The sequence below is a fragment of the Parasteatoda tepidariorum genome, chromosome 3 (assembly GCF_043381705.1).
Source record: "Parasteatoda tepidariorum isolate YZ-2023 chromosome 3, CAS_Ptep_4.0, whole genome shotgun sequence".
Classification (NCBI taxonomy): Eukaryota; Metazoa; Arthropoda; class Arachnida; order Araneae; family Theridiidae; genus Parasteatoda; species Parasteatoda tepidariorum.
In genome coordinates this window covers 19,486,067-19,538,513 of record NC_092206.1, presented here as the reverse complement: position 1 = coordinate 19,538,513, position 52,447 = coordinate 19,486,067, and the positions used below count along the sequence as shown (strand labels likewise).

General features: G+C 27.6%; 2 protein-coding genes across 3 annotated transcripts; one reads left to right on the top strand and one right to left on the bottom strand.

Annotated features, from left to right (window-relative positions):
* Nucleotides 1-4,954: 4,954 nt before the first annotated feature.
* On the bottom strand, nucleotides 4,955-23,502 carry LOC107449918 (CB1 cannabinoid receptor-interacting protein 1). The gene is made up of 4 exons (XM_016065595.4): nucleotides 23,361-23,502; nucleotides 20,296-20,393; nucleotides 19,802-19,946; nucleotides 4,955-17,701 (listed from the first exon to the last, which is right to left on the bottom strand). The coding sequence occupies exons 1-4, from the start codon at nucleotides 23,421-23,423 to the stop codon at nucleotides 17,537-17,539; spliced, it is 471 nt and encodes a 156-aa protein (XP_015921081.1). The 5' UTR covers nucleotides 23,424-23,502; the 3' UTR covers nucleotides 4,955-17,536.
* Nucleotides 23,503-24,021: 519 nt separating this feature from the next.
* On the top strand, nucleotides 24,022-45,905 carry LOC107449917 (negative cofactor 2 alpha). 2 transcript variants are annotated; one of them, XR_011636354.1, is made up of 7 exons: nucleotides 24,022-24,163; nucleotides 28,665-28,737; nucleotides 30,417-30,510; nucleotides 33,627-33,770; nucleotides 35,819-35,933; nucleotides 38,841-39,099; nucleotides 39,869-45,702. XR_011636354.1 is itself a non-coding variant. In XM_043049315.2 (7 exons), the coding sequence occupies exons 1-7, from the start codon at nucleotides 24,122-24,124 to the stop codon at nucleotides 45,737-45,739; spliced, it is 657 nt and encodes a 218-aa protein (XP_042905249.1). In that variant the 5' UTR covers nucleotides 24,022-24,121; the 3' UTR covers nucleotides 45,740-45,905. The 2 variants fall into 2 exon arrangements, 1 of the variants encoding a protein (XP_042905249.1); XM_043049315.2 differs by having other exon boundaries at nucleotides 38,841-38,944; nucleotides 45,655-45,905.
* The last annotated feature ends 6,542 nt before the right edge of the window (nucleotides 45,906-52,447 follow it).

Genomic DNA, 52,447 nt, shown 5'->3' with positions numbered 1-52,447 from the left:
TGTCCCGAAACGACCGCATAAACTCTGCACAGCTAGATTCCTCGTTGGGAGTACATAAAAACTGCCCAAAGAAGCGTTCCTGTACGATCCATAGTTAACGAGAAAAATACGAAAAACAAAGAAAGACGTCACTGCCGGTGCAAGAAAAAAATACTTTATTAGACATATCCACGGTCTGCTCAAGCCTGCCAGGACATGCACGGCGGACACTTTGAACATCTGCTTTAAATTGTGCATAGTATACCGCTGTTGATGTGTTCAATAAAGTGTTTTTTCTTGCACCGGCAGTGACGCCATACTTTGTTTTTCGTATTTTTTTCGTAAACTACGGATCGTACAGGAACGCTTCTTTGGGCAGTTTGTGTCGTACTCCCAACGAGGAATCTAGCTGTGCAGAGTTTATGCGGTCGTTTCGGGACACCCTGTATGTATATATATATATATATATATATATTTGTAAATATACAGTCGAAACGCATTACGTAAACACACTTAGCGTGTGAATCTTTATCCTATATAAAACCTTAAAACACTTTTAACATGAACACGCTCAATGTAAAATATCTTTTAAGATGAGCTCGAATTTCATTATGCATAGAAAAATTTTACTTTTAAGGTGAAAAGAGAAAATTTATTTCCCCTCTGACAGGTAAGAAAACTGATCATTCTTAGTTCTATATCTAAAAGAAATTGCAGCAGTCAAATGAAAGTTTTTTGAATTAAAACTTTCCAGGGGGTATTAGACGAAACAATAAAAACCCTTTATGTATTTTAATGTTTTTAAACCAATGGGAATATCTCATCAGGGAAATGACATTGATCCTTTGTTCAATGATTTCTCCCACACTCTCTCAGGTTGTTCTAAGAAATTAATAGAGCTGAATATCATTTCTACAGATAAAATCTTAGGAAGCTAAAATTTTTCTTAAATTTCACTAACGAAAACTTTGGTTTGCTTGGATGCTTACGAAGCAGTGAATTATTTTGTAATGCGGGAAAAAATCGTATCATTTTTTGGATACGGTTGAAAAGTTAGAAATCTTTTGGAAAGCATGTGAGAATAAGAAACTAAACATAAAGCTACTATCAATTATTTTGTTAATAATCCTCTCTAATTTGTGCAATAAATCAGTTTACTATTTTTAGTTAATTTTCACTAATTTTTAATTTGCTTCTACAGACTTAAAAAAAAAAAAAAAAAATAGAGCAGAAAATAGAAAGTCCACTTTTTAAACTTCGTGGGAGTTATATTTATTATTTCTTTACAACTTTTAATGGATACGGTTGAAAAGTTTGAAGACTTTTGGAAAGCATGTACGAATAAGAAACTAAACAGCAAGCTATTATCAATTATTTTGTTAGTTAGCTTGTGCAATTAATCAGATTACTCATTAATTAATGTTCACTAATTTTTCATTTGCTTCAACAGAATAAAAAAAAAAATAGAGAAAATTTTTTTTAAGTAAATCTACTTTTAAAGCTTCGTGTGAACTATATTTTCCTTTCTTTGTGACTTTTATTTTTTAAAGTAATTGATTGTATTTATTATGAGACGAATGAAGGTTATTAATTTAATATAAAGCGCAAAATAAAAACATTTATTGAAAAAGAACAGATATTAATTTACATATTAATAATAGAAATTTAAAATTAGAAAACGTAGTGTATGATTTTCATCAATAAAAATTTCGAATTGATAACATGAACTATTTTTAACGTGAGCTAATTTTCTGCACCCCCCCTCTAGTTAACAAGGTTCGTAAATAGCGTTTTTGTTATTTAAATGGACACCTTGTAATTTTTTGTAGTTAAATACTTGCTGTGATATGTTTTAAACTTTATGAACTAAGCATAATATCAAATTAGGTTTTTTAAACCTTTTTTCTTCCTTTCGTGATAAGGATTAGAACCTCTGCTTCCTTTCCTGGTTCAAATAATCTAAATACACAAAACCTTTTTAGAGTCTTAAGATAATACAATTAGATGCATAAAGCTTTAAAAGCACCGAGTTTCGCAAGCTTACTTCTTTCTTTGTAGTAGTAAAAAGCTTCTGATAGAATTCTCGGCAATAAAGGAAGGGAAAAAAGATCAAAGATATTTTACGATAATTGAAAGGTTTTTCTTTGATGGGATTTCTTCGAAAAAAATTTCTTCTTTTCTCGATCTTCACTCAAAATTAGTAAATATTAGCATAATGAAAAAAAATAATTGAAACAAAACAGTGTTATTATTTTTAACAGTTCATACAGGTAAAGGAAGAAAAAAAATTTAATACGTAATTTGGTAAAACATGTTGAACTAAATTTTTATAAAAAAAATGATTAAATTCAGAAAATAATAAAACAAAAATAATTTAATGTAAAAAAAATTACAATTAAATAAAAGAAAACATAGTTGCGTAAAAAAAAAAACCTAGCAGCATAGCTTTTTCTGTTGTTTGTAAATGCCTAATTAATTTTGTTTGAATTAAAGGGTATGGAGCAATGTAGTGATACCTCAAAGTCAAAAGCGACATTTTTACACAAAACTGCTTCGGAATTTTTTTCTTCTTCTGATAAGTAGTTTAACAGTTCTTGGACAACTCCCTAGATAACAACACATTGCACAGAATATCATATAATTGTTAAAAGAGAAAAATGTTTTAAATAGTCTCTCGAGAACAAGTTTGAAAATGTGGCTTGTCAGTAAATTGTTTTATGCCCTTCAATTGAAAATGACAAAATCATTATTTTTAGGGCGTTGAATGCTTGTTTAAATCAATAGCGAAAATTTAAGATTGTATAAATATGTATACAGTCAAAACCCTCTATAGTGAACTCCCGGATATAGTGAACGAAATGTTCGGTCACGTGCCTTGCTATACACGTATAATGTTATTTTTTGTGGATATAATGAACTAAAAAAGTGAGGAAGTTGGATATTATGAACTTTTTTCTGTCTTCGACTGATTTTTCTTCATTTTTTTTAAAAATAATTTTGAAATGGCAACTTCAAAATAAATACTTATACTGATTTTTAAAACCACCTATAGAGTGGAATAAGCATTTTCTCTTCTTTGCTTCTTTTATCACACTTTTCCATCCCTAAAGAAAGGCCTACCCAGGCAGATGTGTGAACAAATTTTTCCTTGCAACAGCTAAAGATTACAAGTTTTTTTTTGTACACAAGACGAAGAGTAATAAAAAATAAAAGCAAATTAACATATTTTTTTGTTACTACATATTATTTAAAAAATGTGTAATAATAAGGAGTTTGGAATCATTAGTTACAATTGTTTGTGGAGCGGATATAGTGAACTCCCGGTTATAGTGAACCGAAATTTCGGTCCCTTGAAGGTTCACTATAGCGAGGTTTGACTATATATGAAGACTTGGGAAGGCAATAGGCAAATATTCAGGTGTCATTAGTATCGCTTACAAAATGTATATATGTGTAATGCACTGGCAGGACTTTTATTATATGTGTAATGTTCATCTGAGAATATTTCTGATGTAATTATGACTGCACGACGAGAATTAACGAACTTTGAACACATCAATGTGGAACGGGAAATGGAAGTATCCGTTAGGACAGTGCGGCAAAATTTAGTAGCAATGGTATGGTGGATTGAAGAAGATCGAGTCGAGTTACTAACAGCACGTACAGTGCCTCTCGTGGGTTCGTGACCATATTGGTTGGATCCTAAACGACTGGTAAACTGTCGCTTGGTTAGATGAGTCACAATTTCAGCTGGTCAGAGCTGTGATTATTAATTAAAATAAAAAGATGTTGGATTTAAAAACTATATTTTTCCTATTCTTCGATTCGAATAGATTATTTTGAATTCCTCGTTTACTTTGGTAGAAAAATGTGGTCTTCTGAACGTGCGCAAAATTCGGGAATATCAAAGCAAAAGGCCAGGAAAAATCACGATAGATCTTATTTAGCAGAAAGTCTGGGATATCAGGATAACTACAAACCCTGCAATACAGGAAGAATTTCATGCTAGGCACAATATTTTTTGGGGCGTTCTCGGAAAAAGTATAGTAAAAATGTATTTAAATTTGAAATTAACTAAAATCCAGGAGTTCGCACTTCAAAAATCTATTCATAACAATACATTACCCACTTAGGCACAATTATGGATCATATCTATTGTTATGACTTCAACCCCACCTGCCGGATGGAATTTTCATAAGGACAGGCTTGAACCCAAGTTCTCAACAAGGCATTGTGCAATCTAGTGGTGGCTCCATAGTTGTGTGGGTTGCTTTTTCATGACATGGACTGGGTCTTTTAGTCCGATTGCAGTAATCATGAATTGGAGACCGCTTGTATCCATGAATTTCATGTATTCAAACAATAGAATTATTCTTTGATGAGAATGCGCAATTTCACCAGGGCGTAATTGTTTACGATGGGGTTTGAAGAACATTCTGGATAGTTCCAGCAAACTATTTGGCCACCTAGATTGGCTGAATCCTATCGAACATTTAGGGGATACAATCGAGAGATCAGTACGTGCACAACATCTTGCATCCGCAACACTTTCAGAACTATGTACGTCTATTGAAGCTGCATAACTGAATATGCCTGCAAGAGATTTCAAATTACTTGTTGAGTCCAGGCCACGTCGAGTTACTGCTAGAGCTAGAGGAGGTCCGAAACGATATCAAGCGGTATACCGTGACGTATGTCACCCCATTGTATATCTATATCATTTGACGTAAAAATAGCAGTGGAAATAAATACTCAGCACTAGTCGGATTCGTTGACGATCAGCCTGCAGACGATTCTTAAAACTTACTTCAACAAAACGCGTGCCTCAGAAGAAAGACTATTGGACCATATCTCATTTTCTGAGTACAAACATTGAAAAAACGATGTTTTTAATTTTACCGTGGTGTCTTCCCGTAATGCGATTACGTAGTTTATATCAAATTATTTACACAAAGGAGACCAGAACAAAAAATAATAAACTTTGTATTAGCTTTTATTTTCTTAGTATACACAGAACATTCATCAGAGAAAAAGAAAGTTAAATATATCACATAGTTAAATTGAAAACAAACACGGAATTAGTAATTCAATAGAGATGAATAAATAGAATCATTTACAGAATGTAATAAAGTCTTTAAATAGAAAAACATTAAATGATTGTTCAATTGAATAAAAAATATATTAATAATTCATACTCAATACATAAAGCGTATTTATTCCTTAAAATATTTGTAAATACTTGAGATAATTATAAAGAAATATGCTGGGTGTGCAAGAGAGTGATTTTTAAAATTTTAATCAAAGCATTTATTTGTTTGATTAATCTAACAGTAAATATTGTATAGTTTATCTATTGAAAGAACTCTCCTCGACACTAAGTCTAAGGCCGTCTGTTGCTATGGAAACAAGAAATAGAGTATTTCGAAGAGGGGAGCTCTCTCTAACCTCAACCTCATTGACTTAGATAGTTAAACCTCAAACATAGTCACCGACACTGCTCCAGACCGAAGGGAGTTCTTTCCTTAGACAGACTATACACTGAGGTAAGTATATCTGATTTTTACCCAGGCATGTATAGTAATTAAGTCAATATTAATAGCAATTAGGCCAATCTAAGCGTTATTGTAGCGGCCATATTGTCAATTTATTTATTAATGTATTTTATTTAAACACACATATAAAATAAAAGTTTGAAAATATAATGGAAAGAAAACGATCTTATTTTATTTCTAGACACAATATTCTGCTTAAACTAATTCAATAAGTTCCAACAACTATTTAGTTTTATCCAATTTCAAAACTTAATTTTATGTTGGAGAAAAACGAAGAACAAAAAATTAAATAAGTATCTTTCTAGGTTAAAAATAAATAAAAAGTTTGGTGCAGTTTTCGTTGAAGTTTCAGAAAATTTTCGATGCGCTTTTTAAGTCATAATGCAAAAATGAATGGGAAAAAAACATGAAATAGATATGTTTCTAGAATACTCTACTATGAAAATAATAATGTTATAAGAACACCAGTTTTTGAGTTATTTTTATGTCTATATTTAATTTTTTTTTCCGTCACGTAATTCAATTATTTGAAAACTAAGAGCAACTCTATTTTGCAGATCGCTGTTCTTATGCACATAGACATTTAATTTGCTGCTAATAGCAAGATCAAATTATCCTGATTGATTACGATAAATCATAACTTAATTTCCCAAATAAAAAATAATATGCAGAAATGATCACAAAAATATCGTAAGATTTAAAAACTACAACAGTACATAATTTTTTTTTTTAATTCTAAAACAAACATACACGTATTTTCAGTTTCTAGAGTAACATTAAGTTCTAAACTAATCCATATTATATTTTTTTAAACACTCATGCTCTTTCACAAGTAAGCTAATCATTTTGTTAAAATTCTAAATTTCTTCTAACGCTTCAGCAGACGCAATAACAACAAACAATGTCGCTCTTAATTTTTTTTCTTTACTTTATAAATTCGATGCTAAGATCAGAGATAATAACAATTGGCTTGCAACCCTTGAAGTAGTTCATAATTATGAAGTATAATAAAAATATTTAAGTTTTGTAATAGAGATTTCATTTCAGAATTAATTCAGATTTCGATAATTTTTTTCGGGAAAACTAATAAAATTTTTTTTTTATTTAGGCTTAGATTCATAAAATAAAATTTTACTAACCTTCTTTTGAAATAATAAGGCCACATTTTTTTGTTTAGGTACATAGTAGTTTTAAAGAAACTTTTAAAGTAACTATGCTGAACAAAATGTTATACTTTTTTGCTCTAAATAGAAGTCAATAAAATTTTATTTTAAGAATTTAAGCTTGAATAAAAGAGTATTAATTGATAAAAAAATATATCTATTAATTATTTTGATAATTATAATTTTTTTCATTTTAACTATTCAAATAAAATTTATTCAAACTTAGATTGATAAAAAAAAATTTCAGTTACTTAATATCGAAATTCCATTTAAAATTACATATCAAGTGAATTGTAATTTTAAAGAAACTATACTAAACAAAATATTATGCTTTTTATACTAAATACAGGTTAATAAAGTTATAAAGAATAACAGCGTGGATAAATTTGTTATATTTATGTTATTTGAATATGTTTAGTTTATATGAAAAACAAATTTTTAAAAAAAATTTATTTACCTATTAAATTTTAAATAATTTAGAAACTATTTTAGGAGTCAATTTATGAAATTAGGTTCAATAATAAGATTTTTTCCTATTAAATCCAGTATAAAAATTTTACAGAAAAAAACTTTCTTTTTAAAGTAAATTGGTATCTTTTTCAAACATCTATTCAATAATCTACGCTTGAAATTAAAACTAACAATAATTTTTTTTATACATAAATATTGAGTTTCAAATATTTATTTTCCAAAGTTATATATTCTAAAACGTGACTAATTAACTACAGAAAAATATTTAGACACAAATTAAAAATTGATGGACAACTCTAAAAATACATTTAGTATTGCTATTAAAGAGTCCTAAAACTACAAATACACGCATTTTTCGGTACTTCTTTAAAGTAAGCAATACCAAAAGAAAACAATTTCTCACATTGATTTTAAATTATCTTAAATAGCATTATGGTATACAAATCTAATAGTATGTGCGATACACTTTATTTCATAATATCAATTTTTTATATAAATTTGTATTACGGCAATAAAAAATTTACAAACAATATCACATTTCTTCTATGTACATATTAATGCTTATTATTTTATAAATTTGTTGTATTATAAAAGCAGCAGGGATGTTTGTATTTTGCTCATTTCTCTGTCAAAGAACAAAAGCAGTTTGAGAATCCTCAATAAATAATGACTGGATAATGTTTTCAGCTTTTAATTTAAATAATAATTAAAAGAGACTGAAGGCGATATAACATTAATGTATTAACTGTAATAAATAATTCACAGATATAAAAATTGGAGGTTATTTTTGTTCGTTTAAATTTTGCTAGTGGAAGTCGCAATTGAAGAAAAAAAAAAGGATCAATTTTTTGACAACAAAAATCTATTGATGTGATCTTGGAAATGTATGAAGTTTCCTTTTGGTAATTTAATTTTTGATTTCTTTGAAACAAGCGTGTAAAGCAAAAAAGAATGGGCCAGAACAAAAGTTATATCTTCACAAGCTGAAACTGCATTTTGGATCTTAAAAGTCAGTTTCATTTGGTATTATTCATTCTCAAGTTCAGCCCTCCTCCAAAAAAATTCAAATTTCTCTATATAATTGAAAAATAAATGATTTGATGTATGTCTACTAAGGATATCACAATTTACACGCGTAAATCTTCACCAATCATGAATAACGAACTAAGCCTTATTAGTGTGAGAAAAGGGAGTACCTATACCTTCATGGTTAATTACAATATCAAACTGGAAAATCTGGGAATAAAATGGGACTAATTAATGGGGAAAAAAATATCTGAAGTAAAATGCTTACCATATCTGTATGGTAAGCAAAAGTTTGTGGAGGATAGCAGTTAAGATAATCTAAGTTCTTCTGTACTAACTTAAACATAAGTTGGAAGTAGTAATTCATTTTTTCTAGGATGTGCTAAATTTTTTTTTTTTAGAATGTGATGAAAACCTCTGATATGAAATATGTCGAATAAAATAAATACATCCTTCAGTTAGTAAAAACCATCAAAAAAAATTGTAGAAATAATTTAAATATTTATAAATTATGTTTTGAATTTGATTAGTAACTAATAAATCTTTATGATTCTAGTAAAGGTAGGTATTTTATTTACGTCCCACTAGAGCTGCACACTGGGCTATTGGCGACGGTCTGGGAAACATCCCCAAGAATGATCCGAAGAGGAAGACATGCCATTACAATTTTGATTCTCTTCAGAGGGTATGGCTTCTCTGCTGCGAGTGAGGTTGGGAACTTCACGGTAGAACAGCTTAACGAGGACAGATGCGATACACCCTCGGACCCAATGTAGGCAGATCAAATCGGTCACCCACCCGCTTACGCTTGGCTTCAGTGTTCTACTGGGAAGTGTCTTTACAATCAGTCCACTGCGGGACTGATTTTAATAAAGATTTAATGGTTTAAAAGAAAAAGAATCAGAAAATAAATATGTAAACAGAAAGTATATAGTAATTTTTACTGGACAAATCGAAAAACAAGTAAACAAACAATACAATTACAGGAAAACAAAAATATATTAATTTAAAGTTAATTTATTTTTTTTATTTATTTATTCTTGCAAATTATAGGTTTTTAACTGGACTTAAAAACCACAAATCACGATGGATCCCTAATATTGACTATTTATTAACAAAGAAGGCCTTTTAAAAAGTTCACTTTAAGTTGCCTTCAGTAACACTTCACCAAATGCAAAAGTTAGCTTTCAAAACACTCGTTTCATACAGTTTAAAGCTTAGCTCAGATGGACTGGATCAGGTTTACAGCAATTTGTTTTTTAAAAAAAGGCACGTTTTTCAGTAAAAAATGTTGAGGAAACAATTTGGAACGATCACAACACAGATCTCTTCATAACAGGGAAGTTTTTGTAAATGCAAGATAGGGAAAGAAAAAAAAAAAGACTTTTGAACTTTGGAAAATTAAAAAAATAATTTAGCGTTTAAGAAGAGTTACAATGATGCAAACAGCCCTGCAGCTTCATAAAAAAATGTCCCGAATAAAAGTACGAGCCAAAAAAGCTCGTTTTTTTAAGGCAATAAAAAGGTGACTAAGAGTCCTAAGGCAAAAAGGATCTATCATTAAATGCTTATCAAATAGACTCTACACACAAAAAATGTATACAAAAGTCGAATATATTTCTAAAATCACAAACAAGTTGCAGTAACAAGTACATTGAACTTTAACGTCGCTGCTTTACACATTCAACTACGAACATGTAATCTAACATATTCTGACTAGTTTCAATGTACTATAGGAATGAATCAGTCACAATAATGTAGTATTATGTGACCTATAGTTGCCGTGCATGATGTTGGAAAATGTGCGAAGCATTTACAAGGTGTAGCAAAACAGCTTAGACATTTTCTATAAATATTTATACACAAAGAAATCTTCGATTGCGAAAATAATCTGTTTCAAAATCTCGCAAACATTTGCATACATCTAATTGTTTTATTGGGCAAGTTATTTTGCCAAACCTTGCAATGGTAAACAGTTTAATAGATTCAAAATTCACAAGATTGTAAAATTGGCAACCTTCATATATATATATTTATTTAATAAACAATTACTTGTAAGTATGTTAGCACAGATAATTAGCTAAGATGCACATTAAACTCTTACGAAATAATAACTTTCGAGTGAAATAGAAGAAACATCTATTTTGATTTAAGTGACATTTATTAAATTAAGTTATTGATAATTAAAAGTGTTTCAAAGTAACTCAAATAAATAAGATATAAAAATGAATTCCAAAATTTTAATAAAAGGAACTTAATTTCAAAACTTTAATAAATCGAAGCATTATTATCATAAGTGTTATAATTTTGATTAAGTTCTAAACTTATGATTGATTACTTTTTAATAAAATGTTAAAGTTCCAAAATTCATTGTATATTCCACATTTTGAACAAAACAAAAATTTAACTTTTTTATGCTATTGCAAAATGTTAAAATATTAGCAGAACAAAATGAAATACGGCTATTAAAGTTTTAGATATAAGTTGATTGATTGAAAAATTCAGATAATGATTAAATAGCCTTAATACAGAACATAAATAAGCACTGTAAATGACAGAAGCAGTGAAATCATCAGAGCTTATATTTAATGTTTTTTTTCTTCCTAAAACAAAAAATTAGAAGAACAAATCCCTCTAACTACTTACTATTAATTTTTCAGTAGATACTGGTATACAATCAAACAATGTTTTCAAAATCTTCAACATTGTAATAATTTAAAACATTAAATAGAACTTTACTGACATCAAGATAAATGTAAAAATATTTTAAATACATCAAAATCAGATCATCGAAATAGATTTACAATTATAATAAGACTGGTCAACTTGCCAAGCAAAATATTATAAAATAAATTAGAAAGTTTATTTAACTCAGCAAGTGAACTTTCGACATACGTAATGACAGGAACAAAGTTTGATACGATAACACTAGCAGCTTAACTCCAAAAAACTTAGTCCAAAGGCTATAGAATAAAATGAATTTTGGAGGAATCCATTTAAAATTTAGTCTGATGTAGATTTTGTTGTTCTTATTAAAATTTAAAATAGGAAAAATCTTCAGATCAATAATTTCAGAAATATAATGTAAGGTTTTCAAAAGTAGTAATAAAAAATGTATCTAACTTTTCTATAAATTATATATTCCTTGAAAAGTATTTTTTAAGCATCTTGGTTATTAAGTCTTTTTAAATGCAGATGGCATGAAGATGTAACAAATTTTGCTCACTGTTTTAAGAGAGAAAATACTCAATATTAAATGCACTTACATCTGAATGCAATACTTAAAACAAATTGAAATAATTATAATTGTTTTCATTAATGATACAGTAGAACTCAACTAATTTGAATCAGAATGAAACCATTGTTAGCTTAACAGGAAAAGTTAAGATTATTCTAAAATTTTTACTCATTCAATATAAATTCAACAGGAAAATTCATAACGAAAATAATTGGTAACGCTTTTGCATAGAAGTCCTACAAACTTTTAAGTTTTTGACAACTTATCTCAAAATTTATTAAAATTATAATATTAAGCATAAATTGGGGTCTGTAGCAAAGTTTTTCAACAAAAAATAAGTGCTTTTAAGCACAAAAATATTTGTAAGCATTTCAGAAAAAAGTCGTGCACCAATAAAAAAAATTTCTTCCTATTTATGAAAATTGTTCATATTTATACATAAATTAAAAAATTTCAAAAACTTTTTCAAAGTTTTACATAATCAATAAATAAACAACTTGCTTCCTGTAAGACTGTTTTTAATTTTAGTAGCCCCATAAAAACATTTTATGCACAATTTTAAAAATGTTCATTGTAGAATTACATATACTATTTTTTAAATTAACTAATTGAATAAATTATGCAAAAGAATAATTTTAATTTAAAATAATCTATTCCCCATTAATTTAAACAAAAGTTATTTTTTAGAATTAAATAAAAATTATTTATAAAGGTATACTAAACAAGAGAACTTATAAGATTAATATTTTTTATTATACAGAACTTATAATACGGATGCGTAGACAGCTAAGCAGACAAAGAAAACCTAATTGATAAAAAAATAAAGAATTGTGGTACTGATTTAAAAATAAGACAATGCAAGAACTTAAGCTTCATTGTTTATGTCAGAAGAAACTCATTAAAATTATAAAAAAAAAGAAAGCAAAATTTTAATTTGGTATAAGGGGAAACATTTAGTAATGTTATTCAAGAGATTTTCGGTGTGACTTTAAAGGCCAGGAAATGAAACCTGAAATCTCAAAACCCCATAAATTGCAGGTGTGAGTGCACAAATGTTTAAAAAAAAATTTGGTTTATTGCGCACACATGCACATCTGCGAGTTATCAGTTCATTAAACATGTAATATGATTAGTGCTTTCGAATGATCCAAATGATTATTATGATGATCAAATGATCTCAAATGATTATGAAATGGAATAATAATAAAAGAAATAGGGATATAATGGATGGTAATTGAATGACACACCAAAAACCACACGTTTTGCGTAATTCATGCCAAAGAAATACTTTTTCTGGAAAAAAACTAAATACTTTTTGACTAACAATGAAAAATAAGCACCGTTAAAGGCTTTAAAAAAAGAGAAAAAAAAGCACTTTTTAAAAATGCTATGCACTCTGTCAAGATATCTATTCCAGATCAAAATTATTTAAACTCTATAAGTGAGAAACAAAGCTACATAGTCTAAAATTAAGATTATCATTTGTCATTTTGGGATACAGACATAAGAGATTAAAAGTGGGATTTTTGACATTTATGATTCAAAAACAGATATTGCAATTTTCAATACAAAAAAATAAGTGATCTTCAAATCATATATTTTAAAGTTTTTATTTTCAACGCTTTATCATTATACGGATTCTAGCTCATTGTCTTAGAAAGTTAAAAATTTTTGACATTACATTAGCCATTATAGCTAAATATGGCTATAATGTAATGCTCTAATGTAATGCTCTAATGTAAAGTTCTTATTTACAATTCAGATTACAGACCACATTGAATGCAAATTCCTGTGTTAAATTTGGATTATCTGATGATTTATGAATTAAACACTTGAACAACAGTTTTTATGACACTATATCATAGTAATTTTGTGTTGAGTTTATACTATCAAAATTTTGTCACCAGTTGTTCAAACTAATCATAAATTGGGACAATAGCTTTTTCATCATTACAATACAAATTCAATTTGAATTAGTTGAGTTCTACAGTACACTGTTGACTAGTGAGATTATAGAATACAAGACATTTGATTTTAATAAAACACATTTAAGACTAGAACATTAAACATTAATTTTTTACCACATGCTCATTAAAAAATACAGCATAACAACATTAAGAATGAAATGTTATCATAGCCAGTATACAAACCAAATTTTATATAAGCAAGTTCTAACAGCATATAACAATTGTGAATACAGATTAAAATAAAATTTTAAACCTCTATTACAAAAGTATCACAGAAAAATACTAGTGAAAAAATCACATAGCTATATGTCATGTTTTGTTGGATCAGTGAACACAAAAAACACAGTGAAAATATATTCTTAAAACACAAATATAGTGACACTATATAACAACATGCTGGAAAATGTATTTATACGCATTCACATGGTAAAAACATACAAAAGAGAAAAGACAAAAAACTAATTTAAAATAACTAATGAAACATAATACTGTAACAGTTCATTTCATTTTTAAATTATAATATTTCTTTTAAAATCTCCTTAAAAATAAGGAAATTAAAAAGTTAAATAATACTAATCTTTTATAAATAACGTTAAGAATGGAAATACATTCATAAATATGGCACAGATTAAAATATTTTGATTTATTCTCAAAGAATTAAAGTAGGTGGTTTATATTATGGCATTTCAGCAAACACGTCTACTACACATTTAATAATTTTTTCTCATTGCAATCTGTTTAAAATAAGGATATATATCGAGAAGTAAACCAGACTTAAAGTAAAATAAGTTTTTTTTGGGGGGGAATCAAGAATACAATGACTAATGAAAAGAGTAAACTGTAAGTAATAAAAGGAGAATTAACTAATTTCGGAGTAAATGAAAGGAAAAGTGACTGGTATCTGGCAAACTTATTTAATGAGTTTGAAAATTTGTTTCTTTTAATTATAACAGTCTGAGTTTAACATCAGCCATTTCTTGCTTTCATTCACTTTTGTATTAATTAAACCCCCAGGTGTTGAGCTCTCAGGCAAAATAATACGGAAACTTCCCTGCTATGCACTACTCATTCAGTCTTTCTCTCTTTTTCGTAGCAGAAAAGAAACCATTTTAACTTTAGAAAAAGTGTCGCGACTAGTGGTTAACCAAGTAATTTCCTGCCAAAAGCAGTTTTATGGTCGATTGCTCAACTTTCCCCTTTGTCTGCAAGGTTGTAATTACCAAAAATATGCAAATGCTACTTCTTTCAGTTGGTTCCACAGTTTTTAGCAAAATACAAGATCTAAAAAAAGAAAAGAAAAAAAGATTGATTCTCCTGAATTTTATTTCTTCTTATCTCTATATTATTGACTAAAATACATAAAAAATTAATTTCAGCAAAATAAAAAAACTGCATATGATTGCTTACATTAGATATAATCGAAAGGCGTGTATAGCAGGGATATTAAATGAGGCATAATATACATGTATATATAGTAAACTTTCAGAAATAGTGAAAATTAAATGAGGATTAATCAATCGAGATCCTTTTTCCAAAAAAATAAAATAAAAATTACAAGGTGGAAGAAGGTATGTAACAGGAATCTTAAAGTATTCTCTTATGTATTTCCTAAAACTTAAATGCAAAAATACAGAACCCTACTCTTCTAGCACCAGTAAGATGAGCTACTAAAGGACCAGCACCTAACATCTATATATTGAATTACAGTAATCTATATCAAGTTTTAAAAAAATGAAATTAGAATGTAAGTTTAGATAAAACAAGGTACTATACTGTTAAGTTCACCACAATTCTGATTCATTTAGATTTTTCTCTTATTTTTAAGATACTAGATATTCTGTTTGTAATATGACATAGAGTCTTTGATTAAAAATTAATGCATTTTTTTCTTCATTTAAATTCTGGTGTGAAAAAAATGACACTTAAACAACTTTGATGTAATGAGCAATGATGCTCAAAAAATAGCACAGTTTAAGTACAAATGTCTCAAAAACATGAACTCGGAAATTGTGTTTAGGTGCAGATAAGGCAAGTTATTCCTCAAATTAGAATATTTTGTGTATAAAATTATTTAAGTTAAGGAATTTGAATAAGCATCCATTAAGATTTGAATGCAGAGTTAAATTGATGATTTTGACATATAACAAAGCTTTTATTTTTAAATATAAATTTACATTACATTGAAAACTTAACCTATGAATATAATTCTTATTAACAAAATCAATTTATACTGATATTTGAAGAAATATATGAAATCAGTATAAAATATTTTTGATTTAAACAAATTGAAGTTAGCAAAGCCATACTTTTCATTAAATATTAGATGAATTTTAATGAGGCAGTAGCTTTTCATTCCACGAAACATTAAAAAAGTTTCATGAAAATTGCATAACATTGAAGAAATGTGGTCGTGAGTTTTTATTAAAAAACAAATTGTATTCAACAAGTTACTAATAATTCAGTCTCAAAATGCGTTGAACATAATAAAATTTTAAAAATTTGATTTTGTCTAGAGTTAATAATCCTAAATCAGATGTCTCTCAATTTATTGATCGTTTTCAAAAAACAGGATTTTTAAACTAAAAAATGAAAAAGAAATTGAAAGTTTTCTAGTTAAAATTTGCTTATTTATTAATTATTTTATAATAAATATATAAATTTTCATGTAAGTGAAACAGACAAAGTTTAGATGAAGATTCTAAATAAAACAAATTCTTACAAGTGCAAAATATAAATAAAAAGCACATTTTTTGTATTAAGAAAATATAAGTATACATGATTTTTTTTTTCATTAAGTGAAGCCATAAAAAATGGAGCATTTAACATAAAATGAATTGGTGTTCTATAAGTATAGATATTAAATATAAAAAAAAAGTTATGCAGCAAGATTTGAAGAAAAATAGATCAAACTTGAAAATGACTTAGATTATGAGATCCAAGTTACTTGAATTGGCAAGTAACTGATAAATAGAAGATAAACTTTGAAAAAAAGGTACAAGGCAGTGCAATATCATGAAAAATGTGAGTAAGCTTATTAAAAGTGTTGTGAAAGAAGTAGAATAAATTCTAAATTTAAGAAAAATCTCATGTAATTTACATATGACATTTTATATTTTAAAAACCTAAACACTAAGCTCAAGATTATATAAAATTTGAAGACTAAATGCAGATACTAATAAGTGCAAATATATAATAGTTATAGAAATAAAATAAAAAATGCTTGGATGCAAATATATGCTAGTAAATTAATATAGTGCTTACATAGTAAGAAAAAAAAAGAAATTGTACACATATTATAAAATTAAGTGTAATGTCCATTAAAGAAATTTCATGAATTTGTACAAACAGCTCCACAAATAACTGTTATAAATCCAACCAATTTCACATTAGTGTTATATCTTTAGAAAATACAGCTATCGGAAAGACAAAACACATAAAGTAGGGGCCAATATAAAGAGTGATTAGTTTTCATACACTTCTATTAGCAGTTGAAGAACTTAACAATTCTTCAATAAATTTAAATCTTTAAAAAAAAAATTACTTAAGCATTAAGTGCTAAATTTTCATTTGCACTGTAAGTAAAGTAATATTTTTATTAAAAATCTGTAATTTAAAAACCAGCTTTGAATTATGCCCAAAACTTGCAAAATTACTGATAATAAAGTTTTTTCTTTCAAAAAACTAATTTCAATTCTAAGTATAGAAAAAAATAACAATGAAGAGATAAAACTATTAATTACTTTTAAAGATGCACACCCCTGTAATAGGGATCATAATATATCAATATTGACGATGCAAAATTTAGAGAAAAACAAAGCAATATCAATATAAAAAGTTTAAGACATCCAAGGTAAGTTACTTGAAAAAGCAAGCAATTAATAAAGTGTTTACCCAGAATGTTTTAAATAGAAAATATATATAATTCTCTCTAAAATTGTGGATATAGATAATTATTGAAATATAAATGCAATTTTTCAATAAAATAATATTAACTAAAAAATAAATGATGTTGCAATGTAAATAAATGCAATTATCTAAAAAGGTTTAAGTTAAATAAAAAATTTCATATTGCTTGAATGCAGTGAAATGAATGAAAAATAATCTCAAATAAGCAGAAATATTTAGGAGGAAAAAAGCCAATCATCTGAAAACTTCTTTTCCTATTTCAAAGATACCACTTTCATCTTTATAACTGCATTCATATTCAATGTGATGTAAATCGTTGCCCCAAACTGAATGGCTCTTATCATTTGATTTATAAAACTTGAACTGCAATGGTATTTCCAAACTTCCCAAGCCTTGAATCTAAAAATAAATTAATTCATTAACATGGTATAATAAATTATTTTATCAAAAAATAGAAAGGACAATAATTAAAAAAAATGTTTGTTTAAAAATTATTAAGTCAACTAGCCTAAGTATTAAAAGAATTAGCCCAGTAAAAAAAGAAAGAAAAGAGACCTTCATAGGATACTTTTTTTAATTGTGTAAGCTATAATTGTATTAGAATTGAGCTAACAACTCTGTCTCTTTTAAATAAATAATTCACTAATAATTCAATGAATTTTTGTATTTCAGTCTTAAAGCTTTTTTCATTAATTTCAAAATTTTTTTTTATTTATTTATCAGGCCATGTGATCTTCAATATTTTACTGATAATTTTTTTGCTACAGATATAAAGTCATCTGATCATTATTATAGAAAAAAAAAAGCACCCAAGGTAGAATAAGAATAAAATTTTTGAATGCATTGGTCACATTTTCTTATTTTTCATTTAAAATAAATTTGACTTTTTTAGATAAAAAAAATATATTCACTTCAACATTAAGTGAAAATTTTAATTTTATTGTACATTTAATAAAATACTATTTCCTCCTTATTTTAGCTTGAAAACCATTTAACTAATATTCTGATACTCAGTGCAGGGTTTGGTTTAACATCATTGCTCATTTGCATAATATTTTTTCTATATTATTCAACAGAGAAATTTTTATACAAAAATCTTTAAGTAGCTTTATAAAATTTCACAATTTAAAAAAAAAGAAGGAAAAAAAGTTTTTGATCAATGAATTTATTTTTGAAAGTTGTTGTAAGACTTCAATTACTATTAAAATAAATTAATCGGGTAAAAAATTGTTATACACAAAAGCAACCAAATTCTTAAGTAGTAATAGTTACAAATGAGAATCCTTATATAAATCTCTCTCTCTCTATATATATATATATATTCAAATTTTTAAAAAATTTAATTAGCATTGCATTTTTAGTTGAATGTCTTTTTAGTTTAATTTTCTTACATTAAAGCTCCTTTCTGAACTTTTTTAAAGGATTTTAACTTTAGTATCCAATTTTTTAGTGTTTTTTGGTATGTAAAAAAATATTAGAAGAAGTCATCATTAAATATTATTCTTATGTATTAAAGTCAAAAAGTAGAATTAGCAAGGTTTAATCACATTATCTACAGTTACACATTTTCCAATGAGGCTATCGACTTATTTTTGATAAGTTTAATTTTTGTACAGAAATAAAGCAACAAGCTTTAATCAAAAATGAAATTAAAAAAATACTGTTGATATGAAAAGATAAAATATGTTAATCAAATAAAATAATTTTATAACTAAGTACAAGTTACATGAGTCACCCATCATATATATGTAATATTATATATATGCATATTGTATCTTCTAAAAATGTATTTTTATAAAATATCATGATCAATTAAAATCAAAAAGTAAATTTACCAAGGTATAATCACATCAGCAACAATAAAGCATTTAGCTCCATTAGAATCAATAGTTTATTTAGTAAAATGAATTTAAGAAGGAAGTTTGAACGAAAGATAATAAATAAATTATAATCATTAATAGATAAAATAAAAAAACAAACATTGCTATGAAAGGATTATAAAAATATTAGTCGAATAAAACAATTTATTTTCTTAAAATTTTCAAAAATTAAAAAATTTAGATTACAGTGTATATGCATTATATACATAACTTTAAATGAGCATGATGTCTAAATGCTGGAGCAGTAAGACTTATAAAGCAAGGGACAACTCTCAAGATCTGGAAATTTTTACCATTTAACCAATTAGTTTTTTTCATAGTGTTTAATTAGAAAAAATTGCATAGTGGAAAAACCAGGTATATTCTGCAGTAACATTACAAATATATTCAGCAGTAACGTCACAAATATACTCAGCAGTAACATTACAAAAGTATTCAGCAGTAATGTTACAAATATATTCAGCAGTAACGTTACAAATATATTCAGCAGTAACCTTTAAAAAGAGATGTTTAAATTTTTTTTTCATATTATGAACTAAAACAATTTGTTTTAAAATATGAAGAACTATTAGCAAATAAACTAAATTGAAGGAAGGAACAATAAAATTCTCTTACTCACAGTAAGATTAAGAGAAAAATGATCTCGAACATTTTTCTTTGAAACACAGACATCATTAGTCGTCCATAACAGTGCATAAGTAGATGATTCTGGTGTAAATTCTTCTTCTCTTACATCTAATATAGAATTTTTTATAGTTGCAGACCTAAAAATGAAAAAAGACATTCAGCTTTGCTTAGCAATTTAAATATCTTCATTATATTTTTAATAAATAGTAATTCTCTGATCATTAGTCTATAGACTTTTTCAGAATTAAAATCTGGTGTCTTTTCTGAATTTATTTTTCCTTGATATTATTCAACAGGAAAGTAGTGCTTAGCAATTAAATTTCAATACAGTTTTGCCTTAAGGTTGAAGAGTTAGTCTACAGTCAGGATAGGTAAGCATTTGAAAATTAAAATAGCACTGGCCATTTAAACAGGTCTAAAAAGATTATTTTTCAATTAACAAATTGCTGCATAAAAAATTGATTTGTTAAAAAAATTACACCTTACTTGACTTGAATAGGTGGGCGAAAGTTGACGGAAAATTTATAAGTAGTCTCTACATTCATCTTGATTGTACAATTGTATAAAAATCTCTGCCCATCTTGCTGCAATAAAGATGACAAATTTAATTAAGATCACACCAATATTTTAAGTAAAAATTACTTTTCAGAAAGAACAAAAAATTTCTTTAATAAAATAAAAAGACATACGAAGGAGTGCATGAAAGACGTTAACGGCCCACGTGGATTAAACCAGAAACTTTTGGGTCCTTAGTTGAATGCACTATGAACAGGATGCACAGTTCTCACTAAAGAGTGTCAGGATTGATGTTGTAGTTTATTTACGTCGCACTAGAGTTGCACAATGGGCTATTGGCGACGGTCTGGGAAACATACCTTAGGATGATCCGAAGACATGCCATCACAATTTAGATCCTCAGCGGATGAGATGGCACCCCAGCTTCGGTAGCTGTCGCTCTGCACGTGAAGTCGAGCTCATTACGGTAGAACAGTTTAACGAAGACCAATACCGCATACCCTCGGTCCCTACGTAGACTAATCTAAGTGGTCAACCACCAGCCTACTGACCGCAGTCAGTGTGCTGGTGGGTGACCACTTGACTACGGTGATCTGCTGGGAAACGTGTCTTAACGATCTGTCCACTGCGGGACAAGAGTGCTAGGAAGTTTCTATGCAGATACCTCTGCAGGCATATAAAATTGGTCAAAACAAGATATTCACATTTTTCACCGTTATTCATTTGATATAAGAATGACAATCAGCCAATATGCACATCTGCCTCTATCATCATACAAACCTCTTCAAACCAATTATCTCAAAAAATAAACTTCCAAATCTTATTTCAACTTCAAAACTCAGTCTAAATCATTTTAATCTGATAGGCAAAATTTAGTTCTAACGGTAATTTCAAAGTGAAACTTTTCTTTATGTATAAGGACAGGCACAACACAGTTTTAGAAAGAAAAAAAATCCCAATTCCCATATAAAATTTCAGATTTTTTATATTATGCAAAAAACTTTATGCATAAAAATTAAGAAACAACATATCGGGTAGAATAGTTAAGATACCTTCAATTACTTTTACACAATTTGTGGATGAACCCTTGGTTCACCATATAAAATTTTTGCATTTTTAGAACTTTTAAGTTTGTAATGGAAATCAGAAAAGAAAAAAAAAACTAGAATTCTGCACATCTACAGAAAAGTGGTACACCTAAATACAGTAGGGAACCGATTATCCGAAACGATCGGGACCATCATTATTCCGGATAACTGATTTTTCCGGTTTTCTGAATCGCTACAAAAGCCGTTTTTTCATTGTTAAACCCAACTAAAAAAAAAATATTTGGAAATAATCTTAAAAAGAAGAAAAATGATGAAGTAATACACTAATAATTATTTCCAAAATGATGGTAAGGTAAACATCTATCAAAAAAGAAAGAAAAATCCTAAAATCTTAAGAGGGAAATAAAAAAAAATTTTAAAAAATGGTGGGAAAATTTATAGACTTTCGTTCCGGTTTTTTGGTTTTCCGATTTCCGGATAACGGGTTCTGTACAGTAGTATAATTTAACTCAATTTTCAGGATTGATCAATGAAAATGAAGGCTTAAAATGATGAAATTAGATTATACAAAATGTTCATTTTAATTATCGTATTTTATTTATTATTATAATAATATAATCTCAATCTACAATCTCATTTTAATTATTTAAATATTTTTGATTATCTTGAAACACTGAATTTTTTTTTTTCGTCATCTGTTTGCCACTAAACTAGATCTAAAAAGATCTGTCGGCTACAAGATTACAATTAACTCACATAGACTGCAAAACTGCGTTAAATTGTGAAGTGTCAAGTGTAAAAAATCACAGAAGTAACTGAAAATTTAACTAGGAAACTGAATTATTAATGTCTTTTTTTAAAAATTGTTTTTATAAGATAAAAACTAACAAAATATGATAAAAAGTGAAAAATTTCAGAAGTTTTCGTTGAAAGAATATCATTTGAAAAACATTTTACAGAATTTTAATTTATTTTACGTTACATTTTCCCTTGGCCTCCACACACACTCACAAACCGGCAATAGTTGAAATTTTTAATACAATTAATTTAAATGACATAAAAGTTGAAAGTGGACAAAAAGTTCCATGTTATTTTAAAAATTACACTACTGATATAAAGGAACGTTAACAGAAATGAAATTGGAAACTTTTAAAAATATATTCAAAATTTAGCAAAGGTAAAGAAAAATTTGTAATAAAACTATAAATCAATCCAGAATTTTTGGCAGCCCAAGGCGGTCGCCCAGCTTATTTATCCTGTAATGTTTGTATTTTGATAGGTAATCGGAAACTGAGATATAATGAAAAAGAGAATTATTTTTGTGCTGGAGTACAAAAAGTATAAGGAGTAAAAGTATAAGGAGTATAAGGACTATAAGTATCTTTTGAGCTCATTACATTGCTTTCTAAATTAGGAGAAGCTGAAAGCTAGCATAATTTAAGAACTGTATAAATATTTTTTTTCACACACAAATTATCAGCCATTCTAAACTAAATGTTTTTATTTACAAAGTTATATAGTTTAAAACAATATTTTTCTTGATTCAAACATGTTGCACTAAACAAATGATTGGCAGTGAGGCTGTTTGGTAAACAAAAACAATTTTATATCAAACAAAATATAAACCAGTATCACAAAATTTAATTTTACTAATTTCTTTTTAACCAAGTGCATTATTATCCTTCACTAATAGATACATTTTTAGAAATCAAATCACACAGATTTTTATATTACTATCTCACACAAATATATTTATTTAATTTAAACTAAGTAAAAAAATTTACTAATATTCAAAATATTTTACAAACATTATTTTGATAATTAAAACACAAAAGATATTTTTGATCATTATAAATCTAGCTTTACAAGGGATATGTAACATAAATCTTAGCAGTGTCAACATTTGTATTAGTTACATAATTGTAATTTAAACTTCATAAGCAACAAAAAGTTCAAATTCTGTTAATAATAATAATTAAATCTCACTTTGTAATATACGACTGAGTTATCATCATCCCTTTTAACGCCTAGTGTCAAATTGTATTTCATGTTTGAAGCGGTCAGGATACACCCCCAAATTCAATCAATCAAATCAAAGTTATAAATCCCCTTCTTCACCGCTTTAGTGACACTTTCAAAGCATATTAACACGCTTTTACACACATATCAGGTTTCAATCACTTGTTTCTGCTTGATTCAATTTCGCGCACACTGTGGTAAAATCGGAAGCTTACTCAGATTCAAACAAATTTAAACTAACAAAAAGTTAGTAGGTTTTCTTCAAAGCATGTAATCAATATAGCAGCAGACAGATGAGAATTGGTAATTGCTTATACTCCTGTACATTTTTTTTGCTAATTGTGTTGATGTCACTAATAAGGTTTGAGTATAAAAGCAATGTGACACGTAACACAGCCCTCTAACAACTCAAAAGTGAAACAGTGAGCGCGCGCGGCACTTTCACCTCCTAATATATGCGTATTTTATTAATTAATCGAGTCACTGCATTTAATTTAATTGTTTTAACATAGTGATTATTATGGAATGAAGCTTTTAATTGAGATACATTTTATTTAAATATGTGTCTTTAATTTAGCATTCAGTACTTTTTAACGTGATTGATGTGTATAAAAGGATGGCGGAATATACAACGGAAATAAGTGTATAAAAGTGGATTAAGTCATTATAAAAACAAGCTACATTTGTGTTAAATAGCAACGTTTTGAGCCGATTAATTGGTGAAAATTATGCCTAGTAAAAAGAAGAAATATAATGCAAGATTTCCACCTGTAAGTAAAAAATAAACGTATTGTTTACTTTTCTTAATGATATTCTAATGTTTATTTTGCAAGTTATTTTTTTTTCGTATTATTTACCAGTAAAAAGTGTTTAGTATTTAATATAAAGGTGATTATTAGAATTATTTATCGAAGTGTTGGCTGATTTATTTATTAAAAAAATTATAACCCTAATCTCTTTCAAAGGTATTTGTTTTTATTCCACGTTGTAGTAAATTTTATTTTTTAATTCATTTTCGACATTGATTTTTCTTGTTGTTCATTGTATTTATCGAGAATCTACTATCTATTAATTATACTATTTAGTAATAAAGATTTTTATTTAAATGGAATATTAAGAGTCACGTTTATTGTTAGTTTTAAGATTTCGCAACACTGTATTGCTTATTTTACATACAACGATGTCTATGTATTATAACTGTTTAGTTTGAAGTTTATATTAAGGAATGAATTGCATAAACATAATACAATATTTAATTTTTTTTAATCCTTCATTCTTGATACCTAAAGAGAAGGGGGGCTTAAAAATTTTATTGTGTTTTTTGCTATAGTTTTAATGTAGGAGTTTTACCAACTTGCCTTTTTTTTTTTTAACTTATAAAAATTATTGTGATAATCAACTTTGCCATTGACTTTATACTTATTATTTCAATGTTTTTATCTTTATTTACAGTACTTTAGATTCACCATTACTTCTGAAATAAATGGCTAATAACAGTATACATTTCATATTTGACTTATCAAACATCACTAGTGAAAAAAAGTTGCCATTGTATTTGAAAAAATGGGGACATTTCTGTATTGGTATTTATTCGCTCGAACTACAATCACCAAGACAGGGGAAATTTGTGCATTGTGATCTGCAGCAGAATAGTCGCCAAGTCTTACCTACTTCCAGGCAGCAGCCCACACGAAAGTGAAAAAAAAACAAAAAAAACCCATCAAATAAGGGGACATGTTCAAAGGGTATAACTCGTAGCCCCCCTCCCTTGGGCAAACTTCTACATGTCTATTTCAAAACATTGCATGTTTAAAATCTTAGCGAGTATTAAGATTCACGTATATATTGTTTACTTTATGGTTTTGCAACAATTTATTGCTTATTTTTACTTACAACGACGCTTATTTATTATAGCAGCTTAGCCTAAAGTTTATATTAGGAGTGAATTACATAATAGCAATATAATCTTAAAACTTTTTAATCGTTTATTTTTGATACTTAGAAGAGATAGAGATGGGGGCTTAAGTATTATATTTATATGAATTATTTGCGGTAGTGGGGATCTTTCCGTATCGCGATCTGCCAAACCAACTGCAATCGTCAAGGAGCCAAATTGATTTTAAAAGGAAGAATTTTTTTAAAAAATAGCATGTAGATGTTTACCTGGGGGAAGCTACGAGTTATACCTTTAGGGTTGGTCCCTTTCTGTGACGAGTTTTTTAGTTTCACGATTATTCTGTCGCAGATCACAATACGGAAATCTCTTTACAATGGGATTTTTTAATGTAAGAGTTTTACTGATTTTTTTGTGTATTTATTTTCATAATTATATACTATTGGCCTAAATATTTTGGTAATTATTTAAGCCTTTCAAAAATTAAATAGTACCTAAATCAGTGTTTTCACTACCGCGCGAGAATGCGAGAATCTTGCATTAAAAAATTATTACCACGAGAAATTCGCTCATTCTATAAATCAATTTCAAAATTCGCGAATTTCTCGCATTTTGAAAAAAGTTTCGAATAATGCCATTTAGATTAAAGTCTGTTTCACTTTTCTTCCTGGATCTTTCATTATTTTCAACATCTGCCCTGTTATCTAGCTTCCCTATTTACCAGTATTGTTCAGAACCTTTTCGAACAACAGAACACAACCCCTCCGAACCACGGAATCTCTTTCAGAACACATTTCTCTGCAACCACGTGTTTACCGTAGGTTTATTATAAGACGTTCAAATTTTTTATGCACTAATGTAAGATGGACTAATACCTAGTAAAGGCAAAATCTTCTATGAGGATGCACCAAAAATATTCAATGCTTTAAAAATTAGAAGACATTAAAAATGTATTATAATTAAAGAATTTTTTTTTCTTCAAGAGATTGTCTTTTTAGTTTTTAAAAATATCACTTAACTTTTTGAAATCTAACCCTGTTTTTGAGAAAGGGTGAGAAATCCTAACCCATTTTTTTTTCTATGATGAAAACACTGTTAAATATTATATAATTGGGTTATTTTATAATAAAACTCCTAGTTTTTGATTAAAATTTAAAGCATCAGATATTAAAATTATTAAACTTATAATTATTTTTATTGAGGTATTTACTTTTATTTGCTTTTTAAATTTATTTTTATGACTGGTTGTTATTAGTTGGTTGTTATTTTCTTTTTCATTAAAATAATATTTAAATAAGAAAGGTCATTATTTTTGCTTCAGTTGTTGAATCTTAATATTGCTATTTGTTCTCAGATACAGCGTAAAATTTTTTATACTACAAAGCAATTTTTTTTAAAAATTAATCTATTATCGCCAAAAGATTTTGCAAGGTTTTTTGCTGAAAAAAGTAGACCTTCTACAGGGTATGTGATTTTGTAACTTTCCACCATCTATACATTTGCATATTGTGAATTTCACCTACTTACTAATACACTCATTTATTCTTAATTAAATTTTAATAACCCCTTTATTCTCTAATTTATTAGATTTTCCATGCTAAAATTATTGCAATTTCATGTGATTAAAAATCTTGCGTAGTAAAGAATAAATTTCTTTTTTTCTGTTGGTTCCCTTTTTTAAACAGCTAATTCTAATTATGAAATGTGTAATAGCATATTTGCCAACTCTCCTGTTTTTTAGGGAAACAATTTAAAAAAAAAAAAAGATTGTGATAATATATGCACTGATGGCAAAAATACTTCTCTTATTCCTCAACAGATGGTGCTAATGCCATCACTGCAGTATGTGGAGTGTTAATTGCTTAACTCAAGCTGTCATGGCTCAGGGGATAGAGCGTTCACCTTCCAATGAAGTTAACCCAGGTTCAAATCCCAACAATGACCAGTCAATATGCATTCCGCATCCGGCTTGCATCGACCTCATTGTTGAAGTGAAATATCCTCTGTGGTAGACGGATCACAGTTTAGGCCCCTTGTTGTCTAGCAAACCGTGGAAGGTTTTTGTGGTTTTCCTCTCCATGTAACTTAAATGCGTATTAGCTCCATCAAAAAGGCCTCCACAAAGACAAGTTTCTCCCAATACTTGGTCCAGGAGTTCTCTTGTCTTCTAGATTCGGTTTAAAATTACAAGGCTACGAAGTTGAACATTAGTAGTCTTAAACCCAAAATTGGGATGGTTTGTAAAATCACTATTATTTTATTTCTCCAATCAGGGGTCTGTCCAGGCCGAATTTACTACCGTTTAGCGGTACCTTCACAAATTCAATTTTAGGTAAAACGGTAGTTTCACAAATTCAACTTTAGGAAAAATGGTAGTTTCACAAAATACTTTTTCTTAACATTTTATTTTTGTATTCATTAAGAAACGATAAATCTATATTTCAACCATGTTTTTGTATGAATTTTTAATATAATTTTTAATTTTTCACAAATTATGTCTAAATTTTCACAAAATAGGTACCTTTCACAAAAACCTAGACAGACCCCTGCCAATGTTGGCTGGTATGTAATAGCGACAATATAGCTTTACTTTGTGCGAAATCATCTTGTAAATTGATATTTAAAATTAAGTAAAAAGTTAAGATATTAAATGAGTTCTTGCTCAGATTGCAAAGCTATCTGAAAGTATTTCATACACAGCTTTGTAGACCATTGAGCAGGGAGGAAGGTCCCCTATCCTATTTAAATGATTAAGAGTTAAATCAAATGTTAACATTCAGAACATATCAGAGTTTTTATGTTCATTCTTGTAACTAATATTATCATCATAAATTTTCTGTCTCGTGAAAGATTAGATTTTATGATGCCCTTAAGTTTCTGGTAAGCGTAGATTTTGTGACTCGGTGCCCTAGTAATTTTTTATCCCTCTCTCTTTTTCTTCTTCATGAGACTAGATTTTATGCATGATTTGATGTCTATCGGGAGAACTTCTTCCAAATTAAAAGTTGGCTACTACTGAGTAAATGAGAGTAAAGCCATTTGTAATGATGAAGAATTAAATAAACAATATAACCAATGTAAAATCACTAACTTTATTCAAAGTTAAGTATCTTCGTTACCACAACAACTGCGAACATGCTGTTCCAATGTCTGGAGGTGTTTTCGTGATAGCCGAACAGTAAATTTGAGTTGATCATACCTCTTGTGCAATTTATTAATTTTTATATTTAATTAAATTAAATTTCTGATGTTTTAGGATGGATATTAAATAAATAAAAACAAAACAATTTTATGAGGTATATATATTTAAATTATACTGTGTAAAAAAACATTTAATCATTATTAAAATTTACTTAAGTGTTGTGTTTGTTTTGTAGGCTCGCATCAAAAAGATAATGCAAACAGATGAAGATATAGGAAAAGTTGCTGCTCCTGTCCCTGTGATCATTTGTATCCTTATTGTGTTCGATTATGGGATATATTTTTTTATTTTATTTGTGTAAGGTATTTTACTAAAAATTCCTTAAGAATTCTCTTATGGATAACAGGGATGAGATTCTTCCGCGGATTCGCGGATTTCCGCTTTTTTTAAGATTTTTCCATTTTTCCCGCTAATTTCCGCTGAAATTTTTTTTGCCCAAGTTAAAATGTTTTATGAGGAATTTATTTTTCCGCGGAGGGAAATTGTTGAAGTCCCTTTTCCTCCCTCTGAAGTTTCTCTAAAAATCATTTCCTTGGGATAAAACTGGTTGACCTTTATACAGGGATGAGATTTTTTTTGTCTCTCGAATTTCAGCCTTTTTATCAAAAACTCCGATTCTCTAAAAGTTTCGTTTTTTTAAAATAAATATCCCGTTTTTTTAAAATTCAGTCATTGAAGTAAAATAATTATATTTATTTACGATTTTCAAAGATAAACAGAAAATTCAATCTACGCCCTAGCTGCTAACCCTTCCGCATTTTTACTTATTTTAGCTATTTTCTCCGATTTCACGCACAGAAAATAAGATTTTCCGTATTTTTTATCCGTCGGCTGGATAGCTCGTATTTTCGTAATTCAGATCTCGATTTTTATTCACGCGATTTTAATATCAATCATCGATTTTCGTATTTACCTGATTTAAAAGTTGCACATTGCGATTCTTATTTACGCTATTTAAATATCGTATATTATGATTCTTATTTACGACATTTAAAAATCCAATATCGTGTTTTGTATTTATGCATTTTTAAAATCTCGATTTTATTATCAAATCTCGATTTTCGTATTTACCTGATTTAAAAGTTGAACGTTGCGATTCTTATTCAGGCGATTTAAATATTGTACAGTGCGATTCTTACTTACGAGATTTAAAAAATCAATATCGCGATTTGTATTTACGAGCTTTTAAAGCCCTATGTAGCAATTCGTATTCACGTGAGCTTAAAATCCAATATCGTGATTCGTTTTTGTGGTTGTAATATCGCGCGATTTAAAAATTATGCATCGTGATCAAAAAATTAAAAAATCATGATTTGTATTTTCGCATTTTTTAAATTCGATGTAGAGTTTCATATTTACGTGATTTAAAAGTCTCATATCGGGATTTATATTCACATGGTTTACAAGTTTAAAAATCGCACTTTTTTGTCAAATTTTTGTTTATATATATATATATATATATTTTTTTTTCCTTTTTTTTCTTTTCTTTTTTTTGTTTTTTGGATTTCCTCTTTTTTACTTTCTGACTACTCTCATCCCTGGGATAAGAATTTACTGTTAGCCTTCTTACAAATTTTTTTTTACTTAAAATGTACTGTTTTGTGGCATTCAGTTCTTGCACGTGAATCTGCTGTCGTACACATATTTTACCTGTACATGGTACTTAGATTAGGATCTAAATGCAATTTGCTCCTGTTTTTTTTGCCTTTTTTGTTTTTACGTGAAATTTTTTATTTTTTGTAGCCTATCAAAAGAAAGTTGTTCATCCTTAATATAAGTGCATTGTTCTTAAAAATTCCTTTTCTTCTTGTAAAACTTATTCATTTCAATTGTTCTACTTTTGTAATAGATATAATTAATTATTTTTGTGATAAGTATTGAACTGAAGTTATTACAAGTTGGTGTATATCTCCTTAACTTAATATAGCTCGAGCTTTAGAGCTTTTTGTTGAATCATTGGTTACAAAGACAAGTCTTATAACTAAAAGTCGTAACGCCAAAACATTAACCTCATCTCATCTGTAAGTGTCTGGATTAACATTAATGTACCATATATTGCATGTTTATTACATTAACTTGTTTTAGTTTATGATGATTATGTTACAAGCTCTATTTATGCAAGGAGATTGTAATACAAACAAAAAATTGCTGAAACTTATTAGAACAAAATGTTTTTTTTCTCCTAGTTGTGCAATTTACTTGTTAAAACATTTCATCAGTTATCTTTTTTGTGATTTATTCTTTTGACAGTTTTCCTGAATGCAGTTGAAGTTTAATAAAAATTAAAGATCGTCTTCATTTAGACCTTTAACTGGACTAATTAAATGAAGTTTAACTGAAATTTTCTTTTTAGATCTATGATAATTGAATATGTTAATGTTCTGATTATCAATTATAATTTGGAAATGGTATGCATGTGAATTTCTGTATGTTAAAGAATTACTAAATTACTCTACGCATTATATTATATAAACTCTAATATTTATAAATGTATGAATTCAGAAACATCCGAAATTTTTTTCTTTTTGCATTTGCAACAAAGGAGTTGAGAAAAATGGAAATATAAGTTGGATACATATGAAAAGTTTAAAGCAAATTGTACTACTAAATAATCTTCTTAACTTTTGTACTTCTATATATTTTTCTTAATTATGCTTCTTAATTTATACATGTTGTATTAATTTAACTAACAGTCTCGATGGAAATATTACATTAAAGTAAATGATTTTACTTGGATTTCAAAAATAAACTTATGATAATTCCTAATTTTTGACAACATATTAAAATTAGAAATATAACAATAATATTTAAATAACACATTATATTAAAATATAATATATCAGAGTAGATAACTTTAATCAGAGGTGATTGTGGCTTAATGAAAATTACTTGAAATTTTAGACAGAAAAAAATTATATGTAGGAATTATTCTGAGTTAAGAGTAAATTATAAATTTTCGTTATAATTATAATGAGAAGAAATTGATTTTTTTAAAACCCCATTTTATGAAATTTTAATACTTACGTATTAAAATATAAATGTATAAAAATCGTCAAAATTGTAAGCCATATTATTATTATTTTTTTATTAAAAACTACATTTTATAACTAACTATTAAATTTGTTAGATACAGATTACTTGGACATGCAGATTTGTATCATTCTTGAAATAAAAATATCTTCATGAAAATGTTTTTAAATTATTATTTGCTTGAACATAGAATTTATATGTTTTGAATAAATAGGATACAAAATTTGAATTATAAGTAGGATACAAAACTTATTCTTTCTTTGCAATCAATAGAATTAGTTTGGTAAACTTTTAAAAGCGAGTTCATGAATACGAATCGAAATGATTGAATTTAAAATTGCTTGAATCCGAATCTCAATAATGGATTTTAAAAAGGTGTAAATACCAGTTGCAATGTGTAATTTTTAAACTGCATGAATAGGAATTGTAACGCTTGATTTTTTAAAAAATTGTGCGGTTTTTAATCGTAATTGGCGATTTTTAAATCTTGTGAATATGAAATTTAATGCATGACTTTTATTCATGCAATTTCAAAAGTCAATGTTATAGAAATCTTATGAATTTGAATCGTGATGTTAAACTTTGAAAACTTACTGATACATATAATGCTATTTAATTTTTAAATCTTGTGCATACTAATTGCAGTATAAGATTTTTAAACTGCGTGAATACAAATCATGATGTTTGATTTTGAAATCATGTGAATTTTAATTGCAATTTTCAAATCAAGGGGATACAAATCTTGGTATTTGATGAATCAGGACTTGCAAATAGTGATAATTTGCCAACTGTAATTTGTAAATCAGTTGAATATGGATAGTGAAAGCATGATTCAAAAAATTTGGGTTGTGAATTACATGAGTTGAAGATTCTATCAGTGATTTAAATTACTTTTAATATTATATCTGTTTCATAAACCGCTTTACAGAAATCACGATGTCAATTTTATTAGTTATTTTACAATTTTACTCATCGTTGGCATCAAGAAATCTGGTTTGTCAAATATGAGAAAAATCTCTACTGAGGCGAAAGCTGAATTTATGATTTTTCATAAAAAGGCAGGAATTATGCAAAAGCACCATCTAGTAAATTTTGAAATATTATCCACAAAATTTATGAATTTCTGCGGTTGTGTGTGAGTGCACAACATATTAACTCAGCCTTTGATCTTTTCTATTTTCTTCTGAATGCAATATGCTGACATTATCTATTCATATTTATTATTTATTTTTTTTCTTTTCAATAATTGTAGTAGAAAACTATTTTTGCCGTAATTCACAAAAAATTCACATTTTTATGTTTACAAAAATTCCCTTCGAGTTGTAACTGAAGGCATATTATTTAACATATATTTATAGATCTTTGTGTAAAGTCTGTTTAAGCAGTTCTGAATTTTTGAAAAATCCGTTTTTTTTTTTCAGAAAGAATTTTGTGAAGTGTCTGTTTTTAAGAATCTGAATTTTGTAAAAGGTCTATAAATGGATCTAATTTCTTCCTAAAGTGACCCCCTGTGAATCGAAATGTTTGCTATTCCAACTCTTTTGAATATTATATCAATTTTATCTGCATGCACAAGTTTAATCCATACCCTACATTGGCATTTATTATTGTAGATACTGGCAAGAAAAAAAACCTTGTAAAGCAGCGAAAACATAATAAGTCATAGATATATAATTCTTTTATTCATTTATCAGTTTTGCTGCATTTTTTTTTTACATTCCAAAATTTTAGTTAGAAAAGTCTGAACAATTAACTTACTAAAGATAAGTCTATCAGTTATTTTACTTTTCACTTAAGAAATTATTAATGAAATGGTTAGAAAAACATTTTTGTCTATTTTTTTTTTAAATACTGCCTTTTATGTATTTTTTTGTTATTAGTTAATCAATTATTTAATTATTATTTTGTTGTTAAATTAAGTCATCAATATTAAAATGTGCAAACAATTAGTCCTTTTTTTAAGCAAAAAATTTAGCACAAAATATTTTCAATGAACCCTTTTAATGAAATACCATGTCTCTAAAATTTTATCTTTTCTATTGTTTCATTGTAATTTTAAAATTCAAAATATTATTTGTGAAAAATAATATTTAATGAACTTTTTTAGGAAAGCATGTGTTTTAGCTGATAACAACTTCAAATTCTTAAGGGATTTAGTATCATCGGTTCCTGATGTTCAAGGGGAAGAAGAGCAAATGAATCCTTGCATTACAGATGACAATATTCTCTCTGGCAATGATCATGAAGTTCGGTAAGTGTTTATGTATGATACTGTTGTTAATATGTTGTTATACATTGTTTTTCTTTAGTCCATAGTTGTTGTATAATTGGAAATATATTTTATATATTGTAGAGTTCTGAACATATATTATATAACATATGGTGTTTATTGAATAAGCATTGTCTCCTTGAAGCTCTGTGATTTATCAGACATGCTATCAAAAGTTAAATTTGGAACAGAATGGGGCAGAAACAGAACAGTGCATTTTATGGATCTGGAAAAGTCAGGGAAGTTCGTAAAATTATCAATGTGTGGGAAAAGTAGCAACAATAACATTTCATGCTAATCTTGACCCACTATTGGCGATTTTGAGCTATTTCTTTAATCCAAAGCTTGATGTTGATATGTTAACTATAAATAGCAGCCCACCTGAGAATAGGCAGACAAAGGTTTCAAGTTACATCAAGTCTAAAGAACAGTTCTCAATTCCTGCCTATTTTTTTCCGCATGTAAAAAAAAAATGCATATCAAAAAGAAGAAAGCAAGTTTTTCACTGGTGAAAATATTTACCAATCTGATTCTCTTTTGCATGGCGTACAAATTTTTTGCATGGACTGAGAACTGCCTCTAAGTCTTGAGACGAGACATGATTGCATTCATTTTTATTGCTTGCTGATACTTCTGAATGAAAAAATAAATGACTAAGCTTGTAGCAATTTAAATATAAAAATAGATACTCTATTTTTATATTCATAATGCAATATGTTATTTTAGTGCTATGCAACGAGCACTAATTAGTGAACTAATCTAATCCCATTCATTGCATTCATTTTTATTGCTTGCTGATACTTCTGAATGAAAAAAAAAATGACTAAGCTTGTAGCAATTTAAATATAAAAATAGATACTCTATTTTTATATTCATAATGCAATATGTTATTTTAGTGCTATGCAACGAGCACTAATTAGTGAACTAATCTAATCCCGGCCGAGTGTTCAGTATGCTTGGCTTCGAAGCCAATGGTTGGGAGTTCGAATCCCGCTCAGGACATGGATGTTTCTCTTTATGTTGTTCTTTGTCGTGTGAATGTGGCCCACCCTATGAACATGGGCCTGTGGCAATGTGGCGTGGGTAATGCTGCTCTCCTCTGTGACTTAGGTTCTCGGGTACCCACCGGGTAAAATTAAAGGGCAGCATCTTCTGAGGAGAAAAACAAGTCTTCAGTGCTTGCTATTAAAAAATAAAATTACTGAACTGCTTTAAAATTTTCAACAGAGTTTAAATTTCTGTTGCTTATTTTATAAGATTTTGTGTGTGTTTTTCGTATTTAAGACAGGTAATGCTCTCTTTTTATTATATTTTCTGTGTTTTAAGATTTAAAAAGTTAAATTTAAAAATAATTTAAATATTTTTTTAATTACTTGTTTTAATCAAATAACTAAACAAAGTTTTATAGACTTATGATTAGTGACCACTGTGAATCCAAAAAATTATAAGCATTGTCTGTACACAGTTTCTGCCACCATAAACTAAAAGTTGGCTAAGTTATTTTGAAAAAAAAAAAAAATTCTGAATAATTTAAGCATGTTTGTAGATGTTTTTCTTATAAATGTTTATTTTAATTTAAACTCCTCAATGTTAACATTATATATAAGAACCAAGATTGAACTGCAACAAAGATTCAAAAGAAAATAAAGCTCATGTATGTGCAGGGCTGCCAACTTAGTATGCTTTTTTGGAAATGTTGTAGCGCAGACTAAATGTTGCAGCATATGATTCTTTGTTTTGTTAATTTTAATAAAGTTATTTTCCACATCTCTGCATGTAAATAATTTGAAAGTTTATATTAAACACCATTCTGTTCCAGCGGCGAAACTGTCAGAGGTAAATACTAACTTCATATTAGATTGTTATCTTGTATAAAGCATGATTTTTATATAAAATTATTCATTTGCTCGATTAAAAATTCAAAACATCATTTTTCCTAAGTGAAATTATAATTTTTTTTATATTTTCTTTAAAATTTGAACTTTTGTAAAAATTTTCTTTTTATTCAATTTTTTAAACATATTTTGTAGCTCAGTTAGGGGAAGACGACCGAAAGATAAAGGCACAAGTGAAGATAGTGCGGGACCCAGCCATTCTACTGCTGATGAGTCTGAAACGTGGAGTGCAGAAGAAGATGGAGAAGAGGTAGATTTGCATTTTATAATCCTAGTTACTAATATATTAACTTCATTTGACTCATAAAGTTTTTTTGTTACTAGAATTCTCACATAAAAATGCATGGAAAATAAAATCAAGTAAAATAATTTCTCGAATCACTATGTATGTATTGTGTTTCTCTCCAATAAATTTTATTGTTTAAAATTTTGTTAAAAAATACTGGACTTGGACATTAATAGGTTTAATAAATGCTATAACTGATTAACAAACTTAAAATTTTGTAACTTTTCTTTAATATGGGACCATTCTATGTCAGATCATTCAAATTGTGCATCTTAAATTTTGTAAAATTTAAGGAAACTCTAGAAGAGTGTTCTACCTTATTAATACAGTTTAACCTTAATATAGTTTCACCTTATTACAGTTATATACCTTATTATACTGTTTAACCATTAATATTATGAATACAGGACATAGTGAACATTTTTAGTAGTCATTTTCATGTTTAGTTAATGTTATTTTACATGCTTATAGTGATCAGTTTAAATATTAGTAATTTGTTTATAATGAGATCCATCAAATTACCCTTTATCTGATATTTAAATTAATGTTAAAAGATGTTCAGTTTATGTGAAAAGTACAAAATATATAATCATGACTTTTTATTGAAAATGAAAGAATGCACTTTATAAAGGATTGTCTAAAGTGAGATATTTCGATGAAATGAATAACCCTAGTGGTTTCAAAAACAGGCACATAGATCGAATTGGTTGCAGAGGAATTCCTATTTTTAAATTCAACTTGCTTCAAAAATAACAGTCTAAAATATTCCAAAAACTGATGAAAATTGAAAAAGAATAACATCTAAGAAACTTGTTATGGGGTGAGAACCACTTTTGTTTTATGGAAAGTATTTTTTAATGTTTTCTAACATTTTGATTAGAAATTTAGTTTTTGGAGGAGATTTGCTATAAATAAACTAGATTGTAAAATGACTTTTTATGCTTAGTTACTAATTCTAAAGCAAAACATGCAATAACTATTTCCAATAATATTGCAATATGCTAAATTAGTATTTAAGTATTTTTTCAAAGATTCTAGATATAGTGAACCGTAGTGGACGTGTTGCTGGTTCCAATGATGGTTCACTACAGCAGGGATTGTATTATTGTAATTATTACAAGTATTAGATTCTTCTTGTATGCCTAAATTTAGTTCTTATTAATTTTATATTCATAATCAGTGTAATAACACGAACCAAGTTTGCATAGTTAAGCAGTCTGTATAAAACATTTCCCTTGCCATGAATTTTTTTTGTTTGGATTCTTGTAATTTTATTAAAATGTTGCATATTCAATGTTGCCTCAACAGTTTTGACATATAAAATCAGGGGTCTGTCCAGGCCAAATTTACTACCGTTTAGCGGTACCTTCACAAATTCAACTTTAGAAAAAGCGGTAGTTTCGCAAATTCAATTTTAGGAAAAACAATTTTTCACAAAATACTTTTTCTTAAAATTTTATTTTTGTATCCCTTAAGAAACGATACATCCATATTTTTCTGTTGATTTTTTTAATATAATTTTAAATTTTTCACAAATGATGTCTAAATTTTCACAAAATAAGTACCCCTCAGAAAAACCTAGACAGACCCCTGAAAATATACTGAAGAGGGTCTTGCCAAGAAAACCTTTCAAATGGCTGGAAGCATTTTGAATTGTGAAATTCTTATTTATGTAGTTCTGGTTGAAATACGAATTAAAAAAGCTAAAAAAATAATTCTTAATGTAGGGATGATATTAAATGTTTTTTTGTTTTGTTATGTTGTCCTTTCTATTATAGAATTTCCCTATATATTAGATCTGTTATAATAATTTTTTAATTTTTATAAAATTTAAAATTTTTCTAAGTTGGTAAAATTTGGAGTACATACAAATGACAATAAGAGTTATTTAAAAACAAATACATTATTAAAACTACTTAATTTTTTTTTTTTACTTGTGATTTATGCACTTGAAGTCTGCAAATATGACATACGTTTAAGGTGGTATTGCCCTGTGGTAGCATTTGTTCTTGTCAGCGATAAAAAAAAATTTCAAATATCCAATTATTTGAAGCTCTTTATTAAAGAATTTTGTGCATTTGAGAAAAAATAAGCATTAAAAAGCTGCATGTATAATAACATTTTGGACTGAATTTGCACTGTGCAAAATTTTTTTTTTTGCCATAACATTTTTGTCTTGAAAGGGTCTAACACAGGGCTTGATCTAGATGGATTTAAATTCCTATCGATCCTTTGAAAAAGATCAAAAATTAAATTCTTCACAAAAATCTTAACCCGAAAAAAAATATCCATTATAAAAGTTTAAATTTCAGCATGTAAAAGCCTTTATTTTGTAAAATGATTGATTTTTATATTTTTATTTCAGTTGTCAAAAATTTTTTAAATATTTAAAAAAAAAGATTATTAATTTATATTTTGATTTCTGTACAAATAATGATTAAATCATTTTTATATACAGAAATCTGATTGCCAAAATATTTTTGCTTAAAGTTTGTTTTCCTTTTAGATTTTACTTTTTTAGACTTGCTAAAACAAAACAAATTTGTTGTTTATCATTGGATTTGATGAATATTACATTATATTTTGAATAAAATGAAATATTTTTTTTAAAAAATACTATAAATAGCTTGCTTCTAATATTAAAAAATTTTATTTCTTATTTATATGTACTTTTTTCTAATGATCACAATTGCTAAAAGTCAAATATTTCATTCCACAACATTACATACTCCTTTTCAACAAACTAGTTAATGCAATGCAAAGTGCACATGAAACTGATTTTGCGAACTCGATTGTGTAATTAATATAAATTTATTTATCATTATTATTTCTGCATTTATTTGTGTATTAATATCTGTTTTCTTTGTTTAGGATACTGACTGCAGTACAGATTCTGCTCCATCTCATTCTGTTATTTCTTCACTGCCATCAGCACCCATTCCTCCTTTACCTTGTAATGTCGCTTTTGCAGCAAGGTAAAGTATAATTTCGGATTCAAGTATTAATGTAATTAGGAAATATTTTGTGAAAAATTTCATATTTGTATATATTTTGACATCCGTGGTAACTTTTTATACTAAATTCTTGTTTTTATAACAAATGTTGCACCGAGTGTTTTAGTTTTTCTTAGGTGTGAAGAATATAATTAACCAGCCCAGAAATGCCCNGATTATTAATTTATATTTTGATTTCTGTACAAATAATGATTAAATCATTTTTATATACAGAAATCTGATTGTCAAAATATTTTTGCTTAAAGTTTGTTTTCCTTCTAGATTTTACTTTTTTAGACTTGCTAAAACAAAACAAATTTGTTGTTTATTATTGGATTTGATGAATATTACATTATATTTTGAATAAAATGAAATATTTTTTTTAAAAAATACTATAAATAGCTTGCTTCTAATATTAAAAAATTTTATTTCTTATTTATATGTACTTTTTTCTAATGATCACAATTGCTAAAAGTCAAATATTTCATTCCACAACATTACATACTCCTTTTCAACAAACTAGTTAATGCAATGCAAAGTGCACATGAAACTGATTTTGCGAACTCGATTGTGTAATTAATATAAATTTATTTATCATTATTATTTCTGCATTTATTTGTGTATTAATATCTGTTTTCTTTGTTTAGGATACTGACTGCAGTACAGATTCTGCTCCATCTCATTCTGTTATTTCTTCACTGCCATCAGCACCCATTCCTCCTTTACCTTGTAATGTCGCTTTTGCAGCAAGGTAAAGTATAATTTCGGATTCAAGTATTAATGTAATTAGGAAATATTTTGTGAAAAATTTCATATTTGTATATATTTTGACATCCGTGGTAACTTTTTATACTAAATTCTTGTTTTTATAACAAATGTTGCACCGAGTGTTTTAGTTTTTCTTAGATGTGAAGAATATAATTAACCAGCCCAAAAATGCCCAAGGTGCGTTTTTAAAAAGTACTTAAAAGTGCCCATTTTTGATTTTCAATTTTTAAAAGCCCTTAAAGGTGCTCTTTTCATTGGGTGTTTTTAAAAGGTCCTTAATAATGTTCCCTTTTCCGAAACGAGATATTTTTTTATCATGTTTGTTTTTGTCACAAATTAAAAGCATTGTTTTCATTCAATGTTCAAAAGCATTCACAAACATAATAATAATATTATCAGGATATGCAGACCAATAAAAATTTTTTTCTTCCTATTATTGAAAGTTCATATGTATGGATTTTTTAATGGATCTTAGAAACTTCTATATTGTTACTTTCCAAAACGTACGTGTTTAATTCTTTGTATATATCCTAATTATATTTGGGGTGATTTCCATATCGTTATCTGTCTTAGAATAATCTCCAAGTCTTGCCAACTTCCGAGCAGCGACCTACAAGAAACTAAAAAAAAAAAAACCTCACAGAAACTCGAATCATGGCTACCACCAGGCAAACATCTACATATTTTTTAGTTTTTTTAAAAATATTTACAAGTTTAAAATCTATTTGTCACCTTGGCAATTTTAGTTGGTGAGATCATGATACGGAAGTATCTCTTTATATATTTTTAAAAAAAATAAGGAGTTAAAGAATATTTTTTGAATGCTTGAAAAGTGCTTAAGAGGTTCATATTTTTTGTTCAAAAATTTGGCTTGCACCCTGTTGCATTTTTAATGGTTTTGGTAAAAGTGAATATGGATAAAATCTACTTGATAAGAATACTCAAGGCATAAAATGCAGCCTATCCTTTCTTTTTATTTATTTCATATTCTTGTAAATCATTGATTATATAAAACCTATTGTCAAGCCCTAAGTAATAATGCTCTAAAATTCCTAACAAAATAAATTATTGCCAAACAGAATATATTCTGAATAAGCAACTTAATTTTTTCAGCGATAATATTACAAGGGGGATATTCTCAGGGGAATGTATTCAGTGGGAATTTTTCTAAATTGCATTTTATGAAATTTTTAAAGGTAGACATTCGAATTACTGGTGAAATTGCTGTCTATTTATCAGTTTAAAGTAAAAATATTTTTAGAGCACTGCTCTTAAATGATATAGTAAATTGTGATTTTAAATTTATTAAAATTTTTAACTCCTTCTGAAGCTCAAAGTTTTTTTTTTTAAATATCAAAATGTAGAATTTCTTGAATATCATTCAAATGTGAGAAGCTTCTATAATCAAGTTCCATTCATGATGCGTAGCATTTTTAAAAAGTGCTTATTTTCCATTTTTGTTTTTTAAAAGCCGTCAAAGGTGCTTTTTTCATTGGGTATTTTTAAAAGGTGCTTGATTTTTCCTTTTCAAAAATGAGATTCTTTCCTTTACCGTGTCGATTTTCGACGCTTATTATGCAAAAGCATGCTTTTCACATTGTTCTACTCAACTTTTTCACACTTCATTGAACCACAACCCATTTCTGCTTTCCTTTGGTACATAGCGTATGAAAGAGACAATCATTTTACATGTTTGATGAAATACTTGCGAGCCAACATGTGCGTCTACTGCGCTGAGTTCAGTGAGATTCTAGCTCTCTCATGTGTAACTCTGCTGCATTTTGCAAGATATTCTCAATTTCAGGCTTCATTTTTCACCCCCCGCCCATTATCCGAACTGAAAAATCACTCTATTTTTTATGGTGGCTAATATAATCAAGAAAAGAGTTCTTTGTCAGAAACTAGTTATTTTATCTTGATCCTATAAAGTCTTTGAAAATTATTCCGCATTTTGTTAATGTATATAGTGCTTAAAATATTTTTTGAGTGCTTAAAAAGTACTTAAAAGGTGCTTATCTTTTGTTGAGAGATTTAGCCACGCACCCTGCTATTATATTAATCAAGATTTTGCCAACTTAATCCTTTGTGTGTGTGTCACTTAGAATATCAGGATAAAGCCTTCTATTTTGATCCATTTGTTGTACCAGCCATAAGCAGAAGGTAAACTTATTAAACAGCAGGAAGTTTTCACTTTTTAACAAATGCCTTAAATTTTATCTAAAGCAGATTTCATCACTCAATTTTTTTATAGTTATTAATTCTGTGATAAAGTTATAATGATGTGGGAAATACAATAATTAAAAAATACTTGGTAAAAAATACTTGGTATAGTAAATATAAGAAGTAGATGATTAAAATATTATTAAATGTGATTATATCCAGAAAATATTAGCTAATGGCTTTTGATATCTCAGTTATATGACTGATATTAATTAAGTCTAGGTTGCTATTCCATACACACAATGTTATTTTAAAACCCATTAAAACTAAGTTATGACCAGAATTTAATTTCATTATTTTATATTTTGATTTCTATGAAAATCCTTTTACAAAAACATGCATTTACAATTTTTGTGTTTTTATTTGATAGCATTATGCTTCCATTTACAATCAGTCATTTGTGAGCTAAATTTTCTAAGAAATTATTTAAATGACTATTACTTTTGAATGTTAGTGTCTGTATTATGTTTGTTTGTGATTTTGATCTATAGTCATGGTGGGTATTCTAGCATTGAATTGAAAAATAACACTTTAAAACCTGAAATTTTGAGGGAAATTCATACTATTTCTGGAAATTCTTGGAGTATTGATGAAAAGCAGCATAATGATCGCATAAAATTTAATTGTTACTGTGCTTTAATCTTTCATTAAGCATTACAACTTTTTTTATACAATTAATCAGATCTTATGAAAACTTATTTGTTAATTCCATATGGAGGCGTATGTATGTAATGCATTAATAGCATTATGATAGATGTTGTAGTCGTGTAGAATTAGTCAATAAAAACAAAAAATTATTAATTAACAAATAAATATTAATACAGTTTTAAATATTGTAGTGTAAGAAATAATTAATTCTCAAAAATTTTAAAATATTAAGCGTCATTATTTGAAAAGAAGTTATTTTTTACAAATATATTTTATTTCTAATTTGTAATCATGTACAAGTTTCTTCTCAGAAATGGTATATCATTCAATATAATTAATTCATGATTTATCATGGTTGGTATCAAGATATTTAACGACATTAAACTCTAATAAATTTTCCTTCTATTCTTATAAGACATTTAAAAAGGATTTATTTATCAGTTCTCAAGATTTTCTCTTTCAATTTTTGAGCGACCTAGTAAGATGCAACACCAAGCCTGGCTCCCGTCTTAATCTAAAATAAAACTGTATTTAATAGTTCTTCGTTTTTTATGATTTAACAAGACTATAAAATACTCTCTAAATTTTAATATTTTGACTAAAATTGTATTATTAGTAATTGTATGTAGTATATATTAATAATTTTACAGGGTTCCCACGGTCCTTAAAAGTCCTTAAAAACTGCATAATTTTTATTTTGGAAAATAAGGGCCCTTAAAAGTACTTAATTTTGGTTCAAGGCTTTTAAAAGTCCTTAGTTTTTTAACATCACTATGGTTGACAGGAATAATTTTCCAGCTCAATTTTTTCAATTTCAATGAAATCATTTAAAATGGAATGCATATTAGTTTCATACATTAACTTTTACAATCTGAATGGCTTTAGCTTTTAAATATCTGAAAATGTTTTAAATATAACCCAACCTTGGTTTGCAAAAATTGCCTGGTACTTCTTTGGTGAGCCATGTTAAATTCAAACAATTATATCAGTGTTTACATTATAATAAAATTGTTTTTTTATGATTTTTTTATTTATTGATTTTTTTAGGACGGTAAATAATTTGCACTGTCACTGGAGACATGTATATTCAATGAACAATCATACTATTTTTAAAGTCCTTAATTTTTCAAAAAAAGTCCTTAAAAGTGCTTAATTTTTGCTTTGTTGAAAGAGTGGGAACTCTGTTAGTATTCTGTAGTAGGATATATTAATATTTATCGGTTCTAGAGATTAAATCTTTCTCTTAGAATCTTGACGTCCTAGTAAGATGCAACACCAAGTGGGGCTCCCATCACAATCTGAAATAAAACTGTATTTAATAATTCTTCGTTTTTATTGACGTAGCACAAATACAAATAATTCTAAATTTTTATATTATGACTGAAACTATACCAAATTAAATTTAGAAAATGCAGAATTTTTTTTAATTTGAAAATGGAAATCTCATTAATTGGCTTTTGTCCAAAAAGTGGTTAAAATGAATAGTTCAAAAATTAATATTTTGGTTACTTTTACCTTATTAATATCACATGAAAAGAAATTTCACTGTCGTAAGAAAATTAACATGCATTTAGTAGGCCAAAAATAATGCATTAAAGTATAGCATAGTATATTTATTTATTAGTTATTGTACTTAGTATTTATTAATATTCTGTTATTTGTTGGGATAATATTTTTATACTTTTGACATTATTAGTTTAACGTAGATAAAAAGTTATTTTTTGAACTCCCAGTTCGAGTTTAACAGAGTTAGTTTTGAACTTGTGTAAGGTTTTGCTTAGAAGGCAGGTAGTTATCTCGATTATCGAATGTACGTTACATTGTTTTTATAATGGCTTAGCAGAAAAAGAGAAAAAAAAACTTGTTTACATTCATTATTTATTGCAAAGATCTGCCTAGAAATTAAAAAAAAAGGTGGGGCGCTTTTTCAAAAACAAGGACCTCTTCTGTGTTGAAGAGCATTAATCTTGCTAAACATTTTAATTATATCTATCTAGATTAGTGCCCTTCAAAACGAAATCAAAAATACTGAAATATATATGAAAAATTAAAGTATTTTTGTGACTTAGCCTAAAAATAATTTCCATTGGTTATGGGAATCTGAAGTTCATGTTTTCTGCTACTATCTTTTTTCTTAAAATTAAAAAAAGAACATTTTTTCATTTTAAAAAAAGGGACTACATTTTTACAAAAAGGGTAAAGAAGATGCATTTACCTCTGTAAAAGGGCAAGCAGGGTGGGCTAAGTGAGAACACTGTGATAGATTAATGATGAAAAAAATTATCTTGTTTGCTTTTTATATTGTACATACATGGTGCACAGCGTTTTTAAAAAGTGCTTAAATGTGCTTATTTTCGATTTGCGTTTTTTAAAAGCCCTTAACGGTGCTTTTATCATTGGGTGTGCTTGATTTTTCCCTTTTCGAAAATGAGATTTTTTTCTTTATCGTGTCGGTTTTCGACACATATTATGCAAGAGCGTGCTTTTTACATTGTTCTATTCAGCGTTTTTACAATTCATTCAACCACAATCTATTTCAATGTACCGTCGGTCCATAGTGTATGAAATCTTCAATCATTTTACAAGTTTGAGGAAATACTTGCGAGTCTGCATGTGCGTATAGTGAGTTGGGTTCGGTGAGCAATTCTGTTGCATTTTGCCAGACATTCTCAAGTTTCATTTTCCACCCTCTGGAATCGAACCGAAAAATCTCTTGATCATTTTTTAATGGCTAATATAATCAAGAAAAGGGTACTTTATCAAAAACTAGTTATTTTATTATGATAATATAAAGTCTTTGAAAATTATTTTGCATTTTGTTAATGTATATAGACTTAAAAATGTTTTTTGAGTGCTTAAAAAGTACTTAAAAGGTGCTTGTTTTTTGTTCAAAGATTTGGCTACGCACCCTGAAGCTGGATTTACTGCTGTGAAAGGGCAAGGAGGGTGGGCTACCCTGCTGAAAATTCAAAGGGGAAAACACTGTTATTGATTAATGATTGAAAAAATTATTTTGCTTGTTTGCTTTTTATTTTATAATTTGTATATTTTTTCAGTGCGTCTCATCATTATGTTCCTCACCTGCAACCTGTCTCTAACAACAGTACATCCAACAATATTGATGATGATTATGACTCTTGACATTCTTGAGCAGATTATTTTTATTTCTCTCTCTCTCTAGTAGCATTTGTAGAACCAACAACACAACTGCTGCCAGTCTGCCAACTGATTGAACTGACTTTGTTAGATTGAATTTAAAAGACATTTACATGCATACAATATGCATCACCCATTGTTTTAAAAATAATTCATTGTTCATGCACATTTTTTTAAAAAAAATATATTGTTTTCTTCTTGGAGAACCACAAATTATGCCTGAGAAACTATTTCTGTAAATATTTTGTTTCGGGCTTTTGCTTTTTTTTTGTTTTGTAATTGTTTAGTTATTAATTTTTAACAATATAAGACAATCAGGTGAAATAATTATAAATCCTTGCATTTTTATGCTGAGAGATATTTTATAAGTTATGCATGTTCTCTGAAAATAAACTTTGTAAATTTTTTATAGCTAGTATGCAANCTTTATTTTTGTTTTGTAATTGTTTAGTTATTAATTTTTAACAATATAAGACAATCAGGTGAAATAATTATAAATCCTTGCATTTTTATGCTAGAGATATTTTATAAGCGATGATGCATGTTCTTAAATAAACTTAGTAAATTTTTATAGCTAGTATGCAATTAGATTTAAAACTGATTTTATTTTCATTTTTTTTTTTTTTTTTAAATAAAGCATTGGAAGTAATTTTGTTTTTGTTGACACATTTTCGAAAAAAATATGCTATGCATTTTTAAATGATGCATAACCAATAAATTATCAGTCAATTTTAAATGTAATGTAAATGCTATTACATTACATTTTCATAATATCTGGGGATAAAAACTTAGTATTTTAGGGATTTCCACTTTTTTTTTTTTATTTTTTTTAAATAATTCAAGACTGTGGGTTGAAAGAATGTTATAAAATTTAATAAGTTATAATAGGAGCAAATAAAAAATGCTTATCAGCTTTAAAAAATTAGATACTCATTTAAGCAAAATATTTTTTTTCTTAGTTAAATGATAATTAAATTTTAAAAATTGAATGATTTAAAAAAAAAAAAAGCTGAAACTTTAATCGGGGAGAAGCTCATATTGATAATTTAGGTTTCATTTACATATATGTGTTGAAAGAGCAAACTAATGATAGGATATTTTGCTAAATAAAGTAAAGTTGTTTATAATTTTGTAATAGTTTTTAGTAAATCTATTTATTTTTCTGTTTTTAACCAGACTTAATACACTATTTTTTTAGATTGATTTTTGTTTTTAATATATTGTACGATCTCAATTTTATAACACTCTTTGAACTGTATTAAAACATCATAGTCATTATAGTGGAGGCATAGAAAAGTCAGAGATCTGCTGTAATAAATATGCATCTGATTTTTTTGTGTTTATACATTCAAAAACTTCAAACACATCTTCTATTTACTTTTAAAATTTCAGTCTTTAGAACTTTTTCAGCTCTTACCCTGTATATATCCTTAAAATTATTTCATCAAAGAAGTAAAACTATTGAAAGGTCACTTAACTATTCATTAGGCTTTTTTCTGTGATATAATTGGCCTTTTTTATTTTGCATCATTAAAGTTGCCATTATCGTTTGCTCAATATGTTTTCACATTGATTTTTTTCTAGCGTTATCTTTTTCGTTGCAACTGTATTGCAACATCAACTAGTTTTTGTTTTCTTATTACAATGTTAGAGCGCACTTGCCTTGATTTAAGTATTATGTTGTACTTAAAACAGTTTAGTTATTTCTTTCCTTGTTATTCTAAAATATATTGAAGTAATCATGTAAGATTTATATGGAAACACTTTCAAAAACACATTTTGCATAATATTGTTCTTTTATGTATAATTAAAATATATTTATATTTGTGCTAGAAATATGTGTGATTCCTTGCACTATTGCATATGTGTAATCTATTTAAATTTTTTTTGTTGCACTTTTGATTATATAAGCACCTTTTATATTTATTAATGAGGTATGATTAAAGTGAGCATTAGTTGTCAAAGTAGTTTTTTAAACTAAAATAAATTAAGTTGGATACTGATGATTGTCTGAGGCAATCTCTTTTGTATGTCTTCAGACTAATTTTCTTGTGAAATATATTTTAGAACCTTAAAATTATTTTAAAAAGAATAATAAAACTTCTTAATTCTATTCGTTACGAAACCCAGCTCTTTGCTTGCTTATTCAGAATGCTATGTTATTTTCGTGACATTATTTTTGCAAATTTTAAAATTAATTTGTTAAAATTTAACACAATAGCATTCTCGCTTTTATACTTATGGATATATCGATAAGCATCTTTTTAAGATATATTTTTGGATATATTGGTTGGCTTCATTTTATTTACATATTGGCAATTTTAAACTAAAAATTTATTGTAAAAGTAACTATGTTTAAAAAAATGTTTGTTCAAAATAAGATGTTTTTACTTATAATTTTTTTTTTTTTAAATATAAATAATTTTTAATACCGAGAATTTACAAATTCTTTTTTTTCCCTTCTATATTCTCAAATATTTGTATATAAATTTATCCAAAAATTTTTCAATTAAAACAGATATCCAAAATAAATTACTAAAATCGTTATACTGTTGTTGATGGCAGTGTTTATACCATTACATAATGTATATTAGGTAATATTAAACTTACTATTAGAAGTTTTATTTGTATATCGAGGCAACTCCACTTTTGGGGTTAGCCTCACTTTCAACTCTTATATGTTTTAAAACTAGCCCACCTCCAGTTTTATTTCTGCTGCCTTTAAATATTTAAGCTAATTGTACATTTTAAAGTTGATTCAATTTTTTTTCTCCATCAGTCTGGCATATATTGTTTAATATTAAAACTCTGCTTAAATTTAAGTACTCAAACTTCAGCGTTTGTTACTGAACTTGTGTTTAGAGCTGGGAAAAATACCTTAAGGCTGAACACAACCACCTCTTTTAAGCTTGAAGTTTGTAGTTACAAATGTTATCTGACATAGCATTTTTTTTTATTAACTGTAAACAAATGACTAACTACCTTTTTCTGTTCTAATGTGCTTATTTAACAGGGTTGCCACTCCACAGGGAGAACAGGAAAACCTGGAAAATATAGAGAATTTAAAAATCCCCTGAAATAACAGGAAAAATGCAGGGAATTTTTATTTTTTCTTTACAAACTGGGAAAAAGGGAAATTTTATTCTTTTCTTCACAAACTGGGAAAATACAGGAAATTTTGTTTCTTATTTTCGTCTTTTAAAAAATGGTGACCACTTTATGGGATATTTAAGGATGATATTTCAGTTATACTAAAAATATTTCATTTACTGTAACATTATTTATGTATGTTCAGCAGTTCCTTTTTTCTTCTATAGTTTTTTCTCCAATTTAAATTAGTTTAGTTAGCTGACACAAAATCACAATAATTGTGTTTCCTTTTTATATATTGTGTATAATATGTACAGGAAAAACATGGAGAATGTCTTTTCCAGATTTGAGTTGCAACCCTGTTTAAGAAGCAGAACTCTGGTGCCTCCCAGGAAAGTTGAGATGGTTTATAATTTTGATACTACATGTCAGATGATGTACACTTTTCAAAAAGAATAATTTTAAAAAAAGGCTCTTGTTTTTGGCCTCATGCATACTTTCTGTATGGCAGTTAATTTATAACTCAAGCTAATATTTGTAATTTAATAAACTAGCCACCAAATTCATGATCGTTATTGTCGTATGATAACTTTATTCATCCCCATTTGTATATTGTAATTAGGAAACTAATTTATGTATTCATACAAAAATTTATGATAGTAAAAATTTCAAAGTGTGTTGAAGGATTTAGAGAAAAAAAGTTTTTAGTTTTAAATGTGCCCTTGCATATTTAATGTATTTCTTGATTTGTGGTTCTCCTTGTCTGTACAAAAATTCCAAATGTGTTTCATTTGTCACAAATTTTAAATGTGACGAAAAAGTTTGTCACTATTACACTATATGAGTAAGTTACATTTAAAAATCATTTAGCTGTAAAATTTATTCATTACATTTCATTTTTTGTAAAAAAAAAATATTAAAAAAAAGTGTGTAAATTTTTGTTTTAAGTAACTGTGCATTAGATTTCATTAATAAATTTTTCATTTTTTTCATCTCTCTGTGTTCACTTTTATATCTTATTTAATAAATTTTCTTCCTGTACAAAATGTTTCAATCCTCATAGAGAAATGGTTATGATATATTCTATAAATTATGTATAGCTTTTATGTTTTGTTGTTATCCTAGGAATTATTTTTACAAATAAATTTTTTCAGGGACGAATGCGTGAACTCGAATTTTGGGTTCACTAATTTATAAAGTAGAACATTTATTTGAAATTATGATAGTGTTTTTAATCGTTGAAAGATTAGGTACTTTAACTCATTAGTGGTGGAAAAAAAGACCTAAAAAATTCTGATGAATTTGGCACTTCGGAGCTGCTTTTTCAGGGTGAGTAGCGTTTTTGAAAAGTGCTTATTTTTGATGTACGTTTTTTAAAAGCCCTTATGGGTGCTTTTTTATTCAGTTTGTAAAAAGTCCTTAATTTTGTATCTTTTAAAAGAAATTTTTTTTCTTTGCCGCGTCAATTGTTGTTCTAAATTACAAAAAATGCATTATTTTCATAATTTTCTTTGCAATATTTATCAGAAAGTCGTTATTTTATCATGATTATGTAAAGTTTTTCAAAATGTTTTTGAATTTAATGTTTATAAATTAAGAACTTAAAACAATAGAAAAAAATTATTTATAACTGCACAGATCGAAATAATGATTCTTTTTTGGAAAGTGATTAAAAATATTTTTTGAGTACTTAAAAGGTGCTTATTTTTTTTTGAAAAAACTGGCTACGCACACCCTGTTTTTTCTTTTTTGCAAAACCATTCAAGATCTCTTCAAAACAGCACAAATAAAGAAGTTAAAAAACATCCTAATTTACAATTACAACATAAGGGTGCAAGCGTGATAATTACGTCAAATACAAGACGACTAAACACTAAATGTATCAAATAGTAACTGTACTGTTTTCCAGAATTCTCTTCGTAAACGATAGATGTGATTTTTAAAAAGAAACAATCTTTGTTTTAATTGTTTAAAGTATTATTATGTTAGAAGTTACTTCATATTGAGAATGGCAAACAAAATCGTCGTGATGATGCCAGATTCGAATCTAATTTCTCGAGTCCAGAAGTCTCCAAAACCGAAGTTAAAGTGCCAGCAAATCTTAACTCGAATGCAACCAGTTTTTAATCGTCTGGCGATCGGCATATTTCCACAGGTGCAGCTCTATCAGGTAATTTAGAAAAAAAGTCTCTTAAAAAAACAGCACTTCTTTCTACTGCGAACATTTTTATTAAAGCTTATTTTGGAGAGTTAGCTAGAGAGCATTAAACCAGCTAGATCATTATTAGTTGTAGAATCAATGTTTTCATTCATCACAACTGAGTTATATGATTTATTGAAAAATAAGACTGAGAAAATTTCTGTCGCGGTTTCTGGTTTGAACAAAGCAGAAAATAAATAAATTGTGGATTAAAAAAATTGTTCAATAGTTTCAAATAATGCTAATCTTTAAAAGCATATGTGTCTGGAATTTCAGATGCAATAGAAGTGCCAATTGAATACTTTCCTCAAAATATGAAACTTGCTGATCCCCATTTTTATGATCTTGGAAGAGTCAATTTCTTATTAGGGACCAGAGTTACCAGCTCTTAAAATTTGGTTAGGTTGAAATAAAAAACTCAAAATTCTATAACTCAGTTTTTGTATTCATAGCCACAGGAAGTATCTAAAGTTCAATGCGGATTAATTTATGATTGCTGTGAAATAGAAAAGTATATTAAAATTTTTTGCAATTAGTATCTATCGGCACTGAAGATGACCACACTTACAATGAGACAGACCAAACTTTAGCACAGTTTGAAAATACTGTACACTACAAGATAACCGCTATGAAGTTAAAATGAAAACGACATGGGAGTGAGCTTAGTGATAAATTATACAAGAAGATGAGATGCGTTATTGCGCAGATTCAACAGGGATCCAAATTTATTCTCAATATCGGGAAACATTAAAGGACTATGTAAATAAGAACATAACAGTGTCTAATCCTAAGAAAACCAAAGATAAACCGGTATTTTATTTACCACATCAACCAGTGTTTAAAGAAAGTTATACTACAAAAATAAGGATAGTATTTGACGAAAGCTCAAGTCCTAATTTGCACCAGTGGAGCCTAAATGACTGTCTCTGGCAAGGGCCAAATCTGAATTCAAACTTTTTTGATGTGTTCGTAAATTGTTGGCTCAACAAAATCGCTTTCATGCCTCTTGTAAAGTAAGCCTTCTCGCAGATATCAGTAGCTGAGAAAGACAGAAATGTTGTGCATTTCTTATAGTAAGAAAATGCCGATACTCAAGTTAACAGTTTTAATCGAATGCCATCTAACTCAAGTTCAATGAAGTGTTGTTTAAAACCATCATCAAATCGGCTTCTTTATTATTAATTTATTTCCTAAAAATATTTTAAAAAAATAGTGCGTGGAGTCCCTCCGCGCGGAAGAAGTTAAACTTCGCAACCTGCGACGTTAATTGTAGAATAATCAGCAGTCGTAGAAGGATCACTAGTTCTATTCTTTTTTCTGCTCCGCTCGCTTCCGTGCTCTGTAATCACGGTAATATTGTGCATTTTTCCCTCGTGGACCAATGACGTTAAAATTTGTATACT

Coding starts and splice junctions, on each gene's coding strand:
- LOC107449917 (XM_043049315.2), top strand. CDS start 24,122: ATGCCTAGTAAAAAGAAGAAATATAATGCAAGATTTCCACCT. Junction 30,511..33,626: donor ACATTAACCTCATCTCATCT/GTAAGTGTCTGG, acceptor GAACTTTTTTAG/GAAAGCATGTGTTTTAGCTG. Junction 35,934..38,840: donor CAGAAGAAGATGGAGAAGAG/GTAGATTTGCAT, acceptor TTCTTTGTTTAG/GATACTGACTGCAGTACAGA.
- LOC107449918 (XM_016065595.4), bottom strand. CDS start 23,423: ATGAAATACAATTTGACACTAGGCGTTAAAAGGGATGATGATAACTCA. Junction 19,947..20,295: donor CGCCCACCTATTCAAGTCAA/GTAAGGTGTAAT, acceptor TTTCATTTTTAG/GTCTGCAACTATAAAAAATT. Junction 17,702..19,801: donor ATTTTTCTCTTAATCTTACT/GTGAGTAAGAGA, acceptor ATTTATTTTTAG/ATTCAAGGCTTGGGAAGTTT.